Source organism: Leptodactylus fuscus, chromosome 6 (genome assembly GCF_031893055.1).
Source record: "Leptodactylus fuscus isolate aLepFus1 chromosome 6, aLepFus1.hap2, whole genome shotgun sequence".
In the NCBI taxonomy this organism is placed as follows: domain Eukaryota; kingdom Metazoa; phylum Chordata; class Amphibia; order Anura; family Leptodactylidae; genus Leptodactylus; species Leptodactylus fuscus.
Window position 1 is genome coordinate 179,071,464 of NC_134270.1, and position 71,763 is coordinate 179,143,226.

General features: G+C 44.9%; 7 protein-coding genes across 7 annotated transcripts in view; all 7 read right to left on the bottom strand.

Annotated features, from left to right (window-relative positions):
- Positions 1-10,151: 10,151 nt before the first annotated feature.
- Positions 10,152-15,307, bottom strand: LOC142210194 (chemerin-like receptor 2). Its single transcript, XM_075279219.1, has 4 exons — positions 15,248-15,307; positions 14,283-14,310; positions 13,257-13,356; positions 10,152-11,151 (listed from the first exon to the last, which is right to left on the bottom strand). Exons 1-4 carry the CDS (start codon positions 15,305-15,307, stop codon positions 10,152-10,154), a joined length of 1,188 nt encoding a protein of 395 aa, XP_075135320.1.
- A 3,352-nt stretch (positions 15,308-18,659) lies between these two features.
- On the bottom strand, positions 18,660-19,640 carry LOC142210196 (chemerin-like receptor 1). Its single transcript, XM_075279220.1, has one exon. The coding sequence runs from the start codon at positions 19,638-19,640 to the stop codon at positions 18,660-18,662; it is 981 nt and encodes a 326-aa protein (XP_075135321.1).
- Positions 19,641-26,361: 6,721 nt separating this feature from the next.
- Positions 26,362-27,930, bottom strand: LOC142210197 (chemerin-like receptor 1). The gene is made up of 2 exons (XM_075279221.1): positions 27,848-27,930; positions 26,362-27,364 (listed from the first exon to the last, which is right to left on the bottom strand). The coding sequence occupies exons 1-2, from the start codon at positions 27,928-27,930 to the stop codon at positions 26,362-26,364; spliced, it is 1,086 nt and encodes a 361-aa protein (XP_075135322.1).
- Positions 27,931-30,321: 2,391 nt separating this feature from the next.
- LOC142210198 (fMet-Leu-Phe receptor-like) lies at positions 30,322-32,909 on the bottom strand. The gene is made up of 3 exons (XM_075279222.1): positions 32,835-32,909; positions 30,436-31,469; positions 30,322-30,329 (listed from the first exon to the last, which is right to left on the bottom strand). Exons 1-3 carry the CDS (start codon positions 32,858-32,860, stop codon positions 30,322-30,324), a joined length of 1,068 nt encoding a protein of 355 aa, XP_075135323.1. The 5' UTR covers positions 32,861-32,909.
- Positions 32,910-51,529: 18,620 nt separating this feature from the next.
- LOC142210199 (chemerin-like receptor 1) lies at positions 51,530-52,516 on the bottom strand. The gene has a single exon (XM_075279224.1). The coding sequence runs from the start codon at positions 52,514-52,516 to the stop codon at positions 51,530-51,532; it is 987 nt and encodes a 328-aa protein (XP_075135325.1).
- An 8,826-nt stretch (positions 52,517-61,342) lies between these two features.
- Positions 61,343-63,649, bottom strand: LOC142210200 (chemerin-like receptor 1). Its single transcript, XM_075279225.1, has 3 exons — positions 63,619-63,649; positions 62,457-62,564; positions 61,343-62,397 (listed from the first exon to the last, which is right to left on the bottom strand). The coding sequence occupies exons 1-3, from the start codon at positions 63,647-63,649 to the stop codon at positions 61,343-61,345; spliced, it is 1,194 nt and encodes a 397-aa protein (XP_075135326.1).
- A 7,812-nt stretch (positions 63,650-71,461) lies between these two features.
- LOC142210201 (chemerin-like receptor 1) overlaps positions 71,462-71,763 on the bottom strand; it is a 981-nt gene continuing 679 nt past the window's right edge. The window contains exon 1 of the mRNA XM_075279226.1: positions 71,462-71,763. This exon is cut by the window's right edge and continues 679 nt beyond it. Within this exon, the coding sequence (XP_075135327.1) occupies positions 71,462-71,763 (302 nt within the window).

The window sequence follows — 71,763 nt, forward strand, 5'->3', positions numbered from 1 at the left end:
TACTACTGGTATACAGTGCCAATTTCTAACTAGGAATTCAAAATGCGCAAGGCTCCCGGAAAGGGACGTGGACGAGGCCGTGGGCGAGGTCGGGGGAATGGTTCTGGGGAGCAAGGTAGCAGTGAAGCCACAGGGCGTCCCGTGCCTACTCCTGTGGGGCAGCAAGCATTGCGCCACTCCACAGTGCCAGGGTTGCTTGCCACATTAACTAAACTGCAGGGTACAAACCTTAGTAGGCCCGAGAACCAGGAACAGGTCTTGCAATGGCTGTCAGAGAACGCTTACAGCACATTGTCCAGCAGCCAGTCAGACTCTGCCTCCTCTCCTCCTATTACCCAACAGTCTTGTCTTCCTTCCTCCCAAAATTCCGAAGCTTTACAGAACAATAACCCAAACTGTCCCTGCTCCCCAGAGCTGTTCTCCGCTCCTTTCATTGTCCCTCAACCTGCCTCTCCACGTCACGATTCCATGAACCTAACAGAGGAGCATCTGTGTCCAGATGCTCAAACACTAGAGTCTCCTCCATCTCCGTTCGATTTGGTGGTGGATGACCAGCAACCCACCCTCATCGACGATGATGTGACGCAGTTGCCGTCAGGGCATCCAGTTGACCGGCGCATTGTGCGGGAGGAGGAGATGAGACAGGAGTTGGAAGAGGAAGTGGTGGATGATGAGGACACTGACCCGACCTGGACAGGGGGGATGTCAAGCGGGGAAAGTAGTGTGGATGTTGAGGCAGGTGCAGCACCAAAAAGGGTAGCTAGAGGCAGAGGCAGAGGTCAGCAGCTTAGGCGAAGCCAGGCCACACCCGGAATCTCCCAAGATGTTCCAGTTCGTACCCAGCCCCGAAAAACTCCCACCTCGAGGGCACGTTTCTCGAAGGTGTGGAGTTTTTTCAAGGAATGCGCCGAGGACAGATATAGTGTTGTCTGCACAATTTGCCTCTCGAAATTGATTAGGGGCTCTGAGAAGAGCAACCTGTCCACCACTTCAATGCGCCGTCATTTGGAATCCAAGCACTGGAATCAGTGGCAGGCAGCAACGGCAGGACAAAGGCCGCCTGCCGTTCACGCCACTGCCACTGCCTCTGCCACTGCCTCTGCCTCTGCCACTGCCACTGCTGACTGTGCTGGCGATGCACTCCAGAGGACGAGCCAGGACACCACTTCATCTGCCTCCGCCACTTTGTTGACTTCTACCTCATCCTCCCCTGGTCCTGTCTTATCTCCTTCTCCTGCACCATCAAAGGCACCATCAGGCGTTTCTTTACAACAACCCACCATCTCTCAGACATTGGAGCGGCGGCAGAAATACACTGCTAACCACCCACACGCGCAAGCCTTGAACGCCAACATCGCTAAACTGCTGGCCCAGGAGATGTTGGCGTTCCGGCTTGTTGAAACTCCCGCCTTCCTGGACCTGATGGCAACTGCGGCACCTCGCTATGCCGTCCCTAGCCGTCACTACTTCTCCCGGTGTGCCGTCCCCGCCTTGCACCAGCACGTGTCACTCAACATCAGGCGGGCCCTTAGTTCCGCGCTTTGCACAAAGGTCCACTTGACCACCGACGCGTGGACAAGTGCATGCGGACAGGGACGCTACATTTCACTGACGGCACACTGGGTGAATGTAGTTGAGGCTGGGACTGCTTCCCAAACTGGCCCGGTGTACCTCGTCTCCCCGCCTAACATTCCTGGCAGGGACACGAGAAGAACACCCCCCTCCTCCTCCTCCTCTACCGCCTCCTCCTCCGCCACCGCCTCCTCCTCCGCCACCGCCTCCTCCTCCGCTGTTAGATTGACCCCAGCTACAAGTTGGAAACGTTGCAGCACTGGCGTTGGTAGACGTCAGCAGGCTGTGCTGAAGCTGATCAGCTTGGGGGACAGACAGCACACTGCCTCCGAGGTGAGGGATGCCCTCCTCGATGAGACGGCAATATGGTTTGAGCCGCTGCACCTGGGCCCAGGCATGGTCGTTTGTGATAACGGCCGGAACCTGGTAGCAGCTCTGGAGCTTGCCGGACTCCAACATGTTCCATGCCTGGCCCACGTCTTCAACCTAGTGGTGCAACGTTTCCTAAAGAGCTACCCCAATGTTCCAGAGCTACTGGTGAAAGTGCGGCGCATGTGCGCCCACTTTCGCAAGTCGACAGTAGCCGCTGCTAGCTTAAAATCTCTCCAGCAACGCCTGCATGTGCCACAACACCGGCTTTTGTGCGACGTCCCCACACGCTGGAACTCAACGTTTCAGATGTTGAATAGAGTGGTTGAGCAGCAGAGACCTTTGATGGAATACCAGCTACAAAACCCTAGGGTGCCACAAAGTCAGCTGCCTCAGTTTCTCATCCATGAGTGGCCATGGATGAGAGACCTTTGTGACATCCTACGGGTGTTTGAGGAGTCCACAAGGAGGGTGAGCTCTGAGGATGCGATGGTGAGCCTTACAATCCCGCTCTTGTGTGTTCTGAGAGAATCCCTGATTGACATCAGGGATAACTCAGATCACACAGAGGAGTCAGGGATAGCATCCGATCCGTCACAGCTGGAGAGTAGGTCCACACATCTGTCCGCTTCATCGCGTTTAATGGAGGAGGAGGAGGAGGAGGAGGAGGAGGAAGAAGAGTTGTCCGATGATGTGATGGTGATACAGGAGGCTTCCGGGCAACTTCGAATCGTCCCATTGTTGCAGCGCGGATGGGTAGACATGGAGGATGAGGAGGAAATGGAGATTGAACTTTCCGGTGGGGCCAGAGGAGTCATGCCAACTAACACTGTGGCAGACATGGCTGAGTTCATGTTGGGGTGCTTTACAACCGACAAGCGTATTGTCAAAATCATGGAGGACAACCAGTACTGGATCTTTGCTATCCTTGACCCCCGGTATAAAAACAACATCTCGTCTTTTATTCCGGTAGAGGGGAGGGCCAATCGAATCAATGCTTGCCACAGGCAATTGGTGCAGAATATGATGGAGATGTTTCCAGCATGTGACGTTGGCGGCAGGGAGGACAGTTCCTCCAGTAGGCGACCAAGTTCTCACCGGTCCACACAAACGAGGGGCACACTGTCTAAGGTCTGGGACACCTTGATGGCACCCCCTCGCCAAAGTGCCGTCACAGAGGGTCCTAGTGTCACCAGGCGTGAGAAGTATAGGCGCATGTTGCAGGAATACCTTTCCGACCACAGTCCTGTCCTCTCCGACCCCTCTGCGCCCTACACGTATTGGTTGTCGAAGTTGGACCTGTGGCTTGAACTTGCCCTATATGCCTTGGAGGTGCTGTCCTGTCCTGCCGCCAGCGTCCTATCTGAGAGGGTGTTCAGTGCAGCCGGTGGCATCATCACTGACAAGCGCACCCGTCTGTCAGCTGAGAGTGCCGACCGGCTCACTTTGATAAAAATGAACCACCACTGGATAGAGCCTTCATTTTTGTGCCCACCTGTGTAAAGCACCCCAACATGAAACTCCATGTCTGTACTCAACCTCTCCAATTCCTCCGCATCCTCATACTCATCCACCATAAGCGTTGCACAATTCTGCTAATACTAGGCTCCCTCCAACATGATTTCCCCCAACTCTGCTGGTTAGAGGCTCCCTCCACCCTGATTTCCACCAACTCTGCTGGTTAGAGGCTCCCTCCACCCTGCTTTCCCACAACTCTGCTGGTTAGAGGCTCCCTCCACCATGAATTTGCCCAAACTGGGCTGGTTAGAGGCTCCCTCCACCATGAGTTGGTCCAAACTGGGGTTTTTAGAGGCTCCCTCCACCATGAATTGGTCCAAATTAGGGTTTTTAGAGGCTCCCTCCACCATGAATTTGCCCAAACTGGGCTAATTAGAGGCTCCCTCCACCATGAATTGGTCCAAACTGGGCTGGTTAGAGGCTCCCTCCACCATGAATTGGTCCAAATTGGGGTTTTTAGAGGCTCCCTCCACCATGAATTGGTTCAAACTGGGCTGTTTAGAGGCTCCCTCCACCATGAATTGGTCCAAACTGGGGTTTTTAGAGGCTCCCTCCACCATGAATTGGTCCAAACTGGGCTGGTTAGAGGCTCCCTCCACCATGAATTGGTCCAAACTGGGTTTTTTAGAGGCTCCCTCCACCATGAATTGGTCCAAACTGGGGTTTTTAGAGGCTCCCTCCACCATGAATTGGTCCAAACTGGGGTTTTTAGAGGCTCCCTCCACCATGAATTGGTCCAAACTGGGGTTTTTAGAGGCTCCCTCCACCATGAATTTGCCCAAACTGGGCTGTTTAGAGGCTCCCTCCACCATGAATTGGTCCAAACTGGGGTTTTTAGAGGCTCCCTCCACCATGAATTGGTCCAAACTGGGCTGGTTAGAGGCTCCCTCCACCATGAATTTGCCCAAACTGGGCTGTTTAGAGGCTCCCTCCACCATGAATTGGTCCAAATTGGGGTTTTTAGAGGCTCCCTCCAGCATGAATTGGTCCAAACTGGGGTTTTTAGAGGCTCCCTCCACCATGAATTGGTCCAAACTGGGCTGGTTAGAGGCTCCCTCCACCATGAATTGGTCCAAACTGGGGTTTTTAGAGGCTCCCTCCACCATGAATTGGTCCAAACTGGGCTGGTTAGAGGCTCCCTCAATCATGAATTTGCCCAAACTGGGCTGTTTAGAGGCTCCCTCCACCATGAATTGGTCCAAACTGGGCTGTTTAGAGGCTCCCTCCACCATGAATTGGTCCAAACTGGGTTTTTTAGAGGCTCCCTCCACCATGAATTGGTCCAAACTGGGGTTTTTAGAGGCTCCCTCCACCATGAATTGGTCCAACCTGGGGTTTTTAGAGGCTCCCTCCACCATGAATTGGTCCAAACTGGGGTTTTTAGAGTCTCCCTCCACCATGAATTTGCCCAAACTGGGCTGTTTAGAGGCTCCCTCCACCATGAATTGGTCCAAACTGGGTTTTATAGAGGCTCCCTCCACCATGAATTGGTCCAAACTGGGTTTTATAGAGGCTCCCTCCACCATGAATTGGTCCAAACTGGGGTTTTTAGAGTCTCCCTCCACCATGAATTGGTCCAAATTGGGGTTTTTAGAGGCTCCCTCCACCATGAATTGGTCCAAACTGGGGTTTTTAGAGGCTCCCTCCACCATGAATTTGCCCAAACTGGGCTGTTTAGAGGCTCCCTCCACCATGAATTGGTCCAAATTGGGGTTTTTAGAGGCTCCCTCCACCATGAATTTGCCCAAACTGGGCTGGTTAGAGGCTCCCTCCACCATGAATTGGTCCAAATTGGAGTTTTTAGAGGCTCCCTCCACCATGAATTGGTCCAAACTGGGCTGTTTAGAGGCTCCCTCCACCATGAATTGGTCCAAACTGGGGTTTTTAGACGCTCCCTCCACCATGAATTTGCCCAAACTGGGCTGTTTAGAGGCTCCCTCCACCATGAATTGGTCCAAATTGGGGTTTTTAGAGGCTCCCTCCACCATGAATTGGTCCAAACTGGGGTTTTTAGAGGCTCCCTCCACCATGAATTTGCCCAAACTGGGCTGTTTAGAGGCTCCCTCCAGCATGAATTGGTCCAAACTGGGGTTTTTAGAGGCTCCCTCCACCATGAATTGGTCTAAACTGGGGTTTTTAGAGGCACCCTCCACCATGAATTGGTCCAAACTGGGGTTTTTAGAGGCTCCCTCCACCATGAATTGGTCCAAACTGGGCTGGTTAGAGGTTCCCTCCACCATGAATTTGCCCAAACTGGGCTGTTTAGAGGCTCCCTCCACCATGAATTGGTCCAAATTGGGGTTTTTAGAGGCTCCCTCCACCATGAATTGGTCCAAACTGGGCTGTTTAGAGGCTCACTCCACCATGAATTGGTCCAAACTGGGGTTTTTAGAGGCTCCCTCCACCATGAATTGGTCCAAACTGGGCTGGTTAGAGGCTCCCTCCACCATGAATTGGTCCAAACTGGGTTTTTTAGAGGCTCCCTCCACCATGAATTGGTCCAAACTGGGGTTTTTAGAGGCTCCCTCCACCATGAATTTGCCCAAACTGGGCTGTTTAGAGGCTCCCTCCACCATGAATTGGTCCAAATTGGGGTTTTTAGAGGCTCCCTCCACCATGAATTTGCCCAAACTGGGCTGGTTAGAGGCTCCCTCCACCATGAATTGGTCCAAATTGGGGTTTTTAGAGGCTCCCTCCACCATGAATTGGTCCAAACTGGGCTGTTTAGAGGCTCCCTCCACCATGAATTGGTCCAAACTGGGGGTTTTAGAGGCTCCCTCCACCATGAATTGGTCCAAACTGGGCTGGTTAGAGGCTCCCTCCACCATGAATTGGTCCAAATTGGGTTTTTTAGAGGCTCCCTCCACCATGAATTGGTCCAAACTGGGGTTTTTAGAGGCTCCCTCCACCATGAATTGGTCCAAACTGGGGTTTTTAGAGGCTCCCTCCACCATGAATTGGTCCAAACTGGGGTTTTTAGAGGCTCCCTCCACCATGAATTGGTCCAAACTGGGCTGTTTAGAGGCTCCCTCCACCATGAATTGGTCCAAACTGGGTTTTTTAGAGGCTCCCTCCACCATGAATTGGTCCAAACTGGGGTTTTTAGAGGCTCCCTCCACCATGAATTGGTCCAAACTGGGGTTTTTAGAGGCTCCCTCCACCTTGAATTGGTCCAAACTGGGGTTTTTAGAGGCTCCCTCCACCATGAATTTGCCCAAACTGGGCTGTTTAGAGGCTCCCTCCACCATGAATTGGTCCAAATTGGGGTTTTTAGAGGCTCCCTCCACCATGAATTGGTCCAAACTGGGGTTTTTAGAGGCTCCCTCCACCATGAATTTGCCCAAACTGGGCTGTTTAGAGGCTCCCTCCAGCATGAATTGGTCCAAACTGGGGTTTTTAGAGGCTCCCTCCACCATGAATTGGTCCAAACTGGGGTTTTTAGAGGCTCCCTCCACCATGAATTGGTCCAAACTGGGCTGGTTAGAGGCTCCCTCCACCATGAATTTGCCCAAACTGGGCTGTTTAGAGGCTCCCTCCACCATGAATTGGTCCAAACGGGGGTTTTTAGAGGCTCCCTCCACCATGAATTTGCCCAAACTGGGCTGGTTAGAGGCTCCCTCCACCATGAATTTGCCCAAACTGGGCTGTTTAGAGGCTCCCTCCACCATGAATTGGTCCAAACTGGGCTGTTTAGAGGCTCCCTTCACCATGAATTGGTCCAAACTGGGTTTTTTAGAGGCTCCCTCCACCATGAATTGGTCCAAACTGGGGTTTTTAGAGTCTCCCTCCACCATGAATTGGTCCAAACTGGGGTTTTTAGAGGCTCCCTCCACCATGAATTTGCCCAAACTCTGCTGGTTAGAGGCTCAATCCACCCTGATTTTCAAAACAAATGTTGGTGCCAACCTCAACTTACTACAAGGGCCAAATTCACTGCTGGTGACAAGCTCTCCTCACTGCAAGTGCCAAATACACATGTTTCAAGGTGTTTTCCTACTGTCAGAGAGGTGGTATTGAGTGTGTAAAGTGTGTAGTTGTTAGGCTGTGATGTTGGGGTAATAGAGGGTCTTTGGTGTGTTAGATGCCCCCAGACATGCTTCCCCTGCTGTCCCAGTGTCATTCCAGAGGTGTTGGCATCATTTCCTTTGGTGTCATAGTGGACTTGGTGACCCTCCAGACACGGATTTGGGTTTCCCCCTTAACGAGTATCTGTTCCCCATAGACTATAATGGGGTTCGAAACCCGTTCGAACACACGAACATTGAGCGGCTGTTCGATTCGAATTTCGAACCTCGAACATTTTAGTGTTCGCTCATCTCTACTAGGAACCTATCTATAAAACATAGTGTAGAATACTCTTAGGACTCCTAGGAACCTATCTATAAAACATAGTGTAGAATACTCTTAGGACTCCTAGGAACCTATCTATAATACATAGTGTAGAATACTCTTAGGGCTCCTAGGAACCTATCTATAATACATAGTGTAGAATACTCTTAGGTCTCCTAGGAACCTATCTATAAAACATAGTGTAGAATACTCTTAGGACTCCTAGGAACCTATCTATAATACATAGTGTAGAACACCCTTAGGACTCCTAGGAACCTATCTATAATACATAGTGTAGAATACTGTCAGGGCTCCTAGGAACCTATCTATAATACATAGTGTAGAACACCCTTAGGACTCCTAGGAACCTATCTATAATACATAGTGTAGAATACTCTTAGGTCTCCTAGGAACCTATCTATGATACATAGTGTAGAATACTCTTAGGACTCCTAGGAACCTATCTATAATACATAGTGTAGAATACTCTTAGGGCTCCTAGGAACCTATCTATAAAACATAGTGTAGAATACTCTTAGGACTCCTAGGAACCTATCTATAAAACATAGTGTAGAACACCCTTAGGACTCCTAGGAACCTATCTATAAAACATAGTGTAGAATACTCTTAGGGCTCCTAGGAACCTATCTATTTAACCACTTCCAGACCGCCCATAGACTATATCCGTCCGGATAGTGGTTGTCTAGTTCTGCCAGGACGTACCTGTACGTCCAAGTCAGAACACAGCCGCTGCACAAGATCGTGCAGCTGCTTTCACTAGGAGCCGGCTGTAACTTCAGCCGGAGCTCCCGGAGAGATAGCAGGGAAGATTTATTACCTGCTCTGCTATCTCGATCGCGGCGTATACAGCGCTCAATGAGCGCTGTATACACGGCTATGGACGCAGCCATAAATCAGCTGCCCTCTGACCCGGCAGACACGTGGTCTGCCGGGAGCAGTGTCCTGCCAGAGCTGCTGGGTCCTACAGGACTCAGATCAGCTCTGCATACTGTGTATACAGTGTGCAGGAGTCTGTATTTCTCCTGTAACTGAGGCTAAATGTACCAGCCTCAGTTATAGGAGAAATCAGCCTCAAGTACAATAAAAAAAAGTGATCAGATGTCCCCAAAGGTCTCTTATCACCTTATGGGGACACAATCTGGGAAAAAAATAAAATAAAAATATAATAAAAAAGTTTTTAAAAAATGTAAATAAAATAATAATAAAAAATAAATAATACACTAATAAAACGCCGTTATTAAAGGTTATAGCCCCACCCCCGACGACACCATACAAAATAAAAATTACCGTAACGGAGAGGAAAAACTATATTATAAAGTTTTTCAGTGACACTTTGTGTTATTAAATAAAAAAAAAAATTATAAATTGAAAACCAGAAACAATTTCCCTCCTATTTTGTTTATATTTTCCTGGATATAAAAAAAATTAAAACACATTTGAAAATAAAAATAACATAAAAATAAAGCCCCATGTGTCCCCGAAAAAAGACGCAAAAATTAGTTGACTAAAACATACGAGAAAAATTTTACAGACCTCAAAACCGCACATACATAATAAACCTAAAATGTTTCTGGTCCTGGACCACAAATTGGCCCGGTACTGAAGTGGTTAACAGTGTAGAATACTCTTAGGGCTCCTAGGAACCTATCTATTCCATTTCTAGCTCTGTAATGAAAACACATATGAGGTTATATCAATGTGACGTGTATTTCTATAGAGAAACAAAAGAGAAGCAGAGGATATAATACTACAGGGGATTATTGTTATTTAGAAGGCAAATTTGTGCCTGTGAATACTATGAAAAGTGATTGAGAATTGTTTTTCAAATTAACAAAAGGCTTCCAAAATTGACCCCTTTTGTTAGTAAGTCCTGATATTACGTAGAATTGGCTTCAGGACAATCCGGACCCTTTACCCAGACCAGAGATGGACAGATGAGGACACTTCTATATGTCTGTAATCTTTACATCGTCATAAATGAATAGTTTTTATTTCCATGATACTAGAAGTGATACAGTGAAGCACAAAGATATAGAAAGAAGGGTTAAATATCTGCAATCTATTCTATCCTGTGACATTGTGTCGCTGGCTTACTATACTAGACATGTCAGGCTGTAAGAATCCATGTGATATACTGTGTAATGCTACTTAGTACAACAGAACAATCTCCTGTGGCAGCAGTAAGCCTGTAGACTCACCTCTCTGTCTTCCATCTACACAATCATTACAGACAGCCTGTGATAGATAGTTGGAGCCCACGGCCAAGATGGCGGCAGTCACCACCCTCACCGCTACAATGCCAAATATATCTGCTTATAGGGCTGTCCCGAGATGGGTGATCCCTAATGGGACAATCCCTCTAAATTCAGAGAAACTGTTCTGTCTTCTCTATTACTTAAACCTACATAGACATCATCTTCTGCAAATGCCTTCTCCAACATCGCCTGGAAGGAGCTGCAGAAATTGTCTTTGACTTCCCATCCAGCGAGGACGTAGATGATGGGGTTAATGCAGCTACTAATAATTAGTAAGTATATAGAAATTTCTATAAACTTTTCTCCATGGTATAAATTCATAGGATGTATTCCCTCCGACAAAAATACACTGTGGGGACAGTAACAGGCCAAGAAGATAATGGATACAGCCAGGGCGACTGTAACAGACCTAGAACATAGAGGGACGTGTTTTATGAGACTGTACAAGGTGATCCCTATGTAACTGCAGAGAGTAACAAGGAAGGGAACAAGAAAGAAGAAAACAAATCTAATAATCGCATGTAAGTTCATGATATAAGGAAACAGAAAGTGGCAAAAGTAATTATCTGTAAATGAGTAGAAGGAAATTATCAAAGAAGAAGGAGAAGAAAAGATCCAAATGATCAGGACCACGATGCGAGCCGATCTTCTCGTCCGGTGGTTTTGGCACCACTGAGGGAAGGCGACGCGGACACATCGGTCTACACTCAGGACCGCGAGCTGGAGGGCAATGACAGATTTGTTGAAATAGTAAATGAATACGTATAACTGACACATGAAACTTCCAAATGCCCAATAACGTAGAACATAGAATGTGATTAACAAAGTTAGAAAAAGTGCAAAGATAAAATCAGCTACAGCCAAACTGAGGAACCACACCAGGCTGACTGTCTTCTTCATCCTGAAGATGCCGAACCAGATGACCAGACCATTCCCTGTGATCCCCAGAAGACAAGTCACTGCAAGAACCACCGTATAGGAGATGATGATGTGGTTCCTGTAAGACTGTTTTCCATCACTGTCATCTATAGTAGAGTTTTCAATCCTTTCAGATGAATTTTGTAAACTGCTGGAATTTTCTATCGTCCTAGAACAACAACATAGAATATTAGTGCTTAGAAAATAGATTTTGGTATTACCCTAGAGAAACGACATGGAGCTCCTAAAGGAATTTCAGAAGTGCGGAGTATCAATGTCGCAGAAGGTAAGACCATCAATACCGTCCAGCAACTGTGAGGAAAAATAACTGTAAATGAGTGAAATCTGATGTAAGGGATGTCCCCTGGTCCCTAGATGGGCACTGTACTAAGAAGCTGTTGGTGAGATGTAGGCAGTGATTGGTTTTGGGCACCAAGTGGGTATAACTGGGGCACTTGGTGCCATAATGGTGGAGAGTATGACACAGTGCTGTGAGGTGCAGAGAATTTACATGAGAGAAGCAGTGACCCCACCAAGTATGATGGACAATGGAAGTGTGGCCCCTGTCACCAGTAGAGTTGTTGTGCACCAGCCATTCTCCATCTGTATAATAGACTTACTATGCATTCGGGAAGTCTTCGGACCCTTTTACTTTTTTCACATATCCTTGTGCCTTGTGTTTCATTGGGAAAGTGAAATCGAAGAGAGACAGGAGAATATGGGATATATGGAATATAAACTCATGACCATCTTTGACACGTTCCAGAGGGGGTTAAATCTGTCACATGGCTTTATGTCCCTTTACAACAACTAGGAGTCACATCAGCAATCATAGGGACCATAAAAACTCAGAGAACTTTCCATATTTATACATATGGTCACCTATATTCAATCAGATGTCCATATATGTAGCGGGAGAAGGTCTATAGGGTAGTAGGGTATATCCTAGTGTGGCTAAGGGCCAAATAGTCAGGCTTCTTTTTATTGCCCCCTATAAGTTATGGTAACTATAGGGGCAACAAATAAACTCCTACTTGTTTCCTCCTTACATTAAGAAAACTCTAAGAGTCACCGAGCCATTGAGCCGCCTATCTCTCCCTGTGGTGGTGTGAGAGACTATCATCACCTTCACAAGATCGATGGTTTAATATTCACCACCGATCCAGGACTAGATATGGGATAAATCCCTCATCTACAAGGAGGTATGGTGTCTAATAGGCGGATAAGAGACCAGCCTCAATAGGAGCTATCTGGCCCCTAACTGGAGAGATTACATTACAGTCTCCTAAAAAGACTACCTAAAGTACAAACACCCAGTCTAACGCGTTTCTGCTGAACCAATAAGAAGGATTCAGCACATCAGAGGCTTAGGGGGTAGTCGCTGTTTGAGTAACAAGTATTAATGTCTTCCCTAATGGCAACCATGACTGGACGTGGGTAATATGGAGCTGGACTCAGGTATATAAATCCTAGACTCCTCTTAATGATGTCTTCCAGAGGTTTTGCCAATCCCTGCGTACATCCCTACCTCTGATGTCAAGGTGATCACATGAACACACCCATCGAGACACCTCCACTCGCCGCCTGTTATTGATGCTCTCTCATGTCCTTGGTTATTCCCAGAATAGCAGATCAGGGTCAGGCAGTGGAGATGCAGAGTCATAGGAAGCCAAGCGGCCATTCACAAAGGATCATTAGGTCAGGAACAGAATCAGAGCCGGGAAACAGAACAAGGACAATACAAGGACAAACAAACAGGAACATAGTCCTGAAACCCTGGAAGTAACTGGGAAGCCATGAACCTACATTGCTCAGGCACGGGCATATAGAAATAGACCAGAGCATTCAGGGATTGGCTGGAGGGTCCACAGGGGTACATGGTAAAACTCTCAAGTTACTGATAGGGGGGATCACACACCCTATGGCCAGGCTGAGGCATATCATCATCATCATCATTATCATCATCATCAGGAGAAGTAGTACGACGGCCATTGCAGACCAGTCACATTACACAGAAATGACACATTATTTACAATGGTTTTCCCCTTTAAGCAGACTATAGACAGGTCCGGGCTGTCAGATAAATGACCATTACAGCAGAGCTGACACTTGGCAGAACCTATGACCATAGTGACAATAACATTGTGTCATCTCAGTAACGCTGTAATAACTGTACATGATACAGCAGGAGAGTAACTTGTACAGGACAGAAGGTCTCGGGGTCTCCTTACTCCCCCCCCCAGAGGATACATTGTATATACATCTAGCACTTACCTGGGGATCTTAAGGAGCTGCTTCTCCTTCTCACTTCTCAAGAGCTTTGCTGCTCCAGATATTTTCCCAATATGAAGAAATTCGGCCGTGACATCAGATTCTAAATGTCAGTGAAAATTTCTGTCAACAGGAAATCTTTTTTTCCCCTTCAAGGCAAAGTGCCAACCCCCTGCTCCCACCATACAGACTGCACTAGTGCCAACCCACCGCTCCCCGCCATACAGACTGCACTAGTGCCAGCCCCCTGCTCCCCACCATACAGACTGCACTAGTGCCAACCCCCTGCTCCCCACCATACAGACTGCACTAGTGCCAACCCCCTGCTCCCCACCATACAGACTGCACTAGTGCCAACCCCCTGCTCCCCACCATACAGACTGCACTAGTGCCAACCCCCTGCTCCCCACCATACAGACTGCACTAGTGCCAACCCACCGCTCCCCGCCATACAGACTGCACTAGTGCCAGCCCCCTGCTCCCCACCATACAGACTGCACTAGTGCCAACCCCCTGCTCCCCACCATACAGACTGCACTAGTGCCAACCCCCTGCTCCCCACCATACAGACTGCACTAGTGCCAACCCCCTGCTCCCCGCCATACAGACTGCACTAGTGCCAACCCCCTGCTCCCCACCATACAGACTGCACTAGTGCCAACCCCCTGCTCCCCACCATACAGACTGCACTAGTGCCAACCCCCTGCTCCCCACCATACAGACTGCACTAGTGCCAACCCCCTGCTCCCACCATACAGACTGCACTAGTGCCAACCCCCTGCTCCCCACCATACAGACTGCACTAGTGCCAACCCCCTGCTCCCCACCATACAGACTGCACTAGTGCCAACCCCCTGCTCCCCAACAACAACCGCTCATTCTGTGTCTCCAGCCTTTAGGCATTAAGGGTTCACTTAGTTCCTTGGACTATCAGGCAGTGTACAAGTGTACGGCACTGACACGACATGTAATGTGTTTAGCTTCCGTCCATATATAAGTGCAATAATATGTGTGTAGTTAAGTCTATACGGGGAGGGCAAGAGACAATGGGGATTTCCTAATTGCAGAAAAAAAAGAAAACAAACAATTCTGATAACTAATAGCTATATATCAGACCGCTCTGATGGTGCACGCTGCCGTCACGCTACATGACTGTTTGTCTGTTTGGGTAGATGTTGCCAATGGAAGCATCTTTGTATAATAACTAGAGATGAGCGAGTAGGTGTTCGATCGAATACTATGGTATTCGAAATACTCGTACTCGATCAAACACTACTAGCTGTTCGAAGTTTAAGGTTCGATGCAGAACCAGCATTGATTGGCAGAATGCTATACATTCTATACTATATGCTATACATTCTATACTATATGCTATACATTCTGCCAATCAACGCTGGTTCTTCTCTTACCTTTCCGAAGTCTTCTCCTCGCTGCGTCCCCGCGTCTTTTTCCGGGTGGAATTCACTCTGCCTAGGCATCCGGCCTAGGCAGAGCCGACAGCGTATGCGCGGGCATGCACGCGCATACCTGCGCATGCGCAGTTGGCTCTGCCTAGGCAGAGTGAATTCCACCCGGAAGAAGACGCGGGGACCCTGCGCTGGGAGAAGACTTCAAGCAGAATCCAGCCCGACCGTCACTCGTGGACTTGGTAAGTATGATTTTATCGAATGTTGCCTACCCCTGAAACGAGCATTTCCCCCCATAGACCATAATGGGGTTCGAAATCCGTTCGAACAGTCAAACAGTGAGCGGCTGTTCAAATCGGATTTTGAACCTCGGACACTTTAGTGTTTGCTCATCTCTAATAATAACCCCTGATGACTCTTTATGAGAAGAAATGCATAGGACAATTTTAATGCAGTTACATGGAGAGTAGGGTTGAGTGATTGGGAAGTTCACAAGTAGATAGATACTACTGTACATTGACTTGTCTATCTACTAGACAAGTCAATGTACAGTAATATCTATCTACTCGTGAACTTCGCTCAACTTACCTGCTCAGAAGTGCTGCGGCTGCCGCTTCCCTCTGTTGGTCTGGTCCCTCTGTCCTTCATGTGGCTTCAGAGCGCCCTTTGCCCCGCCCCGGCCTCCCTAGACTAGTATTATAGAGAAGGCAGGGCTTAGGAGAGTGTGGGCGGGTACTGGGAGGGGAGATGTGAAGACGTGAAGGAAGTTCCTAGGAGCCCTAAGAGTGTTCTACACTATGTATTATATATAGGTTCCTAGGAGCCCTAAGAGTATTCTACATTATGTTTTATAGATAGGTTCCTAGGAGCCCTAAGAGTATTCTACACTATGTATTATAGATAGGTTCCTAGGAGTCCTAAGAGTATTCTACACTATGTATTATATATAGGTTCCTAGGAGCCCTAAGAGTATTCTACACTATGTTTTATAGATAGGTTCCTAGGAGCCCTAAGAGTATTCTACACTATGTATTATATATAGGTTCCTAGGAGCCCTAAGAGTATTCTACACTATGTTTTATAGATAGGTTCCTAGGAGTCCTAAGAGTATTCTACACTATATTTTATAGATAGGTCCCTAGGAGCCCTAAGAGTATTCTACACTATGTATTATAGATAGGTTCCTAGGAGTCCTAAGAGTATTCTACACTATGTATTATAGATAGGTCCCTAGGAGCCCTAAGAGTATTCTACACTATGTATTATAGATAGGTTCCTAGGAGCCCTAAGAGTATTCTACACTATGTATTATAGATAGGTCCCTAGGAGCCCTAAGAGTATTCTACACTATGTATTATAGATAGGTTCCTAGGAGTCCTAAGAGTATTCTACACTATGTATTATAGATAGGTTCCTAGGAGTCCTAAGAGTATTCTACACTATGTTATATAGATAGGTCCCTAGGAGCCCTAAGAGTATTCTACACTATGTATTATAGATAGGTTCCTAGGAGTCCTAAGAGTATTCTACACTATGTATTATAGATAGGTTCCTAGGAGTCCTAAGAGTATTCTACACTATGTTTTATAGACAGGTTCCTAGGAGCCCTAAGAGTATTCTACACTATGTTTTATAGATAGGTTCCTCCCAGTGGTTGTGAGGTTGCTCTTTTGAGAGCCCCTACTCAGTTTGCAGTTGCAGAGTGTGCAAACCGCACTATATTTGTCCGCCTCACACACATTAAAAAAATTCCACACCACCGAAGACCGTGGCCTTGAAGTGGGAGTTTTTCTAGGCTGGCTAAAAGAAGGAAAATTTTTGACCCTGCTGGCTGCGGCCTGGCTTCGGTGAAGCAGCTGTCCTCTGCCTCTGGACATGCCTCTACCTCTAGCCACCCTCTTTGGTGCTGCACTTCCCTCCACATCTCCACTGCTCTCCCCGCTTGACATCCGCCCTGTCCAGGTCGGGTCAGTGGCCTCGTTGTCCACCACCTCCTCTTCCAATTCCTCTGACAGCTCCTCCTCTTGCGCACCGACGACAGCAACAGGCTGCCCTGATGGCAACTGTGTTTCGTCATCGTCGTCACTGAGGGATGATTTCTGGTCAACAACAACAACAGGAGATAACGGATGCTCCAGTGTTTGTGCATCAGGCAACTCTATTGTTACCTCTGGTGATTCAGGACGTGGTGGGACAGAGAGAGGGACAGTGAATGAAGCCGAAAACAGCTCCTGGGAGGTGGGAAAGGTGGGATTAGGTTGATGGGAAGATTGGGCATGTTGTGAGGAAGGAGGAGCAGACTGTTGGGTAGGAGGAGGAGTTGAGGTAGAGGCTGACTGGCTGGTGGAGAATGTGCTGGAAGTATTGTCCGCCAGCCATTGTAACACCTCTTTCTGGTGCTCGGGCCTGGTTAGGGTTGTACCATGCAGCCGACTCAATGTGGCCATCAAGCCGGGGACTGTGGAGAAGTGTAATGCTTGCTGCCGTAGAGCTGTAGGCACAGTAGACGCTGTTGGTTGAGCGCAACCTTGCTCCACATCTGCATTTCCACACCCCCGTCCTCGCCTCCGTCCCCTTCCGCTAGCGTTACGCATTTTTGGGTATATGGCCTTTTTTTGGTCTATACACCCCAAAATAAGCTGTTTTTTAGCTAGGTAAGGCAACTTCTAAGTGGTATGGATTCCTGCAATTTGGCAGGGAACACCCCCAAAAAATCTTTTTTTCAGCTATGTATGGTAACTTGTAAGTGGTTTGGATTCCTGCCCTTTAGCAGGGGACACCCCAAAATAAGCTCTTTTTCAGCTATGTATGGTAACTTGTAACTTCTTTGGATTCCTGCTATTCTGTGTGCGGACAGCCACAAATGACAACTGAGTCTCCGCTAGATATCAACTTTTCACTGTTCTGTATCCCTGTTTTCCACCGTCCGGGGAAAGCTGGACTGATGTCCCTGCAGTGTATAGCTCTGAGCTCTTGGTTTTGTTCTTTGGTTCTTCCCTGTCTATCTGAAGCTAATCGCTATCTAGCCCTCAGCAGATGTTTCTTTCCCTATGTCTGACCGCACAAAATGGTGAATAGGGCGGCGGCCGTTCTTATAAATAGGAGGTCACATGTTTTCGGCAGCCAATGGGTTTTTTCAATTTTTTTCACTGCCTCCATTGTTCTAGTTCCTGTCCCACCTCCGCTGCACAGTTATTGGTGCAAAAAAAGTGCCAGGGAAGGTGGAGGGGATACGAATTTTTACTGCGTATGCGGCCTTGTATTCGATTGGAAATGAGTACCTCGAACGGCCTGATATTCGATCGAATAGCTACTCGATCAAATGGTGTTCGCTCATCTCTAGAGGTTATATCAATGTGACATGTATGTCTATGAAGAAACAAAAGGGAAGCAGAGGATATAATACTACAGGGGATTATTGTTATTTGGCATTCAAATTTGTGGCTGTGAATATTATGAAAAGTGATGGAGAATTGTTTTTAAAAAAAGAAAAAAGCTTCCAAAAATAATCCCTTTTGTTAGTAAGTCCTGATATTACATAGAATTGGCTTCAGGACAATCCGGACCCTTTACCCAGACCAGAGATGGACAGATGAGGACACTTCTATATGTCTGTAATCTTTACATCGTCATAAATGAATAGTTTTTATTTCCATGATACTAGAAGTGATACAGTGAAGCACAAAGATATAGAAATAAGGGTTAAATATCTGCAATCTATTCTATCCTGTGACATTGTGTCGCTGGCTTACTATACTAGACATGTCAGGCTGTAAGAATCCATGTGATATACTGTGTAATGCTACTTAGTACAACAGAACAATCTCCTGGGCCGGCAGTAAGCCTGTAGACTCACCTCTCTGTCTTCCATCTACACAATCATTACAGACAGCCTGTGATAGATAGTTGGAGCCCACGGCCAAGATGGCGGCAGTCACCACCCTCACCGGTACAATGCCAAATATATCTGCTTATAGGGCTGTCCCGAGATGGGTGATCCCTAATGGGACAATCCCTCTAAATTCAGATAAACTGTTCTGTCTTCTCTATTACTTAAACCTACATAGACATCATCTTCTGCAAATGCCTTCTCCAACATCGCCTGGAAGGAGCTGCAGAAATTGTCTTTGACTTCCCATCCAGCGAGGACGTAGATGATGGGGTTAATGCAGCTGCTGATCATTAGTAAGCATGCAGAAATTTCCATAAGTGTTGCTACATAGCGAGATCTAATAGCACGTATTCTCAGCAGGAAAGATAATACACTGTAGGGACAGTAACAGACAAGGAAGGTCATGGATACAGCCAGGGCGACTGTAAAAGACCTAGAACATAGAGGGACGTGTTTTATGAGACTGTAGAAGGTGATCCCTATGTAACTGTAGAGAGTAACAAGAAAAGGAACAAGAAAGAAGAAAACAAATCTAACAGTCCAATGCCAGTCCATGTAAGGATGTATAAAGTAGCAACTTATTGCATTTTTATAATAATTTTTAAATGTGTCTGAGTAGAAGAAGAATATCAGAGAAGAAGCAGAAGAAAAGATACAAATGATCAGGACCACGATGCGAGCCGATCTTCTTGTCCGGTGGTTTTGGCACCACTGAGGGAAGGCGACACGGACACATCGGTCTACACTCAGGACCGCGAGCTGGAGGGCAATGACGGGCTTGGTGAAGAAGTAAATGAATATATAAAACTTACACATGAAACTTCCAAATGGCCAATAACCTAGAGCTTCGAATGTAATGTAGAAAGGTTGAAAAAGTGCAAAGATAAAATCAGCTACAGCCAAACTGAGGAACCAGACCAGGCTGACTGTCTTCTTCATCCTGAAGATGCGGAACCAGATGACCAGACCATTCCCTGTGGTCCCCAAAACAAAAGTCACTGCAAGAACCACCGTATAGGAGATGTCGATGTTATTTCTGTAAGATTGTTCCCCACCAACATCGCTGTCATCTGTAGTAGAGTTTTCCATTCTTTCAAATTAATATTTTCTATGTCTCTGGAATAAGAAAATATAAAAATAATACTTATATAATAGATTGTGGTATTACCCTAGAGAAATGACATGGAGCTCCTAAAGGATTTTCAGAAGAGGTGAAGTGCGGAGTATCAAAGTCGCGGAAGGTAAGACCATCAATATTGTCCAGCAATTTTGAGGAAAAATAAATGTAAATGAGCGAGATCTGATCTAAGGGATGTCCCCTGGTCCCTAGAAGAGCAATGTAATAAGAAGCTGTAGGGGCGATGTAGGCAGTGATGCCGGGACAAAGACATTGTGACTTCATTGGTTTTGGGCAGCCGCAGGTATCAGGGTCGCAGACTTTTCTGCTGCAACTGTTCAGTCTAGCATGCATGGGGTTAATCCCCTTGCAGCCGATAGGTGCGGTCGGTCTGCTGACTGATGCTAGTGTCAGCCTATCGGCATCTGGCTTGTAGCACCTGGGCAGGCTGATTGGTCCTGCCTTCCCTCCATTTAATGAGGCTGGGTTGGACACAAACCTCAATTGTGTGCACGTCAGTGCAAACCTTAGTTAGTAGAGTATTGCCTTAGTTAGGCAGGTAGGGAGAATTTCCCCTTTATGGGTTAGAATTGTGGGTACCCCTTCCCTAGTCAGATTTGTGGAAATCTCCTACCTAGTTACTCTGCTACCTGTGGTACTGCTACTGCAGGGGTCTGTGGTGCGGGTGCGGCCCCTTAAGTTACTGGGAGCACACAGTCTTAGTTCGGGTTGTGTTAGTCTTGCAGTGCAGTAACTGCAAGACTTTATAATTCATTTAAGTGGCTGCTTTGTTCTGCGGTGGGTCTGAGAAGTCATCAGAGAAGCACTCAGTTGATGGTGTAGCCCGGCAGGGAAATTAACTGCCTTGTTCACACACATATATGTAGCGGGAGAAGGTCTATAGGGTAGTACTGTATATCCTAGGACCAAATAGTCAAGGCTCCTTTCTATTGTCCCCCTATAAGTTAGGATAACTCTAGGGGCAACAAATAAACTCCTACTTGTTGCCCTCATTATATTTCAAAAACTCTAAAGAGTCACCGAGCCATGGAGCCGCCTATCTCTCCCTGTGGTGGTGTGAGAGACTATCATCACCTTCACAAGATCGATGGTTAAATATTCACCACCGAGCCAGGACTAGATATGGGGTAAATCCCTCATCCACAAGGAGGTATGGTGTCTAATAGGTGGGTAAGAGACCAGGCTCAATAGGAGCTATCTGGCCCCTAACTGGAAAGATTATATTACAGTCTCCTAAAAAGACTACCTAAAGTACAAACACCCAGCTAACGCGTTTCTGCTGAACCAATAAGAAGGATTCAGCACATCAGAGACTTAGGGGGTAGTCGCTGTTTGAGTAACAAGTATTAATGTCTTCCCTAGCTGACCACCATGACTGGACGTGGATAATATGGAGCAGGACTACGGTATATAAATCCTAGACTCTGCTCCTCTTAAAAACGTCTTCTGGAGATTTGCCCAATCCCTGGCCACCTCCCCACCACAGACATCAAGGCAAACACATGAACATACCCATCGGGACACCTCCAGATGCCGCTTGTTATTGACGCACTCTCACGTCCTCGGTTACTCCCAGAATAGAATTTCTATAGGACAGGAGATAATAATCGAATAATAATAGAATACATTGTATCCATTTAGCATCAGCACATTCCGCAGCACTTTATACATCAGAGGGTTCATGGACAGACCCAGAGACCTCGGGGGCTTCTTACTCGCCCCCAGTCACTGCTCATTCCAGGGCAGATACATCGGCCACTTACCCGTGGATCTGTTCTCGGCTTCACTTTGCTTACTGAATATCTTCCCCAGACGTCTCCCAATATATAAAAACTCAGTAATGACATCAACTTCTGCATTTGAGACAATAAATCCTTACTGTCAATAGGAAATCTTCGCCGTCTCTTCCCTTCCCCCGTGCAAACTCACGTGACACAAAGAACTTTATATGGGGTGTGGAAAGTGCAAAGTACATAAAAAATGAAAGTGCATAAGGTTTATCAGTTACTTCATGAGTATAGGCAGTATATGAATAAAACATCAGACATGGGTGGAGCATATGCTAATTAGACACCCAGTGCTAATGCCCCCGGTCACCGATTGAGCGCATTAACCCCTCTGGTGCCTTGGTCAGCACTTTCCCAGCGGCGCATGGGTGCCGCCATCTTGCCGGTGATCGCCGACTCCTGGAGCAAGCTGGCATGACTTGTAAAGGCTCCCCAGGCTGTCTGCAGTGATTTAGAAATAACCATTTTTTTACAATGTATTGCAATGCATTAGCATTGTAATGCATTGCATTAGTGATCAGTGATCTCATAAATGCAAAAAAAGCAATAAAAAAGTTACAAAAATATAAAAAAAAAATTAAAAAGTATTAAAAATTCAAATCACCCCCCTTTTCCCTAGAACACATATAAAAGTAGTTAAATACTGTGAGACACATACATATTAGGTATCCCGGTGTCCGTAATCGCCTACTCTAATAATCTATAAAAATATTTTTCCTGCACGGTAAACCACGTAGCGGGAATAAAAATCAAAAGTGCCAAACCGCCATTTTTTCACTGTTTAGCATCTGATAAAAATTTGAATAAAAAATTATCAAAGCAAAAGCAATCCCCCAAAATTGTAGAACTAAAAAGTACACCCGGCCCTGCAAAAAAAGACGCCCTAAACATCCCCATATACAGAAGTATAAAAAAGTTACGGCTGTCAGAATATGCCTAGGCAGAGTGAATTCCAGCCGGAAGAAGACGCGGAGACGCTGCGCCGGGAGAAGACTTCAAGGAGAATCCAGCCCGACCGTCACTCGAGGACTTGGTAAGTATAATTTTATCGAATTTTGCCTACCCCTGAAATGAGCATTTCCCCTCATAGACTATAATGGGGTTTGAAATCCATTCGAACAGTTGAACAGTCTGCGGCTGTTCGCATCAGATTTCGAACCTCGGACATTTTAGTGTTCGCTCATCTCTAATTAAGACCTCATATGGGTCTGGGAGCAAAGAAATAAAAAGTTATTGGCGTTTGGAGGGGGGGGGAGTTTAGTCAAAAACGAACAATGAAAATCAAAAAATACCGTCGGCGGGAAGGAGTTAATACAGGAAGGTGGAGGTGTTATTACCTGGTCTCCGGTGCACCTTCACTCCAGTCTGGGATAGTTCAGGAGATATTGAATTCTGTCTCGAAGACAAATGGGAGGCTTTTTATCCCATTGATTTCAATGTGTAGCGAGGGTAAGAGTGCACCCATTGAAGTCAATGGGATTCTGTTTTGAAGCGCTGACTCTGACATGTGTTTACGTATCAGAATGAGCGCTGTGTTACTTCGTGGCAACAACCCAAATGTAAAGCACCATGGAATTAATGGTGCTATATAAATAATAATAATAATAATAATAATAATAATAATAATAATAATAATAATAATAATATCAATAATAATAATAATAATAATAATAATAATAATAATAATAATAATAATAATAATATGCCGACTTCTTAAACGATTACACAAGTCGGCACAAATTTTTTTTCCAGAGCTGTTTTGGTTATTCCATGTAATCTTTATGTTTTTGCTGAATCAGAAAATGACCTCCATTGTGTCCTAGGACATGACATTTCCTTACAATTTTGGTAACAGTGTTAATAAGGCAATACCACAAAATAAGCGGAAATAGACTTAAAAAGTTAATGTTTTATTACAATTTTTTTTAATGAAAATCCTTTTGTAACACGCTGAACTGGGTCCTTCTTCGCTGTGAGGCTCCTCTTGGTGCGGTTACACTTGTGAGGAGCGTCTGGAGTCTATGAGACATTTTCTATTCGCTCCCTCTGGACGTTCTTTTATTTGAGAGTTCAGGATTTTTGGCATTTTATGCTGCAAAAATTACTTTCTTTAGGATGAAAAATTACTTGCCCATGTTTTTCTTTTTTTTTTAAGACACATTTTGATTATATTACAAAGAGCGATGGTTTTGTTGAAAATCTTGCGTGTTTTGATGACTTGTAAGTGTTACCGGGGATTATTGTTAGTTTGGAGACAAATTTGTGGCTTTGGCTTTAAAAGTGATGGAGAATTGTTTTTCACCAAAAATAATCCCTTTTGTTAGCAAGTCCTGATATTACATAGAATTGGCTTCAGGACAATCCAGAACCTTTAACCAGACCAGAGATGGACAGATGAGGACTAGAGATGAGCGAACACTAAAATGTTCGAGGTTCGAAATTCGATTCGAACAGCCGCTCACTGTTCGAGTGTTCGAATGGGTTTCGAACCCCATTATAGTCTATGGGGAACATAAACTCGTTAAGGGGGAAACCCAAATTCGTGTCTGGAGGGTCACCAAGTCCACTATGACACCCCAGGAAATGATACCAACACCCTGGAATGACACTGGGACAGCAGGGGAAGCATGTCTGGGGGCATAAAAGTCACTTTATTTCATGGAAATCCCTGTCAGTTTGCGATTTTCGCAAGCTAACTTTTCCCCATAGAAATGCATTGGCCAGTGCTGATTGGCCAGAGTACGGAACTCGACCAATCAGCGCTGGCTCTGCTGGAGGAGGCGGAGTCTAAGATAGCTCCACACCAGTCTCCATTCAGGTCCGACCTTAGACTCCGCCTCCTCCGGCAGAGCCAGCGCTGATTGGCCGAAGGCTGGCCAATGCATTCCTATGCGAATGCAGACTTAGCAGTGCTGAGTCAGTTTTGCTCAACTACACATCTGATGCACACTCGGCACTGCTACATCAGATGTAGCAATCTGATGTAGCAGAGCCGAGGGTGCACTAGAACCCCTGTGCAAACTCAGTTCACGCTAATAGAATGCATTGGCCAGCGCTGATTGGCCAATGCATTCTATTAGCCCGATGAAGTAGAGCTGAATGTGTGTGCTAAGCACACACATTCAGCACTGCTTCATCAAGCCAATACAATGCATTAGCCAGTGCTGATTGGCCAGAGTACGGAATTCGGCCAATCAGCGCTGGCTCTGCTGGAGGAGGCGGAGTCTAAGATAGCTCCACACCAGTCTCCATTCAGGTCCGACCTTAGACTCCGCCTCCTCCGGCAGAGCCAGCGCTGATTGGCCGAAGGCTGGCCAATGCATTCCTATGCGAATGCAGACTTAGCAGTGCTGAGTCAGTTTTGCTCAACTACACATCTGATGCACACTCGGCACTGCTACATCAGATGTAGCAATCTGATGTAGCAGAGCCGAGGGTGCACTAGAACCCCTGTGCAAACTCAGTTCACGCTAATAGGGCCAGCCTTCGGCCAATCAGCGCTGGCTCTGCCGGAGGAGGCGGAGTCTAAGGTCGGACCTGAATGGAGACTGGTGTGGAGCGATCTTAGACTCCGCCTCCTCCAGCAGAGCCAGCGCTGATTGGTCGAGTTCCGTACTCTGGCCAATCAGCGCTGGCCAATGCATTCTATTAGCCCGATGAAGTAGAGCTGAATGTGTGTGCTTAGCACACACATTCAGCTCTACTTCATCAGGCTAATAGAATACATTGGCCAATCAGCGCTGGCCAATGCATTCTATTAGCTTGATGAAGCAGAGTGTGCACAAGGGTTCAAGCGCACCCTCGGCTCTGATGTAGCAGAGCCGAGGGTGCACAAGGGTTCAAGTGCACCCTCGGCTCTCCTACATCAGAGCCGAGGGTGCGCTTGAACCCTTGTGCAGCCTCGGCTCTGCTACATCAGAGCCGAGGGTGCGCTTGAACCCTTGTGCACACTCTGCTTCATCAAGCTAATAGAATGCATTGGCCAGCACTGATTGGCCAGAGTACGGAATTCGGCCAATCAGCGCTGGCCAATGCATCCCTATGGGAAAAAGTTTATCTCACAAAAATCACAATTACACACCCGATAGAGCCCCAAAAAGTTATTTTTAATAACATTCCCCCCTAAATAAAGGTTCTCCCTAGCTATCCCTGCCTGTACAGCTATCCCTGTCTCTTAGTCACAAAGTTCACATTCTCATATGACCCGGATTTGAAATCCACTATTCGTCTAAAATGGAGGTCACCTGATTTCGGCAGCCAATGACTTTTTCCAATTTTTTTCAATGCCCCCGGTGTCGTAGTTCCTGTCCCACCTCCCCTGCGCTGTTATTGGTGCAAAAAAGGCGCCAGGGAAGGTGGGAGGGGAATCGAATTTTGGCGCACTTTACCACGTGGTGTTCGATTCGATTCGAACATGGCGAACACCCTGATATCCGATCGAACATGTGTTCGATAGAACACTGTTCGCTCATCTCTAATGAGGACACTTCTATATGTCTGTAATCTTTACATCGTCATAAATGAATAGTTTTTATTTCCATGATACTAGAAGTGATACAGTGAAGCACAAAGATATAGAAAGAAGGGTTAAATATCTGCAATCTATTCTATCCTGTGACATTGTGTCGCTGGCTTACTATACTAGACATGTCAGGCTGTAAGAATCCATGTGATATACTGTGTAATGCTACTTAGTACAACAGAACAATCTCCTGGGCCGGCAGTAAGCCTGTAGACTCACCTCTCTGTCTTACATCTACACAATCATTACAGACAGCCTGTGATAGATAGTTGGAGCCCACGGCCAAGATGGCGGCAGTCACCACCCTCACCGCTACAATGCCAAATATATCTGCTTATAGGGCTGTCCCGAGATGGGTGATCCCTAATGGGACAATCCCTCTAAATTCAGACAAACTGTTCTGTCTTCTCTATTACTTAATCCTACAGAGACATCATCTTCTGCAAATGCCTTCTCCAACATCGCCTGGAAGGAGCTGCAGAAATTGTCTTTGACTTCCCATCCAGCGCGGACATAGATGATGGGGTTAATGCAGCTGCTGATAATTAGTAAGAGCATAGACATTTCTATAGGTTTTGCTGCATCTAAAAAATTAATAGCATGTATTCTCAGCAAAAAATATAATACATCGTGGGGACAGTAACAGACAAAGAAGATAATGGAAACAGCCAGGGGGACGGTAACAGACCTAGAACATAGAGGGACGTGTTTTATGAGACTGTACAAGGTGATCCCTATGTAACTGCAGAGAGTAACAAGAAAAGGAAGAAGACAGAAGATAACAAATCTAAGATTGAAGTGCAAGTCTATGCTATCAGGATGTCTATATGAGCAACCCAGTGAATTATCACTTTTATAGGTATATGAGAAGATGAAGAACGTCAGAGAGGAAGGAGAACAAAAGATCCAAATGATCAGGACCACGATAAGAGCTGATCTTCTGGTCCGGTGGTTTTGGCACCACTGAGGGAAGGCGACGCGGACACATTGGTCTACACTCAGGACCGCGAGCTGGAGGCCACTGATGGGCTTGGTGAAGAAGAAAATGAATACGTATAACTTACACAGGAAACTTCCAAATGGCCAATGACCTAGCACAAGGTACGTGATTGAAAAAGTTAGAAAAAAAGCAAAGATAAAATCAGCTGCAGCCAAACTGAGGAACCAGACCAGGCTGACTGTCTTCTTCATCCTGAAGATGCCGAACCAGATGACCAGACCATTCCCTGTGATCCCCAGAAGAAGAGTCACTGCAAGAACCACCGTATAGGAGATGATGATGTTGTGCTTGTAAGAATGTTTGTCACTAAAGTCACTCTCATCTGTAGTAGAGTTTTCCATCCTTTCAGATGAACTTTGGAAGCCACTGGAATTTAGAGAAATTAGAAATTAGAGAAACGACATGGAGCTCCTAAAGGGAATTCAGTGCGGAGTATCAAAGTTGCAGAAGGTAAGACCATCAATATCATCCAGAAACTTTCAGGGGAAGAAATGTAAATGAGTGAGGCCTTACTTATACATCTCCCTTTATGATGGAGGTCTCATTGAGTTTTGTTGGGTCACCGGACCACAGATGTTCTCTGCCACAGTCGGCCCCCTTGTTACACTACTCTCAGGGTTGCCCCATCCATTTACTGCTCTGCATCCTTGTAGATGCCATGTCACCATCTTGTGGAGATACCTGGACCCTGGGTTGTGACATCATGGTCAGGTGACAAAGAAGAGTGTCCCAAAAAAACAGCCACCTCTATTTCAAGAAAAAGCTTCCAATATTTTTATATTCACTGCCTACACCCCCCAAAAAACAGCTTCTTACCACATTGCCCTTCTCGGGACCAGGAGACGTCACTTAATGAGGAAGTGAACATTGCTAGTAATGAGGATCTGGAAGTTCAGTGATTTCTTTAGAATGAGGAATACGGTGAACGGCATAGGGCGTATTTTTTTTTTCAACACTTTGCATTCTAAAAGTTGGGGGGTTTTTTTGCTTTTTTTAAATCAAACCATCAGATCTTTGCCCAAACGGTATCAATAAAAATGACACCTTGTCCCGCATAAAAGACGCCGAACCAGCTCCATCCTTGTAAATACGCAAACGTTAAAGGTGTCGACATTTTTTTAATTATTTTGCAAAGTTTTTCACTTTTTAAAAAGTATCGAAACATTTCAGATACTGTAGAAATTTGGTATCGCCGTGATCGTCCCGCCCCGCAGAATACAGGTCACATGTCCTCTTTACCACACAGCGAACGCCATATAAATTAAACCCATAAGAATTTGCCACAAATAGGTTTTTTTCCTAATTCCACCTCATTCTGAGTATTTTCCAGCTTCCCAGGACATTGTACAGGATATTGAATGGGGCCAATACAAAGTACAACTTGTCCTGCAAACAATAAGCCATCATGGGAATCTGTGAAACTGACAAATTAAAAAAATTCTGGCTCTTGGAATGACGGGAAGGAAAAACAGAAATGCTAAAATCAAAAATTGTCCTTGCCCTTATGGGGCTGAGTTACAGAAGTTTATGACCACAAGACACTTGCCACCAGACGCTCCCAATCTAGACATAGAGACTTCCTGTGCGCGCAGGAAACATATCGGGGTCATGTAACGTCTCAAGGGCTCTGCTTCAGCTTTTTCTCTCCTACACAGTTTCACTACTGTTGGCTGTGTCCTCTCCGCACATCGAGTGACATTTTCATTCCCGTTTCCTTCTCTATCTGGGGTCAGACCGCCATGAAGACTTGCTCTCAGCCCCTCATAAGGTTCCCATCATTCCCATCCCCTATTGTCTGCCCGTTCCCCCTTTTTTACCACCCAACCAGATTCTGTTGAACAATTATTTTGGTATTACAGGGCTTATTTTCTGACAGTGGAAGGCTGTGTGTCATAAATCTCATTCCAGTGCACCAGAGGGCAGGGGAATACATTTACAATGCACAGACTGCCAGCCATCATAGGAAATGAAGAAAGGGATCTACAAAGTACAACCAGCCTTAGAATGGGGAGGGCGACCCGTGGACCCCGCTGGTTCTAGACCCGGTATCAGCTGTGACCACTGAGATCCCTAAAGTTCTATCAGTGAAACATTTGTATCTATGAGATAGTGGGGAAAGGCTTCTACATGTGTGTGCAGCGGCTGCTGATGTGTTGAGCTCACAGAGCGTTGTCTACACTGGATACAATTGTTTCCGCTCCTCAGCAGAGAGCAGGACGAGCTATATACAAGGTGAGCTATATACAGGACTAGCTATATACAGGGTTAGGACTGTATTCTCTGCTTTATTATATAGCACTGCAGCTAAAACAACTCTATTAGGTGAATTTACAGAAAGATCACTCAAGCCCAGTGGTCAGGAACGCTCTGCTATGATGAAACTACAACTCCCAGCATGCACACTCACCGCTGTAAATAGAGCCTGCTGGGACCATGAAGGTCGCTGACCCTGCTCTGGACATTACATGAGACATGTGGTCACTAATGATATGGACACAAAAAACCTCTCGCTGATCTCAGTAACGCTGTAATAGCTGTTCATTATACAGCAGGAGAGAAACTTGTACCGGACAGACGATAATAATAGAATAATAAAGGGGGCAGCACTGCAGCCTTGCAGCGCTGGAGTCCTGGGTTCGAATCCCGCAAGGACAAACATTTGCAAGGAGTTTGTACGTTTTCCCCGTGTTTGTGTGGATTTCCTCCCATACTCCAAAGACATACTGATAGGGGAAAATGGCTTCTTACTCACCCCCAGTCACTGCTCATTCCAGGGCAGATACATCGGTCACTTACCGGTGGGTCTTGAAGATCTGATTCTCAGCTTCACTTTGCTTTGCTTACTAAAAATCTTCCCCAGACAATTCCCAATATATAGAAACTCGGTGATGACATCAATTTCTGCATCAGAGGCGGTAAAACCTTTTTGTCAACAGGAAATCCCCATTGCCACTACCCTTCCCCCGTACAGACTCCACTATACACATCTTATTGCACCTTTAGGGTGAATTCACACTGAGTAAACGCTAGCTTATTCTGAACGTAAAACACGTTCAGAATAAGCGGCGTCTAAAGCAGCTCCATTCATTTCTATGGGAGCGGGGATACGAGCGCTCCCCATAGAAATGAATGGGCTGCTTCTTTCACTCCGTGCAGTCCCATTGAAGTGAATGGGGAGTGCCGGCGTGTACGCTCCGGCATGAGCAGAGCTTGCCGTATACGCCGCAAGTGTGAATTCACCCTTATATGATAAACACATCACATGTCCTATCAGTTCCATACACTTGTATATCGCCTGATAGTCCAAAAAACTAAGTGAACCCTTAATGTCCTAAAATTAGAGACACAGAAAGATGAGTTATTATTATTATTATTATTATTATTATTATTATTATTATTATTATTATTACTACAGATTTTGCTGTAGTGTTTTGAACCAAAGCCAGGAATGTATTGAGAATGTAGTGAGAAAGGAGAAGTGTAATGGGACAATCCCTCTAAATTCAGACAAACTGTTTTGTCTTCTCTATTACTTAATCCTACAGAGACATCATCTTCTGCAAATGCCTTCTCCAACATCACCTGGAAGGAGCTGCAGAAATTGTCTTTGACTTCCCATCCAGCGAGGACGTAGATGAAGGGGTTAATGCAGCTACTGATAACTAGTAAGTATTCGGAAATTTCTACAAGATTTTCTATATCACAATATTTCATATTGTTTGTGCTCTGCAACAAATTATACACATTGTGGGGACAGTAACAGACAAAGAAGATAATGGAAACGGCCAGGGGGATGGTAACAGACCTAGAACATAGAGGGACGTGTTTTATGAGACTGTACAAGGTGATCCCTGTGTAACTGCAGAGAGTAACAAGGAAGGGAACAAGAAAGAAGAAAACAAATCTAATAATCGCATGTAAGTTCATGATATAAGGATGTCCAAAGTTGCAATAATATTTGTATGTATCTGAGTAGATGGAGAACATCAGAGAAGACGGAGAAGAAAAGATCCAAATGATCAGGACTACAATGGAAGCAGATGTTCTGGTCCGGTGCTTTTGGCACCACTGAGGGAAGGCGACACGGACACATCGGTCTACACTCAGGACCGCGAGCTGGAGGGCAATGACGGATTTGTTAAAGAAAAAAAAGAATCCATAGAACTTACACATGAAACTTCCAAATGGCCAATGACCTAGAGCGTTGTATGTGATGTACAAAGGTAAGGAAAGTGCGAAGGTAAAATCAGCTACAGCCAAACTGAGGAACCAGACCAGGCTGACTGTCTTCTTCATCCTGAAGATGCCGCACCAGATGACCAGACCATTCCCTGTGATCCCCAGAAGAAGAGTCACTGCACAAACCACCGTATAGGAGATGACTATGTTGTTCTTGCAGGAATGTTCTTTACTACAGTCACTGTCATCTATTGTAGAGTTTTCCATCCGTTCAGATGAATTTTCTATGTCTCTGGAATGACAAAATAGAACAATAATAGTTATATAATAGATTGTGGTATTACCCTAGAGAAATGACATGGAGCTCCTAAAGGAATTTCAGAAGAGGTGAAGTGCGGAGTATTAAAGTTGCAGAAGGCAAGACCACTAATATTTTTTTCAACATGGCTTTTAAGACGCTTAATTATTGAATCTCTTTTCCCCTCTTCCTTTGGCCGTCCTTGAACTGGCAATTTAGACCTCATGATGGAGGTCTCATTGAGTTTTGTTGGGTCACCGTACCACAGATGTTCTCTGCCACAGTCTGCCCCCTATTTACACTACTCTCAGAGTTGCCCCATCCATTTACTGCTCCTGTACATCACACATCCTTGTAGATGCCATGTCACCATCTTGTGGAGATTCCTGAACCCTGGGTTGTCATGGTCAGGTGACAGGTCCTGGCAAGAGAGGAGCGAGTAGTATTCGATCGAGTAGGTATTTGATCGAATACTACGGTATTCGAAATACTCGTACTCGATCGAGTACAACTCGCTATTCAAATGGAAAAATTTGATGCAGAACCAGCGTTGATTGGCTGAATGCTATACAGTCGGCCAATCAACGCTTGTTCTTCTCCTACCTTTAGAAGTCTTCTCCGCGCAGCGTCCCCGCGGTGTCTTCCGGCTCTGAATTCACTCTGCCAGGCATCAGAGTCTTTGACTGTAAGCAGCCATTTTCTTGTAGTGCGGGCATGCGCAGTCGGCTCTGCCCAGGTCCGATGCCTGGCAGAGTGAATTCAGAGCTGGAAGACGCCGCGGGGACGCTGCGCGGAGAAGACTTCTCGGAGAATCCAGCCCGACCCTCACTCGTGGACTTGGTAAGTGGATTTGTCTACCAACTCTTTATCTTATACTCAGCTCTGCTACATCTGAGATGTAGATCTCAGATGTAGCAGAGCTGATGAGTATAGGAATGAATGGATGCCGCTGGCACACAGCCTGTGCCGGCGTCCGGCGCTTAACCCCCTGCACGCCGGCTGCGTCCATTCATTCCTACGGCATAGCAGGGAGGAAACTGAAGAGTAGATACCATTTACTCTTCTGTTTCCTTCCTGCTATGCCGTAGGAATGAATGGACACAGCCGGCGTGCAGGGGGTTAAGCACCGGACGCCGGCACAGGCTGTGTGCCAGCGGCATCCATTCATTCCTAACATTGTTACCTTTTCCCACAATGCTTGGCCAGTAGCAAAGCATTGTGGGAAATAACCTCCGACCTGGATCCTGCCTAAAGCGATTGGGATCGGAATTCCAATCGTGATCGTGAAATTTACTCGATCGCCGATCGGAATACAATCTTTTCCGATCCCGATCGCTCAACCCTACTTATGAGCCTTACTTATCTTGTTCAGGAAGACCAAACATCTGAAGATTCTCATCTCAATGTATTCTTGAAGCACAGCTGATATTGTTCCACCACTTTTGGGGCCTCTGAAGACCGGAATTAACTAAAATTGAGAGGTATTGTGAAGGTTATAATCATGTAATGTATGAAAAACTTTCTTAGTCTTAAAAGCTGAATGCTATATGTAGTTGCTTATGCTTGAAACTGGTATAATGTGATATGATAAGATGGCGCCTGCATCCAGAACGGGTGCGAGAAAAACAAATACTGGGCTTTCTGCCAGAAGAAATCTCCCCAAGGTTACCACGCAGGACCGGGAGTAGCTGGTTATATATGGCACTGAGTAAACTTTTTCTGCTTGATTGAGATGTATCACAACAATCAGGAATTAATATGAAAACTTTCTCCTCGGCTGAGAGAGGAGCAAATACCAACATCACACGAGTGGTGTGACTTCTTTACTGCCTGGCACTCAGCCTAATTAATTAGAATGACAACAGTAGACACGGCTTTGACCTGATCAGTATATATCAGATAGATTATAGATATATATAGTCCTAAGAGCCCTGACAGTGTCATACACTATGTATTATAGATATATATAGTCCTAGGAGCCCTGACAGTGTCATACACTATGTATTATAGATATATAGTCCTAAAAGCCCTGACAGTGTCATACACTATGTATTATAGATATATAGTCCTAGGAGCCCTGACAGTGTCATACACTATGTATTATAGATATATATAGTCCTAGGAGCCCTGACAGTGTCATACACTATGTACTATAGATATATAGTCCTAGGAGCCCTGACAGTGTCATACACTATGTATTATAGATATAGATATATATAGTTCTAAGAGCCCTGACAGTGTCATACACTATGTATTATAGATATATATATATATATATATATATATATATATATATATATATATATATATATATATATAGTCCTAGGAGCCCTGACAGTGTCATACACTATGTACTATAGATATATAGTCCTAGGAGCCCTGACAGTGTCATACACTATGTATTATAGATATATAGTCCTAGGAGTCCTGACAGTGTCATACACTATGTATTATAGATATATATAGTCCTAGGAGTCCTGACAGTGTCATACACTATGTATTATAGATATATATAGTCCTAAGAGCCCTGACAGTGTCATACACTATGTATTATAGATATATAGTCCTAGGAGTCCTGACAGTGTCATACACTATGTATTATATGTATATATAGTCCTAGGAGTCCTGACAGTGTCATACACTATGTGTTATAGATATATAGTCCTAGGAGCCCTGACAGTGTCATACACTATGTATTATAGATATATATAGTCCTAGGAGTCCTGACAGTGTCATACACTATGTATTATAGATATATATAGTCCTAAGAGCCCTGACAGTGTCATACACTATGTATTATAGATATATAGTCCTAGGAGCCCTGACAGTGTCATACACTATGTACTATAGATATATATAGTCCTAGGAGTCCTGACAGTGTCATACACTATGTATTATAGATATATATATATAGTTCTAAGAGCCCTGACAGTGTCATACACTATGTATTATATATATATAGTCCTAAGAGCCCTGACAGTGTCATACACTATGTATTATAGATATATATAGTCCTAGGAGCCCTGACAGTGTCATATACTATGGTTTATAGATATATAGTCCTAGGAGCCCTGACAGTGTCATACACTATGTATTATAGATATATATATATATAGTTCTAAGAGCCCTGACAGTGTCATACACTATGTATTATATATATATATATATATATATATATATATATATATATATATATATATATATATATATAGTCCTAGGAGCCCTGACAGTGTCATACACTATGTACTATAGATATATATATATAGTCCTAGGAGCCCTGACAGTGTCATACACTATGTATTATAGATATATATAGTCCTAGGAGCCCTGACAGTGTCATACACTATGTATTATAGATATATATATATATATAGTCCTAGGAGCCCTGACAGTGTCATACACTATGTATTATAGATATATATATATATAGTCCTAGGAGCCCTGACAGTGTCATACACTATGTATTATAGATATATAGTCCTAGGAGCCCTGACAGTGTCATACACTATGTATTATAGATATATAGTCCTAGGAGCCCTGACAGTGTCATACACTATGTATTATATATATATAGTCCTAAGAGCCCTGACAGTGTCATACACTATGTATTATAGATATATATAGTCCTAGGAGTCCTGACAGTGTCATACACTATGTATTATAGATATATATATTCCTAGGAGTCCTGACAGTGTCATACACTATGTATTATAGATATATATAGTCCTAGGACTCCTGACAGTGTCATACACTATGTATTATAGATATATATAGTCCTAGGAGTCCTGACAGTGTCATACACTATGTATTCTAGATATATATAGTCCTAGGAGCCCTGACAGTGTCATACACTATGTATTATAGATATATATAGTCCTAGGAGTCCTGACAGTGTCATACACTATGTATTCTAGATATATATAGTCCTAGGAGTCCTGACAGTGTCATACACTATGTATTATAGATATATATAGTCCTAGGAGTCCTGACAGTGTCATACACTATGTATTATAGATATATATAGTCCTAGGAGCCCTGACAGTGTCATACACTATGTATTATAGATATATATAGTCCTAGGAGTCCTGACAGTGTCATACACTATGTATTATAGATATATATAGTCCTAGGAGCCTTGACAGTGTCATACACTATGTATTATAGATATATATAGTCCTAGGAGCCCTGACAGTGTCATACACTATATATTATAGATATATAGTCCTAGGCGTTACTCTGAACCTTTAAGCCCTTGGAGCTAGTATATTGCTTTTCCAATTTTTTTTTTGTGTTGGTGTTATGTGCTTTAATTGTAGCCTTGGCAATGGGCACCTCCGTTACATGTTCACATTGTTTGGCCATGTTGTCCATTTCTGTATGTCTAATAGAGAGGTGTAGAGATGTTCATTGTAATCGAAAGCCAACTATGGGGGTGTAGTCTTTGACTACCAGATCTCTGGTGGTAATGACCAGACAATTATCAATGCAAAGCACCAGAAGGACGGGAAAGAGAATGGCTGAGTTCGTACCAAAGCTCCTGGTCAGGCAGTGGAGATGCAGAGTCATAGGAAGCCGAACAGTTATACACAGAGGATCATTAGGTCAGGAACAGAATCAGTAGCAGATCCGGGAAACAGATCAAGGTTACTACAAGAATAATGGGGAACATAATCCTGAAATACAGAAATGACACATTATTTACAATGGTTTCCCCCTTTAGGGTGCATTCACACTGAGTAAACGCTAGCTTATTCTGAATGTAAAACACGTTCAGAATAAGCGGCGTCTAAAGCAGCTCCATTCATTTCTATGGGAGCGGGGATACGAGCGCTCCCCATAGAAATGAATGGGCTGCTTCTTTCACTCCGTGCAGTCCCATTGAAGCGAATGGGGAGTGCCGGCGTGTACGCTCCGGCATGAGCAGAGCTTGCCGTATACGCCGGCACTCCCCATTCACTTCAGTGGGACTGCACGGAGTGAAAGAAGCAGCCCATTCATTTCTATGGGGAGCGCTCGTATCCCCGCTCCCATAGAAATGAATGGAGCTGCTTTAGACGCCGCTTATTCTGAACGTGTTTTACATTCAGAATAAGCTAGCGTTTACTCAGTGTGAATTCACCCTTAAGCAGACTATAGACAGGTCCGGGCTGTCAGATACATGACCATTACAGCAGAGCTGACACTTGGCAGAACCTCTGACCATAGTGACAATAACATTGTGTCATCTCAGTAACGCTGTAATAACTGTACATGATATAGCAGGAGAGTAACTTGTACAGGACAGAAGGTCTCGGGGTCTCCTTACTTCCCCCCAGAGGATACATTGTATATACATCTAGCACTTACCTGGGGATCTTGAGGAGCTGCTTCTTCTTCTCATTTCTCAGGAGCTTTGCTTTCTAAATCTCTTCCCCAGATAATTTCCCAATATAAAGAAACTCGGCCGTGACATCAGATTCTAAATGTCAACAGGAAATCTAATTTTCAACTTCCAGGCAAAGTGCCAGCCCCCTGCTCCCCACCATACAGACTGCACTACATGTGTCCTATCAAGGCCGTGTACTTGTGTAGGGGCTTAGCTGAGATAAAAAAAAAACAAAACATGTAATGCATAGAAGGAATATTCCAGGATCAAGATATCAATGACTGGTTCTATCCTTAGGAGTCATCAGTATCTGATTGTTGGAGGTCTGACACCTGGATAAATACATTAGATAGATAGATAGATAGATAGATAGATAGATAGATAGATGATAGATAGATAGGAGATAGAGAGATAGATAGATAGATAGATAGATAGATGATAGATAGATAGGAGATAGATAGATAGATAAATAGATAGATAGATAGATAGATAGATAGATAGATAGATAGATAGATAGATAGGAGATAGATAGATAGATAGATAGATAGATAGATAGATGATAGATAGATAGATAGGAGATAGATAGATAGATAGATAGATAGATAGATAGATAGATAGATAGATAGGAGATAGAGAGATAGATAGATAGATAGATAGAAGATAGATAGATAGATAGATAGATAGATGATAGATAGGAGATAGATGATAGATAGGAGATAGATAGATAGATAGATAGATAGATAGATAGATAGGAGATAGATAGATAGATAGATAGATAGATAGATAGATAGATAGGAGATAGATAGATAGATAGATAGATAGATAGATAGATAGTTGGCCAAAAGTATTGGCACCCCTGCAATTCTGTCAGAAAATACTCACTTTCTTCCAGATAATGATTGCAATCACAAATTCTTTGGTATTATTATCTTCATTTAATTTGTCTTCAATGGAAAACCACAAAAAGAATTGTCAAAAAGCCAAATTGGATAAAGAAAAAGGGGGTGGACAAAAGTATTGGCACAGTTTGAAAAATCATGTGATGCTTCTGTAATTTGTGTAATTACCAGCACCTGTTACTTACCTGAGGCACCTAACAGGTGGTGGCAATAACTAAATCACACTTGCAGTCAATTGAAATGGATTAAAGTTGACTCCACCTCTGTCCTGTGTCCTTGTGTGACCACATTGAGCATGGAGAAAAGAAGAAAGACCAAAGAACTGTCTGAGGACTTGAGAAGCAAAATTGTGAGGAAGCATGAGCAATCTCAAGGCAACAAGTCCATCTCCAAAGACCTGAATGTTCCTGTTGCAGTGACCCAGAGCGGCCACTGATAGTGAGTTAGGGCCCTTGTGCGCCTGTGGCCAGTAGCTTACTCCTGGGCACTGCTCCCCAGCACCTCTGTGGCACCCCTGTCAGTATTTAGGCAGATGTATCTCTCTTTTATATAGGTTCTGATGTACTTTGCATTATAAATGTATTGTTATGTACTGTCACTTTAAGTTTCCTGTGTCTGCTAAACATGTGAGTTGTGAGCACCAATCCCTATCCAGTCCTCTCCCTGGGAGGAGCTTCCTTCCTCTCAGGCCTGCTGTCTAGACCTAGAGTCTAGGGAAGGCAGACATACCTGCCACCAGCTCTTAGCTCCTGTGTAGGCCTCAAGCCTGAGGTCTAGGCCTACTTGTTTTCTCTGAAGTTGCAGTGACACTGCAGGTCTCAGCCGAGACCCCTGACAAGCTGAAATCCGGGTCTGGAAGATATAGCCCGCCGGTACAGCTGGGCTGAAGTGCCTGCACCCCTGAAATCAACTCCTGCACCTTCTACCTCTCCGGACAGAGCCCCGCGAGCTGCGGAAACTCTGCAAGGTCTCCTACCTCCCTAAAGTATTGTGCATACTGTTTGCCAGGAGGGGCAACTACTTCAAGGACCCTCCTGCCTTGCTAGTGGCCTTTCATCGGTCCCCGAGCCACTGCACCCCGACATCACCAAACGTGAGTCTTTATCCGTAACGAGCCAAGTTACGAAGCCGCAGTTATCGTTGTCTCCCACAAGGGCTGGCCTGTCCTATCATCTACCTTCCTACTGTATTTGTACACCTTCACATTGCTAATAGCAACCGTCCTCCCAACTACTGCTAAGGGACATAAGGATTGGTGATCGGTGCCTCACTTAACTCTTCAGTGCCTGTACTGGACTCTGTCACATTGCACTGTGAACCTGCTGCTGCAAAGCCCTGTAAGACTGTCGGTTTCTTCAGTAAAGTTAACCTGTTCACCCTAACCCTGTGTGGTCGACTGTTATCCTGCACATCGCACCTGGGTGAATGGAAGAGTGGAAGGGTTGTGGATAATCAGGGATACACCGGGACACCACCCTGCCCAAACGTGACAACACTACATTGCCCAATGCCCCTGGTTACCACAAGACCCCTTTTTCTGGCGTCACGAACAGGATTTGAACTTTGTGAAAATTGGGCCCCAATTTATTGCTGGACATTATAATCCATCATCGCTACCCCTCCTGTGGACTACCAGCCATCTCGGAGTGAGTAACGAACTGTTGTGTATAAAGGGGTACTGTACTTTAAAACCGCCGCCATTGCTGTGTGGCCGGCGTGTCTGTGGACTGTATTGCCGCGGGCGCCAAAATCCTCAGGCAGCGCCAGAACCGCCCCCTGGATTGGCGCCAAAAGCCCCCTCCACAGACTGTGTACTTGCTTTCTGCTGACTCCTCCTCTTGTGGCGTCCTCTCCGGCCGCCATCTTGCTGAAGCCCTGGGCTTCCCCTCTAGTATTGGGAGGCGTGCCTTCATCTCAGCTGGCCACAGTGCACTCCTGGGAAAGAAGTGACGTCACGACCAGCCGCGCAGTGAGTAAGCCAGCAGCGCTGGCGAGAGGGTGAAAGCGTGAATTGATTGACCACCTGGCGCAGCGCCGCAAGCACGAGAAAAATTTAAAGAGACAGTACCACATTATCCTACTATCATGTCTGACGCGGACAATGCTCAATTAAATGTTATTCCTGATGATGGATCAGCTGCTGCAGCTACCTGAGTGAACTTTCTTCTGGGGGCTCCACACCTACCCAGTTATAGGGGGGACCCCCACACTTTAACAGACTTTAAGGAACAAATACTCTGGGCTTTTCACTTGTTACCTTTATCCCCACTGCAGCAGGTGAACGTACTGCTGGGCCAGCTGGAAGGAGTCGCCTTCCAAGAAGCTCGCTCCTGGCCCACAGCTGATAAAGACTCTGTTGAAAAGATCTTCACCCGGCTCAAGCGGGAATTTGAACCAAAATCTTCTACAGACGTGAGACTGGGATTCTTCAATAGAAGACAACAACCAGGTGAGACATTGAGAGACTATGCCTTAGCCCTGCAAACTGCTTTCCGGGCTGTACAGCAAATTGATTCCATTAGTGCGGTTGAAGCTGATAAGATGCTCAAGGACAGATTTATTGAAGGCGTAGACTCCCGGCTAGTGCAAAGCCAACTCCGCATGCTAGCGGTGCAGAATCAGGACGTTTCATTTGCAGATTTCAAGTCGCTAGCCATCCAAGTCTTAGGGACTGAGTCACCTTACAGCCTCCTCCGGTACTCTCACCCTTCCAGCTTAGAAAGTGGACCGGTTGTCGCACCTACACCTCTGTTACCTGCCGCTCCAGCTGTTCCTGCTGTTACTCAGGCTGCCCAAGCTTCTACACCTGATCTGGTGGCCTGTCTGAAAGATTGCATGGACAGAATAGTTGAAAGTGCTGTTAAAAAATTAGAGGGACTGACAGTGCAAGCTGCGCCTCCCTCCAAGGAGCCTTCCCTGTCCCGCTCTTCCTCACTCGAGCCATGACAGTACTATTCACGTCCCAGGCGTCCTCCGCCTGACAGGCCACCACCTGCTAATAGAACTGTTTGCTCTTACTGTAAGAAATTTGGCCACCATCGCAACCAATGCTTTCAGTTAAACGGGATGCCCCCGAGGCAGAGGACCAACCCTCGGGAGGAATATACAGTGGTCCCTCCAAGGCGCCCAAATTCATCGCGCCCTGTCCGTACATCACTGTCCAAATCAATGGAGTCCCGTTCGAGGCCCTTATAGACACTGGCTCTCAAGTCACTACCCTAAAGAAGTTTGCTTATGTTCAACACTGGGACCTCAGAGACCTATCCAAAGACATTGGCGGCCAAGGATTTGATCTCTTAGCAAGTAACGGTCAGCCTATTCCTCAAGTCTGTTATTGGGAACCCACCATCCAGATTGGCGACTGCCGTCTCCCTCAACAAGGTGTCATTGTCACAGGGGTAGAAGAAGAGGGCTCCGCTGCCTTAGTGCTAGGCATGAATGTCCTTCAGAACTGTTTTGATGAAATAATCAGTGCCTTGCACGTGTCTCTCTCCACTGCTTCTTCTTCCCACAGGAAAGCCATACAACACCATGTCAAGGTGCTGGTGGCACATCAACGGTTCGCTAACCGCAACAGAGAGATCTGCCGTGTCCGGATCCGGGACACACACCCTGTGACTCTGTCTGCCAACTCTGAGACGATCGTCTGGTGCCACGCACGCCCCGGTGTAAAGAACGAAGATTATCAGGCTCTTCTGGAACCCATCCAGCTGGAGACTCAACCTCTGGTGAAAGCTGCACGCAGTCTTGTGACTGTCACCAACGGTAAGATTCCAGTACGTCTCATCAACATGAGTGACACACCTGTGAGCCTTTACAAATTCACACCGGTCGGCCAATTGCACCAGCTGTGCCCTGCAGATATCCTTGCTGACACAGCTACGGCAAAACAACGGGCTGCTACCACCACACCTTACACAGATAGGACCAGCCCTTCACCCTGGTGGATGGAGCTTAACGTGGGAGACGCTAACACACCTCCAGAATACATCAATGGTGTCATCAACCTGGCCAAACGTCACCACCACGCTTTCAGCAAACACCCCTCTGATTATGGAAAGACCTCCTTAATTCAGCATCGCATCATTACTGGCGATCATCCTCCCATCAAAGAGAGGCACCGGCCTGTTCCTCCTGCAATGTACCAACCTGTCAAGCAGCTGTGGCGGGAAATGAAAGAGGCCAATGTCATCCGAGAAAGTCAGAGCCCCTGGGCCGCTCCTCTTGTGCTAGTCAAAAAGAAGGATGGGACTATCCGATTTTGTGTGGACTATAGAAAATTGAATAATGTGACCCACAAAGATGCGTACCCTCTGCCACGTATAGAGGAGTCCTTGACTGCACTGGGCTCTGCTGCTTACTTTTCCACTCTGGACTTGACAAGTGGCTACTGGCAGGTCCCCATGGCTCCGGAGGACCGCGAAAAGACTGCCTTTACTACTCCCATGGGCCTGTATGAGTTCAATAGCATGCCATTCGGGCTTTGCAACGCACCAGCCACCTTCCAGAGACTGATGGAGAGATGCTTAGGGCATGTGAACTTCCAACATGTGTTGCTCTACTTGGATGACGTCATCATCTATTCCAAGTCTTACAAAGACCATCTACATCACCTTGCTGAAGTGTTCCAGGTGCTCACAGAGCACGGTCTCAAGATCAAACCCTCCAAGTGTCACCTTCTGAAACCTCGTGTCAATTACCTAGGCCATATCGTCAGCGCAGAAGGCGTATCACCTGAACCGGACAAGGTCTCTGCTGTCACGGATTGGAAGACACCCTCTACTGTCAAAGAAGTCAGAAGTTTTCTGGGTTTCGCTGGCTATTATCGCCGCTTCACCCCCCACTTCGCACAGATTGCTGAGCCTCTGACAGAACTGCTTCGGGGGTGCCCAAAAGAAAGTTACAACAGAAAGCTGCCAGTAGAGTGATCCCAGAGACAAGAAACCGCCTTCCAGGCGCTGAAGGCCTTGCTCACCCAGCCTCCTATCCTAGCTTACCCGGACTACAGTCAACCCTTCCGGCTGTATACTGATGCTAGTTTCCAAGGACTTGGTGCTGTGCTGTCTCAGGTGCAAGACAACCGTGAAAGGGTGATCGGCTATGCCAGTCGAAGTCTCCGAGGAGCTGAGAAAAACGATAACAATTATAGCTCCTTCAAGCTCGAACTCCTGGCTCTTGTGTGGGCTATCACTGAAAAATTCAAGGACTATCTTTATGCATCATCCTTCGTAGTCTACACTGACAACAATCCCCTGGCGCACCTGAACACCGCACGGCTGGGTGCACTTGAACAAAGATGGGCCTCTAGGCTGGCGAACTACTCCTTCACTATAAAATATAGAAGCGGAAAGACGAACACAAACGCAGATGCCCTGTCACGACTCCAAAATGGAGAAGAGTCTGCTGTCCCAGATGAATGGGAAGAAGTCGAGATGCCGCCTTTCTATAACAGATTTGCCCAGCAAAACGTCATTACCGCTGCTGTAGAAGCAGAAACGTCACCATCTAACTCAATTGATCCTCTATAGGAACCTTCCAAGTGGCTGCTGTTGCAGCAAGAGAGCCGCAGCCTAGGTGAGATACACGACTACCTGCTCACTGGAAGAACTCCTGTCCACCTACGTCAATCTTGTCCAGACCTCGAACTCCTTCGTTTGTGGCGGCAAAGAAAGCGTCTCTTCCTCCAAAAGGGGCTGATCCTCCGAAACACCCTAGATCCAGTGTCCAACCAACGACTTCATCAAATTATTATCCCCAGGAGAGACGCCAACATGGTGCTGGATGCCTACCATGACCAGTCTGGTCACTTCGGGGTCTATAAGACCGAAGCTATAATCCGCCGCCGATTCTATTGGATTGGGATGAGATTCGACATCGAGAAGTGGTGCCAGGAGTGCACCGCCTGCAACTTGACCAAGGCAGGAAGAAGAGACCAGCGTGCACCACTTCACCCCATCCTCAAAGGCCAAACGAACTCGTTGCCCTGGACCATGTAAAATTAGCCCCTACTAGGGCTGGCTACTCCTATGCTCTCACAATGGTAGACCACTTCTCCAAATGGACTGCAGTTGTCCCTGTCAAAGACCTTACCGCCCGCACAACAGCTGCTGTCTTCTACCATGAGTACGTGAAGCACTATGGCTGCCCGGAGAAAGTCCTGACAGATCGTGGTTCTGCCTTCGAATCCCAGCTGTTCCAGGAGTTATGTCAGTACCATGAGTGCAAGAAGTTACGAACAACTGCCTACCATCCCCAAGGCAATGGGCTGTGCGAAAAGGTTAACCAGGTGTTCATCAACATGCTGCGCACAGCCTCAGTGGCAAAACAACAAGAGTGGCCTAATCTCCTTGCTGAGCTGGTGGAAATCTATAACAACACCGTCCACTGTTCCACTGGCTTCACGCCCTTCTACCTGATGTTCGGGCGACAAGGACAACTCCCAAAAGACCGAGCTCTTGGGATACAGATACCCGACTCTACAAATCCCCTGCCAAGGGATGACTGGGTTACGGAACATCAGAGGAGAATAACAGAGGCACAAGAAATTGTTAATCTCCGAATGGAAGAAGCTCGCCGACGTCAGGAGGAAGATTTCAACCAGCGAGCGCATGCTGTTCCCCTCCAGATTGGAGACAAGGTCTGGCTGAAGAAGGAGCACCGTAGCCACAAGCTAGAACCTCTGTGGGAACCAGAACCATATATCCTCACAGCTGTGCCTTACCCTGATGTATGTGAGATCTTTAAAGAAGGAAGAGCTCCCCAAGTCGTTCACCGAAATCGGCTAAAGCCCTGTCACAGGGAAGAACTGTACATTGCACCGGTACTGCCACCGAGTGAAGCTCCTATCAGGTACCCTCTTCCTGCTCCTGAGGTACCTCCTCATCCTCCTTCTACCACCTTCAGAACTATCATTCCCATCAGTGAACTGTGTCAGGAAACCCCTTTTCTCCTGTCAGGGTACTACCCATCTGCTCTGCAGCCTGCAGCCATGCCTCCGGCTGTACCAACTTTGCCGGCTACACAGCCACTTCTGCCTGCTGCAGAACCTCACGGACTTCCCCCTGCTGCGGAGATTGCTCTCAGGAGGTCTGAGAGAAGCACAAGAGGTGTGCCTCCTGCCCGCTACAAGGATTAAATTCTTTATCTCCTGCATGGACTCTAATGCATCTGAGCCTGCAAAGACTTGCCCTTGTTATGGACTGTTTCTCTGTTATGCGACGTTTAAGCTGTGTGCCTGGCTCTGCCATGAACGTTATACATCTACTTACCTTGCCCCCTTTTACACGGACTCTAAAGACTATGAGCCCCCTTGGATCGGCACTTTGATTTTTATGCTTTTATGTATTTTTCTATTGTTTACACATCTATGCCAATAGGTATATTTTTGATATTTAAAGATGTATACCTTGTTTGCATTACAACTGTTTACATATATTGGAGTGCCTAACTTCTTCCCTCCTCAGGTTCTCTTAGGCCTAGCCTGCAGGACCTCTAGGGGCCTGATGGTTGCAGTAAATCCTGAGTCGAGGTGACCCAGAACCCCTGCCTTCTAGTTTGGGGACTAGACTGTCCACCAGTCGCCCTCGAGCCCTGCGCCGAGGCCGGCTTTTGTCAAAGCCCGGGGGTGTGCAGTGACCCAGAGCGGCCACTGATAGTGAGTTAGGGCCCTTGTGCGCCTGTGGCCAGTAGCTTACTCCTGGGCACTGCTCCCCAGCACCTCTGTGGCACCCCTGTCAGTATTTAGGCAGATGTATCTCTCTTTTATATAGGTTCTGATGTACTTTGCATTATAAATGTATTGTTATGTACTGTCACTTTAAGTTTCCTGTGTCTGCTAAACATGTGAGTTGTGAGCACCAATCCCTATCCAGTCCTCTCCCTGGGAGGAGCTTCCTTCCTCTCAGGTCTGCAGTCTAGACCTAGAGTCTAGGGAAGGCAGACATACCTGCCACCAGCTCTTAGCTCCTGTGTAGGCCTCAAGCCTGAGGTCTAGGCCTACTTGTTTTCTCTGAAGTTGCAGTGACACTGCAGGTCTCAGCCGAGACCCCTGACAAGCTGAAATCCGGGTCTGGAAGATATAGCCCGCCGGTACAGCTGGGCTGAAGTGCCTGCACCCCTGAAATCAACTCCTGCACCTTCTACCTCTCCGGACAGAGCCCCGCGAGCTGCGGAAACTCTGCAAGGTCTCCTACCTCCTTAAAGTATTGTTCATACTGTTTGCCAGGAGGGGCAACTACTTCAAGGACCCTCCTGCCTTGCTAGTGGCCTTTCATCGGTCCCCGAGCCACTGCACCCCGACATCACCAAACGTGAGTCTTTATCCGTAACGAGCCAAGTTACGAAGCCGCAGTTCTCGTTGTCTCCCACAAGGGCTGGCCTGTCCTATCATCTACTCTCCTACTGTCTTGGAACACCTTCACATTGCTAATAGCAACCGTCCTCCCAACTGCTGCTAAGGGACATAAGGATTGGTGATCGGTGCCTCACTTAACTCTTCAGTGCCTGTACTGGACTTTGTCACATTGCACTGTGAACCTGCTGCTGCAAAGCCCTGTAAGACTGTCGTTTTCTTCAGTAAAGTTAACCTGTTCACCCTAACCCTGTGTGGTCGACTGTTATCCTGCACATCGCACCTGGGTGAATGGAAGAGTGGAAGGGTTGTGGATAATCAGGGATACACCGGGACACCACCCTGCCCAAACGTGACAACACTACATTGCCCAATGCCCCTGGTTACTACACTGTGTCTACCGTGCGCAGTGTCAGTAAGAAGTGTAAAGCCCATGGCCCTGTGGCTAACCTCCCTGGATGTGGACACAAACGAAACATTGATGAGAGATTTCACCGCAAGATTGTGCGGATGGCGGATAAAGAACCTCAACTAACATCCAAACAAGTCCAAGCTGCCCTGCAGTCCGAGGGTACAACAGTGTCACCCCGTACTATCCAGCGTCAGCGTCTGAATGAGAAGGGACTGTATGGTAGGAGACCCAGGAAGACCCCACTTCTTACCCACAGACAGAAGCCAGGCTGGAGTTTGCCAAAACTTACCTGAGAAAGCCAAAACCGTTCTGGAAGAATGTTCTCTGGTCAGAGGAGACAAAAGTAGGAGAAGGCCTCAACATACAGATTACAGGGAAAAAAGAGAAGAAGACGCCCCCTACAGTCAGACATGGCGGAGGTCCCTGATGGTTTGGGGTTGCTTTGCTGCCTCTGGCACTGGACTGCTTGACCGTGTGCATGGCATTATGAAGTCTGAAGACGACCAACACATTGTGCAGCATCATGTAGGGCCCAGTGTGAGAAAGCGGGGTCTCCCTCAGAGGTCAGGGCTCTTCCAGCAGGACAAGGACCCAAAACACACTTCAGGTCAGCACTAGAAAATGGTGGTGAGAGAAAGCCCTGGAGACTTGTAAAGTGGCAGCAATGAGTCCAGCCCTGAATCCCATAGAACACCTGTGGGGGAGGGGGAGAGATCTCTTGGTGGCAGTTTGGAGAAGGCCCCCTTCACATCTCAGGGGGGACCTGGAGCAGTTTGCCAAAGAAGAATGGTCTAAGATTCCAGCAGAGCCTTGTAAGAAACTCATTGCTGGTTAGCGGAAGCAATTGTGCGCAGTTATTGTGTCTAAAGGTTGTGCTACCAAGTATTAGGCTGAGGGCGCCAATACTTCTGTCCGCACCAGTTCTGGAGTTTTGTGTAAAATGATCAATGATGTGACTTTTTTTTCATTCTCTTTTGTGTTTTTTCATTGCAAGCAAAATAAATGAAGATATTACCAAAGAGTTTGTGCTGTGTAATCATTATCTGGGGGACACCGAGGATTATCTGACAGAACTGCAGGGGGGACAAGACTTTTGGCCAACACTGTATGGTGGAGTATAGCATGTAGAGGAGTAATGTATAATCAGAATATGGAACTCGTGGTAAGGAAAGCAGCAGACATAGAAGGTCACGGTTATAGCGAAGATGACAGTAATTGACAGACGGGAATTGCTGAACCCCGGCACATGGATTAGCCAAGAAGTGAGTAATAATACTTTAACTATCATCAGTTGGTGACAACAAAACCACAAGAACCTCAAATTGCTCTGGGAAATGGAGAACTTGATATGAAGACTTTCTGGGCAGTCAGGAAACATGTCCAACCGCAGCTCAACCACCGAGGTCATGAACAGCAGGAGAACCTGTCCGATAACCTCTATGGTTAGTAGTATTGTTCTTACTGTGGTGGGTCCGACTGTCTGAAAGCAACTCAAGAGGTTGTGCTTAGTGAACCCCCTCTTACTGGCCCACACACAGTATATTCACCCCTTTACCGGCCCCCACATTTTTTTTTAAACAGCCACTACCCATTGGGTTAGGGCTACAGGTAGCGGCCATTATTTAACTCATCGGTCCCCTCTCCTGTGTTTTAATATTTATCTATTGTTATACTTGTGCTCGGTTTCATGGAGGACTTGTGTCTCACCCGCTTAATATTTCATCAAAATATTGCATTTTGTTATTTCATTGTGACATAGTAGCAGATGACGCGGACTTAACCTGTTTTGGAGAGTGGGGGGAGGGGAACTTCTAGTTTTTCAAGCTTCTCTGGTTTTTCAGGAGTTTACATTGATCTGTGTCCTCATCTTTATATCGGATTTCTTATTCTGTACCGCCACCTTGTGGGCATATGGCAGATGACATCTTTACAATGCACACAGGTTTATTTATTAGCAATGGCTGTTGGGTTGACTTTTCTAAGTTGAGCGATCCCGCTAAAAGATTTTCTGTTCTTGAGAACCTGAGCACCTACTGGCCATAACGTGTCTTCAGGGGACACCCCAGAATATAATAAGTGGAGTCATACTCACCACGCCTCGCCTGTCCTGGGCATCCTTATGGTGTCCATCACTTCCTTAGGGGCTTCTAACAACCTCCTGGGTGACATCACACATACTTACATTAAAGCATCATGACATTGGTGCTCCCCATGTGACGTCCTCATGATGTCACCCAGAAGGCCGGAAGAGGATGCCAAGGATCCATCAGATACTGGGAGGATGTCCAGGAGAGGCAAGGAAGGTGAGAATAACTTATTATTATATCCCCCCCCCCTCCATGGGCCACCACTTATACCCTGAGGTCTTCAGAGACCCCAGACTATGATAGTTTAACTTTCGACTTCTGGTCATGACAGACTTACTCAATCTGAAAGTAATCCTTATGCCAAACCGTCTGAACCTGAAAGTAATCTTCCTAGGACAGATAATGTCCCTCCACCCTATAACAATCCAGTTATCAGAGCTGTCATGGCCTTTGTTACGAGGGCACCAGATATTCCACTTTTACTTTTGGTGAATTTCAATAGGGCCAATTTGAGCTTTTCTGCTGCCTGAGGCGAAAGTTAAAAAAGCAAATTGTATGGTAATGTAATATAGCAATGTAGAATCCAAGAGAGCCATTATGTTTCATTTCCTAGAATAGTTACACTCTGCTATAACTGTATACAGTGTATATATGTAGATAATACAGTATAAAGGTGAGCGCTGACACTACATGTGTAATATGGAGGTTTACAGTAACCCTGTTCTACTACACTACTGTATGTGCCCCGGAGGATCAGCCTACACTAATGGGTTACATAATATAATACATTGAAATAATTTAGGGATGTGTTCTGGGATCGATGCTTTTTGGAGTCCGCTCTGATTCCGAATTAATTTAGGGGTCTGGAGCCTAAATTAGTCGGGGTCTCTAGAATTGAAGGGCTATAGAAGTCAAACTCAGCAGTGATCAGGAGAAGTGACTCGGGGCGTCTGGGCTGTTTGGAAAAAAAAAAAGAAGGAAAAAATCTAGAATTTCAATAATATTATTTGTTTTTTCTTCTATTTGGTAACATTTACAGTCATTTCTAGTATATTCACTGTAAGCACAAGGTGTAACATGAACATCTTATATGATGTGTTATACTTATTCCATGTCACAATGAAGAGGATGGAAACTCTGAGAAGTCAATCCAATATGAATTGTATTACCTGTGAGCACAACAATAAGTCATGTATATGGACAAACCATTGATGTATAGAACACAATGCTAACGGGAGCGTAACTAGCAAAGACCGGGCCCCATAGCCATATCATGCTTTTTCCTGGGGTCCTTGACCCCATATAGTATAGTGCCCTCTTTCTTGGTGCCCGTATTGTAAAACGTCCTCTTCACTGGCCCCCACTTGGTATAGAGCCCCCCTTTACTGGCCTCACATGGTATAGTGCCCCCTTTACTGGCCTCACATGGTATAGTGCCCCCTTTACTGGCCTCACATGGTATAGTGCCCCCTTTTCTGGCCTCACATGGTATAGTGCCCCCTTTTCTGGCCTCACATGGTATAGTGCCCCCTTTTCTGGCCTCACATGGTATAGTGCCCCCTTTACTGGCCTCACATGGTATAGTGCCCCCTTTACTGGCCTCACATGGTATAGTGCCCCCTTTACTGGCCTCACATGGTATAGTGCCCCCTTTTCTGGCCTCACATGGTATAGTGCCCCCTTTTCTGGCCTCACATGGTATAGTGCCCCCTTTTCTGGCCTCACATGGTATAGTGCCCCCTTTTCTGGCCTCACATGGTATAGTGCCCCCTTTACTGGCCCCCACTTGGTATAAAGTCCCCCTTACTCCCCCCCCCCCCCCCCACAGTACATTGTCTCATTATTATTGGCCCCCATATAATACACAGCAGTAATGTATAATACAGAGCGGAGTAACGTTATATCTGTAGTCGTTACATTGTACATTATAAGCAGTTTTATTTATAGAGTTCTGGAATGAATACAGATAAGCGAAAAATCAAAACGATACAAAGCAGAGGCCGAGAAATCTGCAGACAAATATTTGTACATTGTATTAAGATGTTACCGTATCAAAAACACTTTCTTAACACACATTATGATTTATTGTATAATGCCCCTTACCGTAACAGTATGACCTCACTGACTGTGACAACCGCAGGAGAACGGTGGTATTATACTGTATGGTGGTATTACACAGTGGTATTATATAGTGGTATTACATAGTAGTATTATATGTTGGTATTACACAATGGTATTATATTGTGTAACACAATTTTGTTAAATGGTGGTATTACAGAGTGGTATTACATGGTGATATTAGACAGTGGTATTACATGGGGTATTATATAGTGGTATTACATGATGATATTACACAGTGGTATTACGTGGTGATATTAGACAGTGGTATTACATGCTGATATTACATGGTGATATTACATAGTGATATGAGGCAGTGGTATTACATGGGCTATTACATGGTGGTATTACATAGTGATATTAGGCAGTGGTATTACATGGAGTATTATATGGTGGTATTACATAGTGATATTAGGCAGTGGTATTACATGGAGTATTATATGGTGGTATTACATGATGGTATTACATGGTGGTATTATATGGCATTATTACATAATAGTATTATACGGTGATATTATATGGCAGTATTATATGCTGGTATTACATGATGGTATTTCACAGTGGTATTGCACAGTGGTATTATATGGTGGTATTATATGGCAGTATTACATAATAGTATTATACGGTGGTATTACACAGTGATATTACATGATGGTATTACACAGTGGTATTACACATGATATTATATGGTGGTATTACGCGATCATATTACAAGTCACCCAATTAAGTGACCTTTACAATGGCTCTTGACAAAGGTCAGAAACATCAGATCCACCTCTGAATCCGCCATATTCCCTGATAGGACACACGGACAGGGGTTATCCTAATGTGACAACACCTCTAAATTTAGAGAATCCGTTCTGTCTTGTCTTTTATTGCTACTAATATTCTGCTCATCTTCTGCAAATGCCTTCTCAAACATCGCCTGGAAGGAGCTGCAGAAATTGTCTTTGACTTCCCATCCAACAAGGACGTAGATGATGGGGTTAATGCAGCTGCCGATGACTCTTAAGATTTCAGTAATTTCGGCAACTTTATCCACATAGTAATAATCAATTGTATTTGCCATCATTAGAATATGGAAGGTATAGTATGGAGAAGAGCAGAGGAAGAAGACGATGGATACGACCAGGGTGACGGTGAAGGACCGAGAACATAGAGGGACGTGTTTTATGAGACTGTACAAGGTGACCCCTATGTAACTGCAGAGAGTAACAAGGAAGGGAACCAAAAGCAAAAAAACAGATCTTATAATGACGTTCCATTTTATACCATGACGACCAAGTCTAAACTGGCAAGAAACTCGAGAATTATAATCAGATGTATCTGTGAAGATGAAAAACACTACACAAGAAGCTGAAGAAAGAATCCAAATGATCAGGACCACGATGAGCGCCCATCTTCTGGTCCGGTGGTTGTCACACCACTGAGGGAAGGCGATACGGACACATCGGTCCACACTAAGGACCACAAGCTGGAGGGCAATGACGGACATGGCAAAGTTATAGAAGAACACACTGGACTTACACATGAAGCTTCCAAATGGCCAATGGTCGAGAATTTTGTACGTGATTATAAACGGTAGAAGAAGTGCAAAGATAAAATCAGCTACAGCCAAACTGAGGAACCAGACCAGGCTGACTGTCTTCTTCATCCTGAAGATGCCGAACCAGATGACCAGACCATTCCCTGTGATCCCCAGAAGACAAGTCACTGCATGGATCACAATATAGGAAACATTTATGCGGTGTCCATAGTTAGAAGAAGACTCTTCACCATAGCCAATGTCAACTTCAGTAGAGTTATACATTCTGTCAGATGTGTCGTAGGTCGCTCAAATTATCTGCGGCTCTAGAAAGGGAGAATTGAAGAGAAGCTCAGCAAATAGATATTGTATCAATCCAAGAAAGATTGTATGGATTGTGTCATTGGAGGGGGCAGGGGGAGTGTAACTGACAAGACCATTTGTCTCATCGACAAACTTTAAGAATTTATTTATTTATTTTTTAATGTAGATTGTGAGCCCCACATAGAGCGCACAATGTACATTTTTCCCTATCAGTATGTCTTTTTGGAATACGGGATGGAAATCCATGCGAACATGGGGAGAACATACAAACTCCTTGCAGATGTTTTTTTTGTCCTTGGCAGGATTTGAACACCAGGACCCAGCGCTGCAAGGCTGCAGTGCTAACCACTGAGCCACCATGTAGCCCCTTAAACTTTAAGAATTTCTCTAACCATCTTAGTGGTGACATCAGATAGATGGATAGATAGATAGATTAGATAGATAGATAGATAGGAGATAGATAGATAGATAGATAGATAGATAGATAGATAGGAGATAGATAGATAGATAGATAGATAGATAGGAGATAGATGATAGATAGATAGATAGATAGATAGGAGATAGATAGATAACAGATAGATAGATAGATAGATAGATAGGAGATAGATAGATAGATAGATAGATAGATAGATAGATGATAGATAGATAGATAGATAGATAGATAGATAGGAGATAGATAGATAACAGATAGATAGATAGATAGATAGATAGATAGGAGATAGACAGATAGATAGATAGATAGATAGATAGATAGATAGGAGATAGATAGATAGATAGATAGATAGATAGGAGATAGATAGATAACAGATAGATAGATAGATAGATAGATAGATAGATAGATAGGAGATAGATAGATAGGAGATAGATAGATAGATAGATAGATAGATAGATAGATAGATAGATAGATAGATAGGAGATAGATGATAGATAGATAGATAGATAGATAGATAGATAGATAGATAGGAGATAGATAGATAACAGATAGATAGATAGATAGATAGATAGGAGATAGATAGATAGATAGATAGATAGATAGATAGATAGATGATAGATAGATAGATAGATAGATAGATAGGAGATAGATAGATAACAGATAGATAGATAGATAGATAGATAGATAGATAGATAGATAGATAGGAGATAGATAGATAACAGATAGATAGATAGATAGATAGATAGATAGGAGATAGATAGATAGATAGATAGATAGATAGATAGATAGATAGATAGATAGATAGGAGATAGATAGATAGATAGATAGATAGATAGATAGGAGATAGATAGATAACAGATAGATAGATAGATAGATAGATAGATAGGAGATAGATAGATAGATAGATAGATAGATAGATAGATGATAGATAGATAGATAGATAGATAGATAGATAGATAGATAGATAGGAGATAGATAGATAACAGATAGATAGATAGATAGATAGATAGATAGATAGATAGATTTACTTAGCTTTGGCAATGCCAAATATCTATTATGATGTGCCAATAAAGCTTTTTTTATTTGATTTTATTTGATAGATAGAATTGTCTAATTGAAATAATAATGTTGTATGAATAAGATACGTCACTTACCTCCACTCTCCTCCTCCCTGTTCTCCGTTGCAGTATACAGTAGGTGTGTACAGTCCTGTCGTTGCCTCCTCGCTCCCCTGGATGTTTCTCATCACTCTCCTGTCTTGGTATGTTCCTCTGGTTTCGCTCAGTGCCCACATCTGCTTCTATACATCTGATACCTCCAACATCCTGCAATCCAGTAATGAGGGGTTGGGGGAGGGAGAGGAGAACAACATGTGTTACATATGGATGCTTTCTATAGGAGTATATACTGGCACATGAGTGTTGTCGGCTGTGACAAAGAGGCCAGTCTCTGCACTAAATTTTAGGAGAATCACTTGGACACGACATAGAGGAAGTCTTACCACAGAGAGATTATGGCAAAGTTGACGAAAACAAAAGTCATCGACCTAGAGAGGAGTCAGCTCAGCCCAGATATTCAGAACATAAGTGACATTACAAAACACAAACTACAGCCTGCAAAAGGCTAGAAATGAAGAAAGGACACTAAGGTTATATAAGGAATATACGGAAGGCTACAGTATATAGTAGTGATACAGTATATGGATATATAGGATAAACATAACCCTCCTGATAACCAGCCATGATGTCCTTATTGTGGTCAGGTTATCTTCTCATACATGTAGTGTCCTCCTGATAACCAGCCATGGTGTCCTTATTGTGGTCGGGTTATCTTCTCATACATGTAGTGTCCTCCTGATAACCAGCCATGATGTCCTTATTGTGGTCGGGTTATCTTCTCATACATGTAGTGTCCTCCTGATAACCAGCCATGATGTCCTTATTGTGGTCGGGTTATCTTCTCATACATGTAGTGTCCTCCTGATAACCAGCCATGATGTCCTTATTGTGGTCGGGTTATCTTCTCATACATGTAGTGTCCTCCTGATAACCAGCCATGGTGTCCTTATTGTGGTCGGGTTATCTTCTCATACATGTAGTGTCCTCCTGATAACCAGCCATGATGTCCTTATTGTGGTCGGGTTATCTTCTCATACATGTAGTGTCCTCCTGATAACCAGCCATGATGTCCTTATTGTGGTCGGGTTATCTTCTCATACATGTAGTGTCCTCCTGATAACCAGCCATGATGTCCTTATTGTGGTCAGGTTATCTTCTCCTACATGTAGTGTCCTCCTGATAACCGGCCATGATGTCCTTATTGTGGTCAGGTTATCTTCTCCTACATGTAGTGTCCTCCTGATAACTGGCCATGATGTCCTTATTGTGGTCAGGTTATCTTCTCATACATGTAGTGTCCTCCTGATAACCAGCCATGATGTCCTTATTGTGGTCAGGTTATCTTCTCCTACATGTAGTGTCCTCCTGATAACCAGCCATGATGTCCTTATTGTGGTCAGGTTATCTTCTCCTACATGTAGTGTCCTCCTGATAACTGGCCATGATGTCCTTATTGTGGTCAGGTTATCTTCTCATACATGTAGTGTCCTCCTGATAACCAGCCATGGTGTCCTTATTGTGGTCAGGTTATCTTCTCCTACATGTAGTGTCCTCCTGATAACTGGCCATGATGTCCTTATTGTGGTCAGGTTATCTTCTCCTACATGTAGTGTCCTCTCCTGATAACCAGCCATGATGTCCTTATTGTGGTCGGGTTATCTTCTCATACATGTAGTGTCCTCCTGATAACCAGCCGTGGTGTCCTTATTGTGGTCGGGTTATCTTCTCATACATGTAGTGTCCTCCTGATAACCAGCCATGATGTCCTTATTGTGGTCAGGTTATCTTCTCCTATATCTTCCAGAAATAATGTCTGAAAACTATCACTAAGGCAATATGCACATGACTATGTTCATGTTGCTGGGCTATAACTGGACGGCCCCGAAGGCATACAAATGTCATTTATGTGCTGTCCATGCTTCCACAGCCAGTGAGCACGGTCTGCAAAATGGACCGGAATAGAACCTGTCCTAAATTTTGCTCACATCTCATGGCCCCATACACTGGACCATGAAAATACACAATCGTGTCTGGGGCCATGAAATTGAATGGGTCAGTGTGCTAGCCTTGAACAACACGGCGGATGATCTGTGGGGTCCAGGTATTCTGCACGGTATTTACAGATTGCTGTTACTTGTGCTTTATTTTTGGGTCCTTTATGTAACAAACCAGGTGGATACAGACTATGGATCAGTGGTGGGCAGAACCTCGCAAAACTGGCCAAATCCAAAAATTATGAAAAATTTATAACAAACCTAGTTCTGAAATACTAAATCATAAGATTGTTTATTCTGTACAGTGAATGCCAATGGGGAATAAAATCAAATTGCCTGTATCCCTAGGTTTGGTTTGCTTCCCCTCCTAAAGAAATGGAAATAGCGAACATGTGAATAAGAGCGGACAGAGCTCGGTACATGGAAATATAGAGAAGTTACAGTGTCAGGATATGTTGACTCATTAAAAGAAATCTCATGTGTATCACTGCACATGAGACATTTCCCTGTACTTGGAGCTCTTAAGACTTAAGGCTCAAATAAAAGGAGTCATTGAGAGAGACAAAGAGCGGTACATCGAGGAATGGAGAAGCACAATAAAAAACTCCAAGAAACTCACCGTGTACCAGTCATTGCAAAGGGACTACACCATGGCCACCTACCTGGAGAGAATACGCCACCCCAAGCACAGACAGACCCTGAGCCGGTACAGACTGAGCGCCCACAACCTGGAGATAGAGACGGGGTGATACAGGCAGATGTACAAGCCACGGGAGAACAGACTGTTCCAGCACTGTGACCAGGGGGCCCTAGAAGACGAGACCCACTTCCTGCTACACTGCACCAAATACTCAGCTGTGAGGGCCGTCTACTACCAAAGACTCTCTGCCCACATCCCAGACTGGGAGAAGAGGAAACTCTATATCCTACTGGGAGAAGAAGAGGCCACTGTGGAGATCGCTGCCCAATACGTGTCCAGCTGTCACCAAACAAGAGGAAGATGAGACTCCACGGACTGTTATACCCCAAATCAGCCACCCCACCCCACTCCCCCCATACTCTCCCCCTCGACTCCAACTCCCCCCCCCCCACCGCACACACACTTTACTAGCTTTGGCATTGCCAAATATCTATTCGGACGTGCCAATAAAGCCAATTTGATTTGATTTGACTTGGAGCACTTGGCCACCTGATGGCGCTTGTTTTCCTTAAAGTAAGCTTTCCCTGGCACTCTAAGGGGTTGTCCAAGTAACCTGTTTTTTGAATCTAGGCTGGGAAAGGTGAAAGTGAAAAAAATAGATACACAGTATATATGTACAAATGTGTCTGCTGTCCCCAAACATGGCCGGTTTTGCTGTTCCCATGTCTTGTTTTGGCAGAAGTCATTGGCGCACGTGATGGCTGAGGCCAGTCAACAGCCTTGGTGGCCTAAGAAAAGGACATCACTCACGTATGTCACCTGTCACGTTCCGTGTCCTTTCCTTTAACCATGGAAGCCACTGATTGGCTAGAGCAAGCTCCCGGGAGCAGCAGGACCGGACCGCAGTGGGAGACATCGAACCACCGGGTACAGTTGAGTATGTTTTCACCTTCTCTAGATTTTGTGCAAAAAATGAATTACCCCTTTAAGCATAGAGTGCATGAGATCTTCATTCAGCCCTCTCCTCTAGTGTTGTCTCTGCTCAGGGCGACTGTCCCTATCGCAGGTAGATCCCAGGACTGAGGAAGGGTTGAGGTGAGTAGAGTGTTCCTCGAGCTGTGTGCTGGTCACATCAATAGTTTACAGTGAACCCGCCGGTGGCAGCAAAGCCACGCTAGTCCAAGACTGAAGAAAGTTTTATGGAAACGGAACAGAAACAATTGTACTGGTCATAACTACAAAGTCCGTATGTCAGTGTCTTCTATCTTCAGCTTGACCTCAGTGCTGTGTATAGACAAGTTTATAGCCGGGTGGGTGAGATGTTATGAGAAGGAAATCTTCTTCACTAACCTACTTGGCCAGGGTTGCCCAGAAGTCAAGAAGCGGCAGTGTCCTCCATGTGGACATGGAGGATGAGACTGAGCAGATCCTTGTGTCTTGTTACTTTTGGGGGAATTCAGAAGTACAAACAACATTGTGTTCAGATTAGAAGTTGATTCAGCCCCTTAGTTATGTTGCTGTTTCCAATCCTTGGACATTGGAGAGCCCAGTGGAGCTCCCATGTAAGAATGGTGTCCGGGTGCTCATGAAGGCATCAACCTAACCAGATACGGGAATGTACACTCACAGAGCCGGGCAGCCACTAACAATGAGCGCTCATTAAAAATCCATGTTTCATGAATTCATAGAATTAAGGGGCCGCGTGGTTTTCAGAAACATCTTGGCCATATCATGGAAATATCTGACCTTACCCTAACAATCATCTGGTGCATTAGTAACACAGATGGTGGAAATAGCATTAACAACTAATCCACATTGTCCTGATCCAACCTTTATATATGTATTTTGCATTTAGCAGGGAGAGGCAGGTGGGCATCTAGGAAGTTGGGGTGCAATCAAGATAAGGGTGACCCAAACTGAACTCTTACACTGGGGCCCATGGGGCTTTAGCTATACCCATGCAACATGCAACAACTCCATAGGCACACAAGGTCACATACACGGAAATCCTAAAGGGGATCTCTAGTGAAAACAAAACAATCAGCTGATCCATGTAGATCTGGTTCTTGAAAACCCCAATGATTTCGGAGGTGTCATCTATTTCACCCAACTTAGAGTGGCCATTGCACGAGAGTAGAGTTGCTCTATGGATACCTTGCCCTATGACATTACTATGTCCTAATATGATACAAGGGCAGGGTATTATTTTAAACTCAATAGTCATAAAAAATAATAGATTTTAGGTTTTTTTAAATTTTTTGAGCAGTGATCACAGAGCGCTGTAGCAATCCCATCCATGAAAACTTACCCTTACAGCTCGATCTTCGATGGCACACGTACCTGGTTCTATGTAGTTGAGTGACAAGAAGTCGGAGCCCTGTTATAGCTTTGTAGATGACCTAAACCTTGGCCCTCTGCTTGTATCCGTAGGCAGGTATCATGGGATATGGCCGTGACTAAGAGCAAGTCAAAGCACCTCAAAAAATTACATTTTTTTATTGTCGTCCATACACGAGGCTACAAGTTTTCTACATTCACAATATCAGATGTTGGATCCATTTCATACATATATTACAAATTTGGGTGATACAAGCAGTAAGGTTGTTGTTATGGCTCACACAGGGCAGTGTCACCCAATTTTCCTAGGAAACGAAGCCAAAACAGAGCGTGTTATTTCAAGAATTAGGCAACTTTTTATGAACGTTATATATTGTGGACCATATGACTATTTTTGAAGTTCCTTCAGGGATACTTCCTATTTCATAATGAGCCTGTTTCTTAGAAATTTTACCAAAATTTTGGGGGTTAGCCACCCAAGAATTGTTACTATTATCCTACTCTTCTGGGGTCTTAGCATTGTATGCGTGTTTCCCGATGTCTCTTAGGCTTTTTCAGCCTCTGCTGTGATATCCCAGTCAGATTGGGCATCAGAAGTCACATCGGGTATCCATATGTCATGACGTTAGTACACCCAACGCCTGAGTGGGGATTCTGGGGTTTGTTTTTTCTGGGAGCCGTTTGTTCCAGCTACCGGACAAAAGAATGGACATGTTCATTCTTCTTTCCGCCTGAAGACACTCCCTACTCCCGACTAGGCCCATTCAGTTGGGTCTAATCCAAAGCGGAGTGCGCGACTGGATGCCGGTGCACTGCACCGGCATCCAGTCACAGTTACCCGTATTTTGGACCAAAAAACCCATGGAAATCCGGCCTTAGGCCACACCTTTTATCTGCTAAGTCAACCTCTTTTTCGGTAAAGTCATGGCCTTTGTCATACAAGACATAAAAAGTTTCCAAAACAATGTTTGGTGCACCCCTTTTTTTTTACGTGCAAATGAAGCCAGATGAGGGTGCATGTCCACTATTAAATCTGCCCTGGTATATTCCACCCCCTATCACCTCTGATCTACTGCTGTTGTGGAGTGATTGTCAGGTCAATGATTTATCTCTCTGTTTCCTGGCATATTGCCTCACTCCCCCCTTTCCCTTTCATCCTCCACTCTGCAGCCCGGTTTATCTAATTTTCTCCTCACATTCATTGGTCACTTTCCTTTGCCAATCCTTTCATTGGCTAGCCACAACCAAATGAGTTTTACCGCCGATACAAGGATATCCATGAGAGATGAGCAAGTAGAACTCGATCGAGTAGGTATTCGATCAAATACTACGGTATTTGAAATACTCGTACACGATCGAGTACCACTCGCTATTCGAATGTAAAAGTTCAATGCAGAACCAGCATTGATTGGCCGAATGCTATACAGTCGGCCAATCAACGCTGGTTCTTCTCCTACCTTTAGAAGTCTTCTCCGTGCAGCTTCCCCGCATCTTCCGGCTCTTCATTCACTCTGCTTAGGCATCGGGCCTGGGCAGAGCCGACTGCGCATGTCCGCTTGTAGTGCAGGCATGTGCAGTCGGCTCTGCCCAGGCCCGATGCCTGGCAGAGTGAATGAAGAGCCGGAAGACGCCGCGGGGACGCTGCAAGGAGAAGACTGCACGGAGGATCCAGCCCGACCCTCACTCGTGGACTTGGTAAGTATAATTTGATCGAACGTTGCCTACCCCTGAAACGAGCATTTTCTCCCCATAGACTATAATAGGGTTCGATACTCGATTCGAGTAGTTGAATATTGAGGGGCTACTCGAAACGAATATCGAACCTCGGACATTTTACTGTTCACTCATCTCTAGTATCCATAACCTGTCCTCTCCATACAGTATGTCTCTGATATAATCTCTCGCAACCTCCCCGTATATGATACCCAATCTTCTTAAGATCTCCTTCTTCACTCAACCCTTATTTTTTCCAAATCTTCTCCCGTGCATCCCCCATACTATGGAATTCGCTACCATTACACATACGATGGACCATTACACATAAGACTCATCGCTCAAAACTGCAATAACTCCACCACCACAAGACCTCCATCTGAATAATAGATGAAGAAATTCTTTGCGTCATGCAGATAATGTAGACTAGGGAGAACGTTAAAGACCTTGAACAGGAAGTAATAGACATGGCAAGATTTAAAAAAAAACTCATGAAAACCAAACATCCATTTATAATCATAAAATTTTGGACGGAACGGTCCCTTTAAATGTTCATATGGTATCGTTGGATGTCAGCGTCAGTTCAAAGGAGCTGTGGCCTTCACGTTTCTTGAAATATATTTTGCTGATGTCTTCAGTGAAGGCCTTCTCAAAAATAGCCTGGAAAGAACCACAGAATTTTTGTTTGAAATCCTGGCCAATGAGGACGTAGAGAATGGGGTTTATACAGCTGTTCAGAAGCATCAGCCCCGTACCGACTTCGATTCCGATGTCAAGGAAGTCTTTAGTATTTTTAAGTTGGAACATTCCTAAAAGGACACAGAAATTATATGGGAACCAGCAAAGAAAGAAGGCCATGACCATGACTACGATGATCTTAAAAGGTTTCGAAGTTTTAATGAAACTTTTCTCCTTGATGCGCAACACAATGACGGTGTAACACAAGACGATCGCAAGGAATGGAACAAGGAAGAACACAACAAATCTCAGAATTGGCGCCCAAGTGATACCAGCTTGGAAGTTGCAGGAGATCTTATCTCTACCGACCACTGTAGACCTAAAGATGTAAGATGGTAACGATAAAGTGATAGAAACAACCCAAATAACCAAGACTACGATCAAAGCCAATCTTCTTGTTCGGTGGTTGTGACACCATACCGGGAATACGACACAGATACAGCGGTCTGCACTGATGACTGTGAGCTGGAGGACACTGATGGCCATATTGAGGAACAAAAAGAACCAGGTGAACCTACATATGAAATTTCCGAATGGCCAGTGATAGTCAAGTGCTATGCTTGTGATAAGAAAAGGTAAAAGCATTGCAAAAGTAAAATCGGCTATCGCGAGGTTGAGGAACCAGACCACATTGACTGTCTTCTCCATCCTAAAGAGGCAGAACCAGAGGACCAGACCATTTCCGATGGTTCCCAGTAAACAAACCATTGAGAAGATCACTAGGTGATATATTTTAAAGTAGAATTGGCGATTAAGAAGGTTTTTGACCAAGGTGCCATTATCATTGTAGACTTCAATGTTGTCCTGAACTAAGGAGTTATTACTGGTCCCATTTATGATCATTGTAGGTCCTGTTATATTGTAGAAATCTGAAAGGAAAGAAAATGGGTTAAAAATGAATGTGAACATAAAATTCTACAATACTTACCTGAAGGCTTATGGTGGAAGAGCATCATTGACTGGCCATGTTCGGGACAATGACTCTTTATAAAACGTGTGTCCTCACATATGACACGCAACTTGTGGACATATCCATCTAAGAGGTCAAGATGAATGAACTGCTACGTAATGAGCAAGGTTTGTACCAAATTTTCCCAGATTTTTGAGTTTAGCCAAAAAATTTTGACTCGTCACCAATTTTTTGTGACTTGTCCCTAGGGTTGAGTGATCGTGTTCGGAAAAGATTGGATTCCGATCGGCAATCGAGAAAATTTCACGATCGCGATTGGAATTCCGAACACGATCTTTTTAGGTGGGATCGAGATCGGTGATTATTTTTCACAATGCTTTGCTACTGGCCAAGCATTGTGGGAAAAGCTAACAATGATAGCCTTCACACTGAGTATGGAGTGTATATTCAGTGTGAAGGCTCCGCTGCGGTTCCATAGGAATGAATGGAAGCAGCCGGCACACAGCCTTAACCCCCTGCGCGCCGGCTGCGTCCATTCATTCTAATGGGAGACTAGCTAACATCTCTAGTAGCTACTTACCTGCAGTCATGGCTGGTCCGGTGCCCGGTGTTCTCGTTCTTCTTTGCCTCGCTGCCCCTGCCTCCCAGGTTAGTGTTAAAGAGCTAGGAAGAAGGCGGGGCTTGTGACTTAGGAGAGTGTGGGCGGGTACAGGGTGGGGAGACGTGAATTCTCCCCTCCCAGTACCCGTCGACACTCTCCTAACCTGGGAGGCAGGGGCAGCGAGGCGAAGAAGAACGAGAACACCAGGCACCGGACCAGCCATCTCTGCAGGTAAGTGGACACTAGGGGGGACTAAGTAGCCAGAGGATTTTAAAAAAATCCTCTTGCTACTTAGTGATTCACTACACAGCCTGGATTCTAACAATTGTCAGATTCCATGCTGTATAGTGAATAGGATTGTTTTCAAAATCCGATCTCCGATTAGTAAAAAAATCCCATTGACTTGCATTGGGATCGGAATTAGGATCGAGATCGGGTTCGAATGAAAAATGATCGGGAATCGGATTTCAAAATCGATCCTGAAAAGTCAAGATTGGCTCAACCCTACTTGCCACCGATGAAACACTGATGTACGAATGAGTAAGCAGAGGCCAGGGAAGGCACATAAGCAAAACTAACCGTCTTTCCTGCACTCTATTGTTGTGTCCATGGTGTTCTCTATTGGACTTTTGAGCCTCCTAAATGATGTTAGTGGCCCAAGGGGACTGCTAAAGACTGTAATTAGGCCAAAGAGGTCTCATGGGGTGCACTAATATCATGACATTTGCATCCTCTGCACACCCAAAAAGAACACTGGGATCACAAAGAGACCCAAAGTGGAGAGAAACCTGCACAGGAAACTACCACAAAGCCCAGGAGAGGAGCGTTAGACTGTTATGTTTATGCGCCTCCCATGGGCCTCTGCTTAATACACTCGGGGGGGTGATGAGACCGTGGAGTATAATAATAGCAGCTCCGTTAGGACACAATACTAGTCATGGCAGTGTAATGGTTCTTCCCACTAGAGCAAGTGAAGGCATGTGGTCAGTTTACCATCACTTACTAATCTCCAGGGTCTGACTGTCAGGATCCTACTAATACTTATAAGAGGTTCTCCTGCTGTGCATAGACCCTAGACTCAATCCCATCACTAGGACTGTCCTGCAGACTCGACGCTAGATGGACCCATGTTCAAGTCAAATTCTGAAGGGATCTCTGTTCCATGGTTGGAAGTTCCCATGTCCCAGATTGTAAGGGGGTGTCCACACTACCAATAGTAGTGCCCATTGTTAGCACCTGTTACAAAATGTTACCAACGGACACGAACAGATCTGTTATAAATCTGTTAAAAATACCATGGACTTCAATGGGATTTGATGGGTTGTCCGTAAGTGTCTGTTTTCACCTAATCTGTCACGTGTCTGGTTTTTTATCAGACATAGCGTGGGGTGCAGGACTTTTTTGCCTGTTCAAGATAATGGACTTATGACGGATGTAAGTGTCCATTATTTTCTAACATTAATGTGTATGGTTATTGGACAGTGACGAAAGGTCTGTTACACTGTCCGCTATTACTGTCCATTTTTTTTTCTGCACATGCTCAGAATGTAGAAACAAAAAAAGGAAAAAACGGAAAGTATAAAAACAGAGACTAACGGACACTAACTAACTGGCTGATGGATACATTAACATTAGTTAGTGTCCGTTATTATAGGTGTCCTATCAGAACGGACATCCACCGGTAGAGTGAACGCCCCCTAATGGGGGATTTTTTTTAATCCTCTGGCTACTTAGTCCCACCTGGTGTCCACTTACCTGCAGAGATGGCTGCTCCGGTGCCTGGTGTTCTTCTTCACCTCGCTGCCGCTCCACGCTGCTCTTCTCGCCTCGCTGCCCCCTGCCTCCCAGGTTAGGAGAGTGTGGGCGGGTACTGGGAGGGGAGACGTCACGTCTCTCCACCCTGTAGCCACCCACACTCTCCTAAGCCACAAGCCCCACCTTCCTAGCTCTTTAAACACTAACCTGGGAGGAGGCAACGAGGCGAGAAGAGCAGCGTGGAGCGGCAGTGAGGCAAAGAAGAAGGAGAACACCGCAGCAGCTATCTCTGGAGGTAAGTAGCTACTAGAGATGTTAGTTTAGTCTCCCATAAGAATGAATGGAGGCAGCCAGCACGCAGGGGGTTAAGTCTGTGTGCCGGCTGCTTCCATTCATTCCTATGGAACAGCAGTGGAGCCTTCACACTGAGTATACACTCTGCTCAGAGTAAGGCAAAGCAAAGCATTGTGGGAAATTTTCTCGATCGGAATCCGATCGTTTCCAAACACGATCGCTCAACCCTACCCACCAGTAAATATGTTATAGTGTATCCCATTCCTAGCTTATACCATATAGTGACAATAAAACACCCCCCCCCCTCGCACGCAATATCTCCGAATGAGTAAAAAAACTTCTCCATTTCTCCTACCAACGCATTTTGGTTTTTATTACCGAGGTTTCTCAACATTTACAAAGAAACCACAACACAATAAAGGGAAAATATCGTGTCACTTTTTGCTAAAGATTGCAAGATGTTTTCCCGTACAGTGCAGTGAGAAGATTTAGGTCGATATGAAAAAAATGCTGCACAGTGAGAAGCTTTCAGAACTAAAAGAATTAATAGCTTATTTTTGGGAAAATTATGCAAATCTGTTTCCCAAGATGTAAATAGGGAAACCGTGCCTCTGTTGGCTGCCCTCTAAGGCAGCCGGGATACTGACTTGACAAAATCCCGCATCATTGCAGTAAAGGCTTTTGTCCGGCCCATTTTTTGAGTTTTGTGTAAAATGATCAATGATGTCACTTTTTTTTCATTCTCTTTTGTGTTTTTTCATTGCAAGCAAAATAAATGAAGATATTACCAAAGAGTTTGTGCTTGTAATTATTTTCTGGAAGAACACGAGGATTATCTGACAGAACTGCAGGGGGGTCAATACTTTTGCCCAACACTGTAGACACATCTAGTGACGGAGTATCACAAAACCAAGTGTTATTGATACATTGTTTCCCAAAAGATTAAAGTCTCCATACAACAGTGTAAGATCCCATAAAGACATGGCTTGTTCCCTTGTGGTATCTATACTAATGTATAACACAGGAGAACTTGGGTTCTAAGCTAGGATCATCTTTATTTTTGGCTTTGTCAATAAAACTTTTTGAAAAAATTCTTATGGTCAGTGATGCTGAAACGAACATCTGCTTTGCCTTTGATGGTCTTGCAAGTCACATCCCAAAGTCATCAAAAAGTATCTAAAAAATCATCAACTATTTTTGATGTTTTTAGCAATAAAAGAAATGCAGACCAAGCCAAGTAAAATTTTCCAAAATTTTCAACATCACTGATACAGCCATGTATGAAAGCATCAGCCCAGGTATCTGCACTCACCCATCACTTTCTGGCTCCTGATTCTCCGGTGTTGCCTTGGATTTTACGTTTCTCGCCCGTTGGACGCCACATTTATAGGGCTGGTGATGTCAGGTCATTATTTATTTACGGACACTTTGCATTTGTAAAATAGTGCAAAACACATTATAAAATGAGAAACAAGAGTCAGTGGTCAAATGTGGAGAACCACAAGCCTACGCGTTACTGGGAAATGCTCAGCCTTCTCTATTTCTCACAGAATGAGGAAATCGATTACAAAGTATCTCTCGCTGATGTGCGAGCTGTTGCATGGAATAGACACCAAAGTCTCCCCAGTGCGCGGTGAATGTAATGCAAGAAGGGGGAACATCTCTCCTAGTAGTCATCAGACCCTACACCAGACCCCAAGTCCAGGCTCCTTCTCAGATCCTCCTCCATTACGGTGGGCTAACTTTTTGAAATAACAATGAGACGGTTTTCCAAATGATGACAAATCTGTGCCAAAAATTTCAAAAAGACTACTAATAGAGATGAGCGAGTAGTGTTCGATCGAGTAGGTATTCGATCGAATACTACGGTATTCGAAATACTTGTACTCAATTGAGTACCACTCGCTATTCGAATGGAAAAATTTGATGCAGAATTAGCGTTGATTGGCCGAATGCTATACAGTCGGCCAATCAACGCTGGTTCTTCACCTACCTTTACAAGTCTTCTCCTTGCTGCATCCCCGCGGCGTCTTCTGGCTCTGAATTCACTCTGCTAGGCATCGGGCCTGGGCAGAGCCAACTGCGCATGCCCACGCTACAAGAAAATGGCCGCTTTGACTGTAAGCGGCCATTTTCTTGTTGTGCGGGCATGCACAGTTGGCTCTGCCCAGGCCCGATGCCTAGCAGAGTGAATTTATTGCCGGATAACGACGCGGGGATGCAGCGAGGAGAAGACTTCTTGGAGAATCCAGCCCGACCCTCACTCGTGGACTTGGGAAGTTCAGTTTGATCGAATGTTGCCTACCCCTGAAACGAGCATTTTCCCCCCATAGACTATAATAGGATTCGATATTCGATTCGAGTAGTCGAATATTGAGGGGCTACTCGAAACGAATATTGAGTATTTAGCTACTCGCTCATCTCTACTAATAGTCAATAGTGATGTGATGGGCGAACCTTCATGAGGTTTGTTCCAAAGCAAAAACATTATTATTATAATCTGGGGTCTCTTCAGCGGGGGCGTCCGGGGCCATATGGGGTGTGTTGATGTCATGACACTGGATCAAAGCGTCATGATGTCGGAGCACCTCCTGATGGGGCGTGTGACATTGCAAAAGAGGCTGAATGAGTCTGGAAGAGCCACAAGAAGACCAGTTGATAGAAAAAAGAACAGACATCCAGAAGTCTTGCAACATTGTATCACAAATGGCAAAACAATAAATCTTGGGTATGGCTGAACTCAAAATTTCTGGTCATATCCATACATCGCACCATATGGAAGCCCAAGATTGTGAAATGAGACAGAAACAACAACAAAAGTCAGGTGTTATAAGAGCAGGAGAGGATACAGTGACGGTCAATGCTGCAAAGTACTTTGTGGTTTCATTTACTGAACACAAGGAAAGTGAAGTTGTTTGAGCTTTGATGTTTCATGAAAACCGTAAAATTGCCGATAATGATGATATTTCTACAGGAAAACTAAGTTTTTTAAAGTTTTTTTAGACCAAAGATTTGAAACGTCTAATGCAGCCTCAGAGCTGAGATCTCCAGCAAGAGAACATTGCATGCAGGAAAATTTTTCTCCTATTGCAGACTGGTGAATGTTTTATGATGCTTTTCCCAGGTCCTTCATGCCTTGGCCTAGCCCCAATGCTGCTTGATGGTCAACACTGCTTTACAATGAATAATCTACCCTGTTTCCCCAAAAATAAGACACCCCCCTTCACCTCCTGGACAACCTACAACCGGCAGTCATTCATGCACTCCGCTAAGGAAGCACCAGCATGACTGCCGATTGTCGCCCGCTCCATTCATGGCATAAGACATCTCCCGAAAATAAGACAGGCCATATATTTCGGAAGAGAATTTAATATAAGACATTGTCTTTTTTTCAGGGAAACAGGGTATTAGCTACAGTCGAAACTAGCCCTATATTTACCCAATAGGGTCTGAAAGAAAGGTGCAATTTAGTTTCCAGGAAATGGAGCTTGGAGATGGGGTTGACCATATTCACCATGGTGGAAAGGACCAGAAGACTGGACGAGGGAGTGAAGGGCAGATCCCAATTATGTCCGTCTATAGCCCAGTATACCTAAAAATATGTGTCCCTGTTATGATACTAGTATATATGGCTGGAATCCGGTGGCTAGATGGAAAAAGCCAGGAGCAGATAGATATTGAAGAACAGTAGTCCAAGGTGCGGCTTGAAATGTAGATCAGAAGGGAAGGAGCAAGGAGTAGAATCAGTCTGGGAAAGATAGAGGAGCAGGAGACTAGAATAAGTGACAATACTCGAGCAAAGACTGTACTGCCTCATGGGTGTAAATAGGCCCAAACAGAAAACAAGAAGGCTTCTCATTGGTACAGATCGGTCTTCTTTGTTAATGGCAATTCCTAGGATGAACACAACAGCCTCCAGTGGTGAGGAGAGGAAGTGCCACAATAGTTCAGAGTGAGAAACGGGGGCTACTGGTGGTAGAATAGCAAACTACACCAAGATTCTGACAGCTCCAGTGCCAACTGGGTCATAAGCGACACCTGTTTAACTACCCCAGACAGAGGCATTACTTAAAGCTCCTGGGCCCCAATACAACATTTGCAATGGTGCCATCTAGAATAATGCTCTACTCATACTAATAGCACCAGTGGGACATTCGGGGGTGCTTTCAGGGTGCAAGGCCTGATAACCTGCTACAACTGCACCCAATCACCATATTAGTTTTACTCCCCTCCACCATCTCCACAATGCACATGCCCAGGGTGCTGCACTTGTATGAAGTCTGCGTGAAAAAATGACAGGTTGTTTCACAATAAACAAGTTACATATTCATGTTGATGGGAAAATAAAGTAGAGGGGCCATAAGCTGAACTCTGACCCCAAGGCCATTAACCTTTACATAAGGTCTCAAAGTAACCAGATTCAGATTTGTAGACAATTAAAATTTAAACATTTTTTTGCCATTTACATCTTGGGAAACAGATTTTCATATTTTTCCCAACATTTTTTTTACAAATATAATTAAAATTTAGCAAAATTTTAAAGGTTTTTAACAACCATTTGAACAGTGACCTCTTCTCTCTGGATCTGTTGCCAATGTACTTTTGACTTCTGATCTGTAATTTTGACTGATGTTTAGAAACCCAAAAATAAAATTGATACAAAAGTAAGTTTCAAAAAGTTCCGACATCTGATACATCAAATACAACGGATTTATTACTTATAGAATTCTGTACAGCTACAATAATAACATCGCTTATAGTTATGTCTTCTATGTTCTATAATATGTTTTATATCACTTATATCTTACATAGGTCTTATTTGTTTTCTTATATATTTGTTGTTATATTTCAGGCTGCGTTCACACCTGACTTTGCCAGTTCTGTCACATCTTGTGGGACACATAGTCATGTGACATTTGTGTACTATAGCTGTATAGGTGTACAGTGTATATGTACTCTATATCATTGTGCAATGTTTAAATATGTTTGTATAATCTGTTTGGTTCCCATTAGGGTTGAGCCGATCTTGAGATTTCAGGATCGATTTTAAAATCCGATTTCCAATCATTTTCCAGTCGATCACGATCGTGAAATTTGCTCAATCGCCGATCAGGATCCGCTCTTTCACGAACCTGACCGCTCAACCCTAATTGTATATTATATATACAGTATGGTTGACCCGATCTTGAGATTTCAAAATCTGATTTTTGATCATTTTCCAGCCGATCCCGATCATGAAATTTGCTCGATCGCCAATCGAGATCCAATCTTTCCCGATCCCGATCGCTCAACCCTAGTTCCCATTTTCATATTTTCTCCTAAAAGTCATGACTTAATTTTTCTCATCACTTCTGGGGTGTCTTCTGTGATTCTTGAGCACTGTCCAGACCCCAACATCGTGATATAACATATTTTACATGATTGAATCAATTGCCTATGTCATAGCCTAAAGTCAACGTGCAGCAATTTTAGACCCCCGAAAACTTCAAAAATAAACGTAAAAAGTGCTTGTAAAGTTCTTTACCCAACTCTGTAGAAAGCTGTCCGGGTGCCACTTCTCTCCCTCACCTTCCTGACAACAATGTGCCAGACCAGTAAAGTGAAGCAGGGGATGCTGAAAATCCCATACATCATGGAGAGGACCAAATAAGAACCACAACCCTCCCCACTCTGCAGGTCATCATTAGGGTTGAGCCGTTCTTGAAATTTCAGGATCGATTTTAAAATCCGATTCCCAATCATTTTCCAGCTGATCCCGATCGTGAAATTTGCTTGATCGCCGTTCGGGATTCGATCTTTCCCGATCCCGATTGCTCAACCCTAGTCAATGCTTCTCTATGGGAAAAGTCACTTTTAGGGTTGAGCCGATCTTGAGATTTCAAAGTACGATTTCCGATCATTTTCCAGCCGATCGTGATCATGAAATTTGCTCGATCGCCGATCAGGAACCAATCTTTTCCAATCTCAATTGCTCAACCCTAGTCCTCATACCTCAAAAGAAGCAGCAGCAGTTACCTTCTAGATTTCCATTCTTCTGGTCCGTTGGTGGACTAGGAGCATGGAAAATGGACAATTGAATCTTTGAGATGATCCCGACAAACACCTTTGACTATAATGGGATCTGTCAGGTGTCCATTTTTTTTCAATCGAAACTGCCAGACAAAAAAGTTGGATCTGAAGAACTTTTTTATCCAGCGAATTCAGATGGAGACCAAACAGAGACTTTGACGAAGATGTTCCCATAGCCGTAAGGAGAAGACAAATCTGAAGGACCTTTGATGATGTAATGGCTAATCCAATACTCAGAATAGTTCATTCTGTAGGGTTCCCTTTGTAAGCCTCGAGTGAATTCAAGTGTTTTGCTCTTTCTTGGTCACGCCATGAATTCGTCCTTCCCTGCATCCTCCATGAAAGACTTCTCAAACACAGTCTGGAGAGAGCAGCAGATTTTAGTCTTAAATTCACGACTGAAGAGCGTATAAAGAATTGGATTGATGCAGTTATGGGCTAACATCAGAAACATTACAATTTCTATGATAATGGAATTCAACTCAAAAATTGTTGGTGGCCCAAAAAGTTCCAAAAGGAGAAACACATTGTAGGGGAAGAAACAGACAAAGAAGGAGATGATGATGGCCACAAAAACTTTGGCAGGTCTAGAAGATGAGATGATGC

Coding starts and splice junctions, on each gene's coding strand:
- LOC142210194 (XM_075279219.1), bottom strand. CDS start 15,307: ATGAAGGACAGAGGGACCAGACCAACAGAGGGAAGCGGCAGCCGCAGC. Junction 14,311..15,247: donor GCCGCAGCACTTCTGAGCAG/GTAAGTTGAGCG, acceptor TTCTGCAATTAG/GAAATCCCCATTGTCTCTTG. Junction 11,152..13,256: donor CAGCTCCTTAAGATCCCCAG/GTAAGTGCTAGA, acceptor TTGTTGTTCTAG/GACGATAGAAAATTCCAGCA.
- LOC142210196 (XM_075279220.1), bottom strand. CDS start 19,640: ATGGAAAACTCTACTACAGATGACAGCGATGTTGGTGGGGAACAATCT.
- LOC142210197 (XM_075279221.1), bottom strand. CDS start 27,930: ATGCCGTTCACCGTATTCCTCATTCTAAAGAAATCACTGAACTTCCAG. Junction 27,365..27,847: donor AATGTTCACTTCCTCATTAA/GTGACGTCTCCT, acceptor TCTAAATTCCAG/TGGCTTCCAAAGTTCATCTG.
- LOC142210198 (XM_075279222.1), bottom strand. CDS start 32,860: ATGTTTGGTCTTCCTGAACAAGATAA. Junction 31,470..32,834: donor GGTCTTCCTGAACAAGATAA/GTAAGGCTCATA, acceptor TTGTCATTCCAG/AGACATAGAAAATTCATCTG.
- LOC142210199 (XM_075279224.1), bottom strand. CDS start 52,516: ATGTATAACTCTACTGAAGTTGACATTGGCTATGGTGAAGAGTCTTCT.
- LOC142210200 (XM_075279225.1), bottom strand. CDS start 63,649: ATGGACACAACAATAGAGTGCAGGAAAGACG. Junction 62,565..63,618: donor AATAGAGTGCAGGAAAGACG/GTTAGTTTTGCT, acceptor TTGACCTCTTAG/ATGGATATGTCCACAAGTTG. Junction 62,398..62,456: donor CTTCCACCATAAGCCTTCAG/GTAAGTATTGTA, acceptor CTTTCCTTTCAG/ATTTCTACAATATAACAGGA.